General features: G+C 56.7%; 3 protein-coding genes across 4 annotated transcripts in view; 2 read left to right on the top strand and 1 right to left on the bottom strand.

The window, feature by feature from the left end:
• Positions 1–14943, top strand: part of WIPI1 (WD repeat domain, phosphoinositide interacting 1) — a 20709-nt gene extending 5766 nt beyond the window's left edge. The window contains exons 4-13 of one of the 2 annotated variants that reach the window (XM_086762595.1): positions 785–881; positions 4569–4666; positions 5669–5761; positions 6070–6140; positions 7152–7259; positions 7657–7821; positions 8007–8114; positions 9350–9471; positions 10212–10312; positions 14781–14943. In XM_086762595.1, the coding sequence (XP_086618721.1) occupies positions 785–881; positions 4569–4666; positions 5669–5761; positions 6070–6140; positions 7152–7259; positions 7657–7821; positions 8007–8114; positions 9350–9471; positions 10212–10312; positions 14781–14828 (1011 nt within the window). In that variant the 3' untranslated portion in view covers positions 14829–14943. Of the gene's footprint in view, positions 1–784; positions 882–4568; positions 4667–5668; positions 5762–6069; positions 6141–7151; positions 7260–7656; positions 7822–8006; positions 8115–9349; positions 9472–10211; positions 10313–12130; positions 12362–14780 lie in introns of those variants that run through there. The other variant, XM_086762596.1, reaches the window with a different exon arrangement.
• A 1348-nt stretch (positions 14944–16291) lies between these two features.
• ARSG (arylsulfatase G) lies at positions 16292–40884 on the bottom strand. The gene is made up of 13 exons (XM_086762594.1): positions 40822–40884; positions 38936–39124; positions 33557–34296; positions 33052–33239; positions 32130–32177; positions 31939–32050; positions 31512–31649; positions 29242–29435; positions 28596–28676; positions 25327–25435; positions 20944–21064; positions 17230–17320; positions 16292–16926 (listed from the first exon to the last, which is right to left on the bottom strand). Exons 3-13 carry the CDS (start codon positions 33808–33810, stop codon positions 16592–16594), a joined length of 1671 nt encoding a protein of 556 aa, XP_086618720.1. The 5' UTR covers positions 33811–34296; positions 38936–39124; positions 40822–40884; the 3' UTR covers positions 16292–16591.
• Positions 40885–41151: 267 nt separating this feature from the next.
• On the top strand, positions 41152–50264 carry SLC16A6 (solute carrier family 16 member 6). The gene is made up of 6 exons (XM_086762515.1): positions 41152–41248; positions 43195–43436; positions 44023–44166; positions 44937–45065; positions 46050–46871; positions 47461–50264. Exons 2-6 carry the CDS (start codon positions 43202–43204, stop codon positions 47700–47702), a joined length of 1572 nt encoding a protein of 523 aa, XP_086618641.1. The 5' UTR covers positions 41152–41248; positions 43195–43201; the 3' UTR covers positions 47703–50264.
• Positions 50265–60948: the final 10684 nt, after the last annotated feature.

Here is a 60948-nt window from a genome sequence, read left to right on the forward strand (position 1 = left end):
AGAAGAGGTGCAAGCACACTAACTTGGAAATACCCTGCCCGACGGCCAGGATGATGTAAATACTCCGCATGAAGCACTAACCACTGTGACTGTCCCTGAATAAACATTTCCCAGCCCCGTTTTTATGGCATTCTGCTGCACCACTCAGGGCACATAAAGCAGAGTCTTGTGTGCTGGTGCTGACTGGGAAAAGAAACGTTAATTTGCTGAACAGATCCATCGGGTTTAGCAGCAATGGGAGGCCCATCACCTAAAAGTTCGCTCCCAAATCAGGAGAGAGTCAGGGCAAGGGAGATAAAATCCCATCTGCAGACGTACTGACAAGCAGGATTGGCAGCCTCTCTGCCGATCTTTGGTCTTCATCATCAAAAAGTAATTTGCTGTGAAAAGAACTGCAAAGAGAAGTTGGGGTAGGAATGGATGGCAATCAAGGCCCCATGGCTGGGGTATAACCCTGATATGTCTTTCTGTTCCTCGGGTCTGGGGATGTGGGACATCAGCTCTTAGAGCAGCAGAGAAGAAGTCATGATGTTTATCTGCGTTCTAAAGCAAGACCAGATGCAGGCAGCTCTCAAAAGCAGAGTCATACAAAATCAAAGGTTGTCCAGTGAGAGGGAATGGAGAAGCAGAAGAGATCACGTTTCTGTTACATTTCAGTACATGAGAAATTCCTGATTAATTTTTCTAACAGTGAAGGTTTGGGTGTGTGAACTGTGGGAGCAGCAGGCAGAGGCACCGTGCCCGTGGTGGTGAGGTTATATGCTTGTCCCTTGTGTCCTTGCAGAGGCTGGTTGTTTGCCTGGAGGAGTCAATTTACATCCATAACATTAAGGACATGAAGCTTTTGAAGACTATTCTGGATACGCCTCCGAATACAACAGGTAAGCGTGGGAGAACTGTGTGAAAGGGAGAGATCAGCTCTGCAGGAGCTTTGTACAGCCACGATACTCATGTTAGAAATTAAACCAGCCTGTGGTTTGTGTATCCTGATTCAGCTTTGGGGAGCCAGAAATGCGTGGAGGCAGGCAATTGGGCTTGGGAGAGCAGAAACCCCGCTCTGTCCTGAGCAAATGCATCAAAGGAGAGCAGAGATGGTCAGCGTGGTTTGACTTCACCTCCCAGATTCGGTCCCTTCCTGTCCTCACAGGGATGACCATGCAGCTCGCAGCTTCCCACAGCGTGCCTTTATTCTCTTTCCCGAGCAGAAAGCTGTGAGGCAGGCAGGGACCGCAAGCTTCCCTCCACGCACAGGACGACTTGAAACTCTCCCTCCGGGGCTCCCTGCCCTTCCTTCACCGTGCCCTGCGTCAGAGAGTCCCGTGGTGTTTGTGCTCTCTGGACAAAGGAGCCCTGCTTCCCCACGCTGCCGGCATGAGTCAGCTCTGCAGCGTCACGCTGCGCCGCAGAGCTCGGCACTCCCTGCAGACCTGCGGTTAACTCAGGTTCTCTTTTGGCCGTGGACGTGCCCTGCTCCGCTAAGGTAGAAAGCTCCTGTGATTACTAACGGGCTTGGGGTCAGCTCCCAAAGTTGATTAGCGCTGTGAAGGTCACCCGGGGCAGAAAAGGCAGCCAGGCACAGCACTAGTTCCCTGCCAGGGAGTTCCCAGGAGCCCAGGCTGCCACCTGATATTATTCCATATATGCTGTAAACCCAAGGGGCAGGGCAGGTGGCTGCAGAACAGATCCTCTCTGTGCGGTGCAGGGTGAATCCGGCTTTCCTGCTCGTAGGAGAGGAGCTATTTTTAGCGGCGGATAGGGAAACTTGGCCGAGCGCCCGCGGCAGCGCTGCCGTGCGTCGCTGCGATATCCCGGTCGGTCGCGGGCTGCAGTGCCGTTTCACGGGTGGCTGATCGGGAAGTTGCTGATGTGCTCACGCCTGGCTGCTGGGCTTTCAAGGGACGCTCTTCTGGCGGCTCCCCTGACCTACTTCAGGTCCCAACAGATGGCCTCTCCGTGTGGATTAAACATACTAAATACTGCAAATATAATTAAAGTTTAAAACCTTCCCGAGAAAGCCCAGAAGCGGCAGAAAGGGCAGGGATAGCCAGGCCTGGAACCGTTCTGCAGTGGGGCTGAATGACCAGGTCGTGGTTTAAGAGCAGCAATCAGTGCTGGCCGGGACAGGACCAGGCTGCTGCGGATGACAGGACTTCATACAGGCTTATTTTTTTAAAACCCTTTTACCACAGCAGCTGTCATTGAAATGAGCTGAGTGACGAGCGCTGTGCCACACGCGCTCCCTTTGTCCCTGGACCATCTGCTTTGGTCCCAAGCCTGACCCCGAGGACGGCGTGTCCAGGAGGCTGGGGCGGTCCAGCCTCACCTGTCTTTGGACAGCCCTTTTTGGAGCGGGGATCTGCGGTGAGAGGCTGTAGGAGCACACAAGTGTGCCACCCCCACAAAGTCTGCGCCCTGGGCACGGTAACACTGGCGCAGTGAGGACTGGGATTTGCTTCACACCCACTGCCCGTCGCAGTGAGATCCCTGGCTGTTCCTGGCCAGGACCTGGCTCCTAGTCCAACCTCTTCCATGCAGGAGAGAAAAATGCCCATGGTGGGCGAGCCTGTTGTTTTCCATATGTGTTCAAGCATGTTGTTTTTCATGTCTCATGTCGGGGGGGGATTTGCACCATCACAGTACTCGCGCTGTCACGCGTGCCGTGGGGACACACCTCGGGGATGACTGCAGCTTTGGAAACCGCCTCACGTGGCTTCCCCCAAGCCCCAGATCCACCTGAACCTGCTGGCATGGGGGCAAGGCCAAGCTTCTCAGGTGCTGTAGCTTTTTTCCACGCTGCTCGAGGAAGCCACCTGCGATGTGGCATTCCCAGAGGTGCCATCCCGAGCAGCACCAGCCCACCTCCTCCCTCCTGAGCCCGCCACGGCGTGCACCGACCCTCCTCAGGGCTGTGGGGCTGCCGAGAGCAGAGGAGCACCTTCAAAGGCTGCCCGTGTCCCTTGTGATCCCTGTTCTTTGTGCGTCCCTGAGGTCAGCCCAGTACACTCGCGCCTGTGTTCTCCCTTGGCCTGGTTTCCCAGCCGCCGCTCCCAGCCAGGCGCGGAGCAGAGGGAGCGGGTGACTCACACCAGCCGCTCAGAGCTCGCTTTGTTCAGCTCGCGCGTTCTCTAGATCCTCCGCTTAGCGAAAGGGCTGCGCTGATCCCCCCGTGCTGCCTGGGCCGGGGGAAGACCATCCTGAACAGACAACCTTGCTCATCAGGAGCAAAGTCTCTGGGCTCCTCTGCCTCCCTCCTATCCCTCCCTCTTTGGGCGCCTTTTTTATTGCCTGCACTTTGCTGCTGCGCCCCTTCTCCCCGGTGAGGGCCGGCCCTGGCGTGATGTAAAGGCCTCTGATTGATAGGGAGTGGATCCCTGGGGCCTCTGACCCATCCTGCAGCTCCTGGCTCCATTGCGGTCTCTTTGTTTAGTTATAAACAATGACCTAAAACGAGAGCTTCAGCCGATCCTTCCCCGCTGCTGGGCCTGGACCAGGGCCGTGTCCTGATGCGACGGGTTGCACGGCATGTGTCCGCGTGTCTGTGCATATACGTGCACGCGGGCGGGCGTCCTGTTTGGGGAGTATGGCAGCATCCCCAGCAGCCTTTAACCCTGCGGCTTCCTCCGCACGTAGGACTTGGTGGGACCCCTCGGTGGGGGCCGGGAGGCTCCGGTCATGCCGAAGCCTTGGGTTGAATTTGGGAGCGTGCGGACGTGGTGCAGGAAGCGAGACCCGGTGCTATGTGTGACAGGATTCACCGGGATGGGTCCTCAGCCAGCGGCAGAAATGAGAGGCAGGAAGAGATGCTCTTTCCCGAGGTCACCTGGGGGCCAGGCGGACGGACACATCCATCCATCCCCGTCTCATCCCGTAATTCCTGCTCACTTTGAAAGGAGCGCTTGGGAACCTTTATGCTCATGTTGGCATAACACCAGATGGCTACTACGGGGAAGAATTCCCTCTGTGGTTAAAATTTAGCTGGGTTCAAGTTCCTTGTCAGCCAGCAGCTCCCAGCACAGCCCTGGCATTTGCTTCGTCTTTTTCTGCTTCCCTTTTCCATTCTGAGAAAAAGGAAACAGCGCTGCCCAGCCCCACAGCCGCTGCCTTGCCGTGCCAGGCTGCATACCAGGGCTGCGTCCGTGCTGCGCTGCACAGCCGAGCTTCCGACCCAGCACCTACGCCCTGCGCACATCTGGAGGTGCCCAGATGTGCCTGGACAGGAGCCCTGTTAGCCCCGAGACCAAGATCTCCCTCGCTGTGTTTCATGCGCCTCTTCTTCCGTGCCAAAGGAGATGGTTAAGGGGGAGAAGCGTGCCCCAAAGCTGGACCTGGGCTGCTTCTGAGCAGGATTTTTGGAAGGTCTGTGGCTGGGAGAAGGGACCGTACTGTCCCATGCCAGCAGGTGTCCCCACGGCCGAGGCATTGCCAGCGTGCAGCTGGCCTGTGCCCGGTGCCGGACACTGCCCCAAAATGAGACAGAGCCTGAACCCCCTGCGGTGTCCGTGGCCGCGTTTCTGCTTTCCATCCCCCACCAACAAACAACCTCAGCTGCGTCCTTCTCGCTTTGCCAGGTCTGTGCGCTCTCTCGATCAACCACGCCAACTCCTACTTGGCTTATCCCGGCAGCGCGACCAGCGGAGAGATCGCGCTTTACGACGGAAATACTTTGGTAAGTGCAAAGCTCGCCCGTTTGGATACCGGCAGGGACTGAAAACAAACAGAACCACAGCAAAGCCAATGGGGCCTTTGGGAAAGATTAATAAATACACTTCACTGCGAGGGAACTGCCCGGGGCAGGCACGCTCCCCATCCCTCTTGCTTGGATGCCATGTGAAGCAGACAGCCTCTCTGAGATCAGGACATCCATCTCCCAGTACGGGATAGTAAGGAAAACATGACCCATTACTGCGCAGCCCGAGGGCTGCTGCCAGGCTGACGCAGGGGTTCCTGCAGGGGCTTCAGCAGCGTATCCCATGGGATCGATGTGACCAGGGTGGCTCAGGGAGCGTTGGAGCTGCTCCAGGTGCAGCGCAGGACTGGAGCAGCTGCTTTGCCACGCCACAGGCTGGAAGGGACACGGGACTCAAAGTCACGGAGAGGGGGAGGTGTCCAAAGCCCCCCTCAGGAAATCTGTCCCTGGCTGGAAGCAGGGTCATGATTATCTGCTGTTTGCGCCAGGGCTTTGGATTACATAAGGCTGTCGCTCTCTACGTGCGGCGGGAGCTAAGGATCTGCAGCAGGGGAGGAGCAGAGCACAAGGGGAAAACACGCTGCTGCTATGAGGTACCAGCGAGGGCCTGGGCTCCCTGCAGGCACCGGGGTGGTGGTGCTGCAGCAGGATTTGCTGTGCAGCCGAGTGAATTGCACAGAGACACAGGCTCAGAGAGAGCGCAGTCGCGATCCTGCGGCCTGGAGAGGTGGGGAGCTGAGGGTTTCTGCCCTTGGAATGAGCTGTCTGTAATCACGGTGGCCATAGTAGGTGGGGAGTGAGCTCAAGGCAGGGCAGAGATAAGAAATGCTGAGGATGTTGAAGGGGTAGCGTAAGTGCAATACGATCCTGCGAATCCATATCGGCAGACCTGGATAAGGTGCGAGGCAGGGAACGCCCTGCCCTCACGCAGTCCGAGCAGCACCGTGTCTCTTTGCACTCACATTACCTTCTGCCCTACAGAAAACAGCCTGCACCATTCCTGCCCATGACGGGCCTCTGGCTGCTCTCGCCTTCAACTCCACCGGCTCGAAGCTGGCAAGTGCTTCCGAAAAAGTGAGTGAGAGCCGCTGCGCTGCGAGCACCCTCCCTGCTGCCTGTGCTCTCTGCCAGCTGCTGGCACGGGGGTCCCAGCCAGCTCGGAGAGCGGGACCTCTGAGCAGCCCTGTTCTTGAACACAGCGGCAGAGGAGGGGCAATAAAAGGATTCTGACCTGTAAGAGGCCAGTGTGTCGGGTTCAGATTGACCCTGGCTGGCAAACAGGAGGGGCCTTTGCACGTCCTGAGTTTGCTGGGTGTGTCGGAGACAGGGTTTGTGCTCTTTGCCCTGCTCTTGTGTGATCTTTCCATTTGCATTTTTTGCAGGGCACAGTCATTCGTGTATTTTCCATTCCTGGTGGGCAAAAGCTCTGTGAATTCCGGCGAGGGATGAAAAGGTCAGTTAATTCTTCTGTCAATGACAAGTACACAGAGGGCTCCCGGAGCAGAAATGTAAACACAGGGAGAGGGCAGCGTCAGATCCTGGTGGCTTTGGCATCTTTTGCAGAAAGAAAACAAGAGCAAGCGTATCAGATAGAAATGTCATTGTGCCAGACAGCCACGCTGCACCCAGCCGCCTCCGGCAAGTTTAGTGATTCGATTCAGTGTGTCGCAGAACAGGGCGACTGCAGAGAACAGAGGTAGATTCTGTCCATTTGCTCTGTCCTTTCTTGTTTCTTACTTGAAATAATGAAGTTCCCAAAGTTATCAGCCCAACTCTTGCCCTCTCAAAGGTGTTTAGAAGCTACTAAGTCATTTGCGCAAAGACCAAGTCTCGATGGTGAGCGCGGGCTGTTGTTCATCTTCTGTAGGCTCCCACAAATGTCTTCAGCAGATCCTTTTCTGACTTTTTCCTCCTCCCTTCTGTCATAGTTCAGCTCTGATCGGGACCAAAGGGGAGTGACTTCTAGCAGTTTCCTACAGAAGCTACCACCTTAGGCCCCCCCCTCACTAAACAAAACCACAAAACCTTCTTCCCTGACCTGCCTGTGGTTTTACACCCACTTCTGCAAGTACAAAAACTGTGTGACCAAGACATCCGGGCCCCGCTGAGCCTGTGCAGGAGGAGATGCCACGTGCTGGCTACCCAGCGCTGTGGATGTCCTCCCAGGCCTTTGCAGTACCAGGAGCTTTATCTGCTGTAGCGAGGCCAGCACAGATGTTCGCTCCACAGACAGCTCTGTGAGCAAGGACAGTTCCACCTCTCTGGCTGTCAGTCACTAACTCAAGGCTACCCCCAGCTCTGCTGAGCAGAGAGATGAGGGAAATGCTAGTCAGTCAGCCCGCAGGCTTGGCAGCAGCCAGGCAGGGTGCTCCTTGCCATATGTGGGTCTCTGTGAGCAAAACTTAGCGCTTCTCCTCGAACGGTATGCCATGGAGTGACCAGTCCTGTCTTTGCTTGGCCCTAGGTATGTGAACATCGGCTCTCTCGTGTTCAGCATGGATTCCCAGTTCCTCTGTGCTTCTAGCAACACCGAGACCGTGCACATCTTTAAACTGGAGCATCTCACTGACAGGTGAGGGGGTTAGCCGGGGCTACCCTGCCTGCCCCAGGGGTGCCTCTGCTTCAGATGTTTGCTGTTACGCAGCTGGCTTCCGTTTCCTCACCGCATACTGTCCATAAGCAGTACCAGCTGCAAACTGTCTCTTTGGCTTTGTGTCCTGAGGGGCTCACTCCTTGGAAAAGCTACACACTGCATTCCTACCGTCAGGGTCTCCAGGCCTGCTCTGGGTTTATCAGCTACCACTGTCCCCTGCCTCCTTCCTAAGTATCCAGCCCGGCTGGCGCACCGTGCGTGCAGGTGCTCCAAAGAAAGCCTTCGCGTATCTGAGGTCAGGATCATTTCGGTTCCTGATCTGCTTTGTCACGCTGACTGCAGTAGCCCCACTGATGCTGCTCTGTGACCTCCTCAGCCGGCCAGAAGAGCCTCCAACCTGGAGCGGTTACATGGGAAAGATGTTCCAGGCTGCTACCAACTACCTCCCTGCTCAGGTATCGGGCATGATGAACCAGGATCGAGCCTTTGCCACTGTCCGCCTGAACATCTCTGGACAAAGGAACATCTGCGCCCTCTCCACGTACGTACTGACATCTGCATCCCCTCTGCCACGCCGGCCTGTGAGCAGACACAGCTATCTCTGCAGAGCACCACCGCTCTGGCCCCTTATCTCAAACCCGTGCCGGCAGAGCACGCAGCATGGGTGCGTGCTGTATCTGTGTGCGAGTGCAGAGGTGTTTGGACTCACGATGCTTTTCTCTTTAGGATTCAGAAGCTGCCTCGACTGTTGGTGACTACGTCAGATGGACATCTCTATATCTATAACTTGGACCCGCAAGATGGAGGGGAGTGTGTCTTAATTAAGAAACACAGGTAACTACACCTCCAGACATCTGATACAGAGGCTTATCTTCTAAAAAATTTGGGGAGATTTCACCTGAAAGCACAAAATAGAGCTGTAGGAGCAAGAACATTAGAACTGACTTTGTGATTTTAGCTGCCTGATCCGACAGACGTAGGTGGGAACGACACCAGCAGGCAGGGACGCAGGGCTTCTTGCAGAAGAAGGCAGAGACATCTCAGATCCTTAGGCAGCTGTGGGACATCTCAGCTTAGACAGCAGAGGTGGCCAGGCTGTGCCTTAGGAGATGCCTCCAGCAGCAGAGCGCTGACCACCATGGTGGCAGGAGAGCAACACACCTTCTCCAGGCGTGAGTGGGTGCTGGAGAGCTGTCTTTGGGGTGGGATCGTACGGAGCGATGCTGGGAGCTTCCGTAAACAAGAAGCACAGATGCACGCCTGCAGGCATCCAGTGCCAATGCAGAGTCTTCCCTGCTGCTGTTCAGTTTGTATGCAAATTCGATTAAGCACGTAACCTCCCCCGCCCCACATCTGGGCTGCTTGGCTCCAGATGTGAAGCCTCTGGGGCGGGGTGCAATGTAACATGTGCTCTAAGCCAGGAGGTGGCTGACGGCCAGGAAAATGCCAGCAGTTTTTTGAAAAGCCACAAAACAAAAGCACTTCAAAGCTGCGCTGTCCAGCGTGCTCCGGCCGCCCCGCCGCCTTCAGACACCGCTGACGCCCGCCCGCTCCGTCCCGAAGCGACCGTCCGGAGCTGGTGGGCCAGCTTCGTATGTGGGTTCCTCTTTTAGCATCAGAGGACTGAGAAGGGCCCTTGGGTCATGAGTTACGTTACATCATACTATATCTCTGCTCAAACTCCGTCCCAAACTAGCCAGGGCTGCTTTTCCCATCGAGTCTGCTCCTGTTGGAAGCCCTTTGGAGCCCCCTCTGTGATTAGAAACACTGTTTGTCTTTGTAACCTAAAGCTTTTGTGGTCAGTCTGTTCCCTTCTATTCTCGTGCCAGCATTGTCCTCTAGCCGAAGGAGTGCTTTCCCTATCTTCTGCTTCCCCCCTGCTTTACTCGTAGAGCACAATGCTCTCCTCTGCGGCGCTGCCAGGGCTGCAGGCACTGCCTAGACGCCGTGATGCGGATGGGTGATGTTCTTCAAGAAGACGTGGATGCACGTGCTTGTCTTAGCTGGTGCTGGGGGAGGAATGGGCAGGCCTGGAACTAATTCTTCTCCCCTGTCCTGCTCCTGTACAGTCTGCTTGGCTCAGGAAAGATGGAGGAGAACAAAGAAAATGACCTTCGGCCTCCATTACCTCAATCTTATGCAGCAACTGTAGCCAGACAAAGTACAGTGCCTTCAACTTCGACCATGCCAGGTAAGCATCGCACCTGCCCTTCCTCTGGCAGAAACAAGAAAGCCACCTGGGGCAACGTGGGAAGCCTCCCAGCTTCCAAGGGTTCAACCAGAAACACCAGTTGTGCGATGCAAACTGGGCCAGCAGGACTCTCTGGAGCTCACCCGGTTCATCCCCTGCCCCAGAAATAGGCCAGGCATTTGCTGCTCTGCTTCCCGGGACCCCGTGCCAGCGCTGCTCCTCCTCGTGCAGAGCTGCGCCGCAAACGGGCCCGCTGGCAGTGCAGCAACCACATCCGAGCTTCACAGTTTGTCAGGCAGCAGCTGCTGCCAGGCGGGTTTCCAGGAGTTGAAACCGTGCCTGTAGAAGTCAGATCTCACTGGTTTTGTGGCAAGATCACTACAGATTCTCTAGAACCTGTTACACCTTACCCTAACGAAGCTAGCACTAAACTGTTGCAGGAGAGAACTGGGTGACCCTTGCATTGTATTCCCCAGTCTAAAGGTCCATTTTCAGATGTGGATCTTATTCTGGAATTGGTGCTTACATTCCCGGTGGGAGGAGGAAGTTTCTGCCAGAGGAGCTAGCCATGCAGTCCGTTCCCTGATCTGTAGTGGCGATGGAGATACCTTTCTCGTCCGCCACTGCTCTGCCAAAAAGCCAGAGAAAGCAGCTCTCTGCTAAAAATACTGTCTCCACTGTTTGTTTCCAGACTCCTTCCACCCAATTGCCCATCATGTTTTGTATTTTTCCTTGGACAGGTTATTCGGAGGACGGTGGTGCCCTGCGAGGAGAGGTTATCCCAGAGCATGAGTTTGCAACTGGACCAGTGTGTCTTGATGACGAGAATGAGTTTCCTCCTGTGAGCATTCGGGACCCCTAAAACTGCAGTTCAGCCCTCATGCTAAGAAGAAAGTATTAACCTCTTACAGAAGAGATACTGTTGCCCCCACCTTGTCCCAGCTTACTGTGAAGCCTAAAATAACTAATTAAGTTCTAGGGACGGTACCAGGAAAAGTCCCCCCCCACTAAACGGCAGCTAGGAATGGGGCAAAGATTATCAAACCCAGTAATTAGAGATGGGTCTGAACAAACTAGCTGAACAAAGAGCAGATGCAGAGTGATGTTCAGATCCAGATCTGACCTTTGTGCCTTGCGCAGGTTTCTAGTATTACCAGGAACAGCTTTAATTTGAACAATACTGTCATTTAGAAATAAAAATACTCCCCGTTGCATCTACAGTCAGTTGTATGAGTGTATGGAATGCAACTGGGACGTACCTGAACCTCACCAGTCTCTTCCTTTCCAAGCTGACTGAAAAGGAGACTCCTTTTCCAAGTACGAAGCTGAAGGGCATAACAGAGTTTTAAGCCATTTTATGATTTTTATATGGCACTTTTTCGGTTACCTTTGGAAGAAGATACTGGCTTTTTAAAAATCTGACTTAAGCCTGGCAGTGTCTGTCCTGCTCCTCCTATTGCACACGCAGGTACCATGTTGAGTACCTAATCCCTGCAGGGACAGACGTTGGTGCCGTGCTGTGATCGGTTGTAATCAGCTGTCTTTATAACAGGCACGCGTTAACACAGCAGAATGCTGTAATGGGTTTCCAGTTGTAGACTGGGCAGACTTTTGAATCCCTTACCCCGTTTTTAGATATCCCACTGTTGGAGTTCCGCCTGAAAAGGAGGAAGTAAAAACTTTCTCGGGATCCCAGGATTTGTTCCGTATGCTGAGGCTGACCTCTGTGAGGCACTTTCCTTTAACTGATGCGCAGTGTTATTTAGATAAAAGCTGACTAGCTCGTGACTCCCTTTGAAACAACATTGCCATATCCAACTCCAGTTGTATGAACCTGAGACCAGTTTTGCTTTTGTGACCTGTAACCTGCTGCAGTCTGAGAGCAAGAGTTTTCTAGCTGTCCTACTCCGTTACCCAGGAAGGACAGTTAAAATCTCTCCCCTCTGGTCAAAGTCATGCGGCCACGGAGAAGCCGGTGGCCCAGGCCCCTGGAAGGAGCAGCAGAGAGAAATTCCTTGCTTCCTTCTGATGAACCTGCTCTGGAACGTGTGGTTTGGGGACAAGCAACCGCCAGCGAGCAGGAATCACGCTGCTCCTGAATAAGCCTTCCTGCTGGGAGTGCGCTCTATAAAAGCAGCCCCAAACCCCTGCTGCACGGCAGCGGGCGCTTTATTAAATGAACTTTGATCTGTCAAACCCCCGTGCTGTAATTAACCTGACAGAGCGACTCACATGTGTAACGTTAGGGAGGCGGTGGGGTGGAAGGGAAGGCGCTTTCCGAAAATACTCCCTGATACGGTGGCTTGGCAGTTGGAGCTCTCAGATAAAGCGCCTGCAGCTAGCACTTTGGTTTTGCCCCTCCGTTGTTGACAGTAATGTGTTTTGCATCTGGTCTAGCAGCTAGCGCGGCGCTGGCTCCCGCCGCGCGAGTGAGTAAGGAGAGCTGGTCAGGATGTTTTGATGCTCTGGATTTCACTGAACTTTGCTGTTTTCTCAGCGCCGAGATGTTCGGTCTCAGTGACGCGTTCAAGGGGGGTTTCAGGCATCGGTCACTTCTGTGCGGAGAAGGAGGGAGAGAAAACCTGACCTTATCCAAGAAAAATGTTTTGACAGCATTCTGCTTTGCGGAAACATGGGAAGGGTTTTGTTTGTTTTCCAGTGTGCAACAAAAAGACATTTAAAAACCTCAAAACTTGTGACAAAATGGAATATTCACCCACAGCCCACACCACGAATACGGCTTTGAACTTAAGACACACTTTGGGAGAAACAGCAGTGCTCAGACCCAGCAGCTCCTCTCCATTTTGAAACATCTCGCCTTCCCCTGACCTCAAGCAAGACTTCAGAGGCTCAGCTGTTAAGAGTGAGGAAAAGCAGCGTCAGTCTCACATAAAATCTGCTGCTGATTGTCAAAAACGGCCTCTTCGTTAGACGGAAGGAGGGACAGATCAGAGAAGAGATGAGAGGCCCAAGGAGGGCTCGTAAAAAGTGACCTCAACAAGAGCAGATGTGGATGTTGCTCCTGATTGTGCGAGGACCGCTGAAGGATCCTGCGGCAGGAGGTGAAACGAGCTCAGTTGCGTCTCTTGCTGGCGTTGATGGGGTGGATGAAGCCTTCAGGTCCAGCGCTGATCTTGCGCAGAAGGGACTTGGGCCTTATTGAGGTGGACAGCAGGTCAAAGCCTCGGGTGAGGAGAAGGGGCCGCGCCTGCCACGTGCTGGGAGGAGGCCACGTCGCCCTTGCTCTGCGTGGTCAGGGCTTTGCGGGATGTGAAGAGCAAACGCAGCTCTGGCTGCAGGCGGTTGCGGTGATTACGGCTGTTTTCTGGTTACCTGCCTGAGCAGCTGCCGCTTTCCTGTGGCGTTTCCCAGTGTCAGTGAGGGTTCCAGCGGTGTTGGGAGCCGGTGGGGTGTGCTTCGGGCCGGGCAGGGCATCTCTCGGCCAGCTCCGCTTTCCGGAGCCACCGCAGTGCCGCTCCCCACCAAGGTGTGGGCACAGAACAGTTTTGGGGTCGTGCTGTGAGCTTTGACCGAAGAAATCTCCGGGATTCAGCAAGCAAGATGGCCTGTGTGGACCTGAGGAATGCAACCAGGGGATCTTCTTGAAACTTCTGGGATTTGGTGGGAAGGGTGGTTCCTTTCCGCAGATTGCATTTCCAGGCGTACATGATCCATCCTGCATCTGGCTGCACGCTGGAGCTTGTCAGCCTCGGGCCCAGGGTTGCTCTGAAGGCTTTACTGGGAGAGCCATTTGGTGAAGTCAGGCTAGATTGCGCACAGCGGTCAGCTCTTCGAAGATAGCTTCCCCTCTCTGATAAAGTCTTAAACACCTCTCTCGCATCGATTTTTGGCTGCCTCCAAAACCATTTGGGCAGCCTGCCTGTGCTGCCGAAGGATGCTGCTCCCCGTGCGTGCCCGTGGCTCCTGCCTGCAGCGTTCATTACAGAGGGGAATAAAAACTCCCCTGAGCAGCGAGCAGCTGTCAGCGTCTCCCCAGCGCAGCTCCCGCTCCTCCCCGCTCCCTGGAAGGACGGCAGGAGCACCAGCTCCAGCAGCCCGTGCCCCACGGCCGCCCGCGACAGCACGATGTCCCCACCCTGGCAGTGCTGCTGTCTGCAGCGGGGAGAAATCGGTGCCTCGGCCTGGGGTCCGCACGCGTCCCCGCTGCTCCAGACCACGGATCTTAACACAAGCAGCCGGGTTGCAGATGCATCTCCGGCTCCGCGGGACCGGTGCTTGCCCAGGTTTCCCCTTGCTCTTTGCTGGATGGTGTTTCGCTCGTTCTGTTGTGCGGATGTGCAGCACTAATGATTTTAAGTGATTTTTTTTTTAACAGCTGGCTGTTAGCAGAGGACAGGCAATGGATTTTGCGGCAGAGCTCTACCAATAATGATGTTTCATGGGAGATGAGCAAGTCTGACAGAACCTGACTGGCCTCTTCTTCCTCACAGCAGCTCCTGCCCCAGTAGCTCAGACAGGCATTTTGGGTAGCCGGGGCTTGCAGGATTAAGTTATCTGAGGTCCCTTGGGAAAGGTGCGAACCAGTGCCAATGTCTTGTGCTTCAGAACAGCGCAAGTGAGGGTCCCAAAGCACGTGGAGAGACAGATCCCGGGAGGAGGAGCCGGCACAGACACGGCAGCGGGGGCCGTGGGGATCGCATCCACGCTGCTGGGAGACACAGGTCGGGTCTGGCAAGGCTGGGGCTGATAAAGTGAGACCTGCACGTTGGTGTCCACAGAGGCACCCGCCCCGCAGCTCTGCCCCAGCCCCATCCAAAGTAGGTGCACACCTTACCCCAGGGTCTCCAGTCCCACCCCGTGGCGTGAGCAGCCGATGGGAAGTGCTTCAGGGTCCTCACTGCTTCGTCTTTCTTCTCTGCGCCTGCTTTACTCTGTGACTCAGAGGTTCTGCTGATGCTTAGGCTAGGCTTCCCCTCACTTAATCCAGCTTAACATGCAGATGTTTAACTCTGGGCTCTGTCTGGAGACCCTGGAGAGGCGCGGTGATGCACCTTTCCCCTCCCGCCACGCCAGGAGCTGAACTTTTTGGGAGGACTGAGCCAGGCCGCGCTCAGCCCAGTGCCAGCTAGAGGCAAGGCACACTCGTCACCAAGCCAGGTATTTCCTGTTCCCGGGCCTGTAAATTTGGGGAGGGGGAGAGTAAATAAACTGCTCACAAATCTGCCTTTCAATGGAAAGTAAAACACTGCAGGACAGCCCTCCCTCTTCTCCTCCCATGTGCGTAAAACCAACTTGAAACACACCCTGTTGCTGGGAAAAGTAAGGCCCTTCTGTTTTGATTTTGGTAGATAATCTTGTGCCGTGGAGGTCAGCCGGGCAAAGCGAAGAGGTCATGATGAGAAGCAAACATCCGCGCTTAGGACAGCTGCTGGGAAGTGCTTTGGAAAAGCCAAAGGAATTTTGAAGAACAGATTTGTGAGTCCCCAAGACAAGGAAAAAAAAAAAACAAAACCAAACAAACAAGGTGGGCCACTGCTTTTTCCTCTGGTGTGTTTAAGGGAATGCCTGGCCCCAGTAGCCCCTTGTTTTAATTTGTGTCTGGGTGGGGTGTCAACGTACTGTATGCACATGGCTATATTTAACAAAATGTATGTTAGAACCACAGTGTAAATGCTAATTTAATGGGATTTGTACGTAACCAGAATTTTCTATACCCGTTGGTCCCTTTTCTAATTTATGCTGGTTTATGTGTATAAATGTACTTATAGGAAGATATATTAAACTTATGTCTTTGTACAGTCTATACATACTATTTGACCCAGGCAAAGTATTTTTGCAGTGACGTTAGAGGAGATGCCATTTGCTATGTTTAAAGACAGAATAAAGTCGTGCTCTGTCCCCGGCAGCTCGCTGCCCGTGCTCCTGCTGTTCTTTGCGGGGCCCTAAAGATGTCAGTCTTGATTAAGGATTATGAGCGGGAGAGGGGGCTTGGGGGCCTCCTGCGAGGACAGCTGCTCCCACACCACCCACCTGGCCAAGGTCACACAAATCCACTTACGGCTCGGCCAAAGAAAGACCTGGGTACGTAAATCGGAGTCTGAAATCGTTCCAGAAAACCCTCGCTCAGCTGCCGAGAAACCCCGGTGGTTTCTGGGTTTCAGTTGCAGCTTCGATGTTGCCTTTGCAGCTCCCCAGGCCTTTGCAGCTGCCCAGAAACGGCCCCGTCAGAGCTGCTTCCCCCCACGCGCCTCCCGGGCATCGCACTGGGATCGGCAGGAGCGGCTTCTCTGCCTGGAGCCCTGGTCTGCTGGGAGACCTGCGGGCAGGGACCTCTCCCTGACCTCCCCCAAAAAATCCAGTTACACCATTGGTCTTTCCATGCGGAGTTGATGGGGAGCAGGTACCCCAGTTCTGCACTGCACACCTCTCCCTCACACCTTCCCAAAAAAAGCCTTTTCCAAACACGGGGACGTGGGTGTACGTCTCAGGGCACCCCCAACCTCCGCTGTGGCAGCGCAGAGCGGCGAGGACAAGCGCAGCATCCTGCCCAGGAGGAAAGCAGCATCAGGGAGAGCTCAGGAACCTTTTCCTTCTACAGACAGTTGGGTCTTCAACAGAACCCCGTTGATACACCTCAGGGGCAGGTGCTCCGTTTCCCAGAGTGCTCACCTCATGCCGGCCGGGAATCTTCTCTCTGCAGCCACGGACTCCCAGGGTCTCAGCAGCAGAAGGGATGTTTGCTCAGGGGCTGCGGGCTCCGGCCTCCCCTGCCTTGTGCTCCCACCAGCCCGCTCCTGTAAGGTCCATTTTAGAGGAAAGCCGAGCGAATTTCCCAGAGGAATTCTCTCCCAAAGCCAGCTCTAGCAGAAGGTAGTTTTAATCCAAGACCTGGCTCTTTCTCAGTGAAAGAGCCCTACGAAACACCTATCTCCTTCCACCCGGTACTGCAGTCCCCTGCTCTGCCGGGGGACAGTCCTGCAAAGGGGAGCCTCTGTGTGCTCACGCAGACCCAGACTGACTCACCTCCCTGCTTCACAGCACGGAGCGAAGGGCTCCATCCCTCTCCTCCACGGCCAGCCTCCAGCCTGGAGCCAGCACGCACAGCAATCCCGTTCCCAGACCACGCTCGGGGAAAGGAGCAGCCTGAGCAATTCATTGCTTAAAGGCAAAACCGCGTTGCTCTCCTTTCCGCGTGACGGTCCGGCACGGCTGCGTGAGCCCCGGGCGCTTGGCATCGGCAGGCCACGTGCTGCGCGTTGCAGCAGGGAGTGGCGGCCGGGTCTTTGGAGTAATCTGCAACCGTGACGTTGTCTGTGGCGATGTCCTCCAGAGCTTGGGCGTAAGCCCTGCTGATTGCAGGTAGCACTGCCTGGTACTCTCGGGATGCCGCGTCCAAAGGCTCCTGCTCCTGGATATCGCGATCCAGATTGAAAAGGAGGGGTGGCTGGTGGTGCTCAGCCGACCCAATGCTCCCATCGCAAGCCACTGCTCCTCCTAGGGAGGAAGGAGAGAAAAACACTGGAGTCCCAGGCTGCCCAGAGATCACCTCTGTATTCCTCACCCGTCTGAGATGGCCCAGTCCCACCATGTCCCAGCTTTGGGACCCTGGATGCTTCTGAGGCCAACAACCCCGGGCTGCAAAGCCCGTCCCGCAGACACAGCGGGGCACGTGCCTGTCCTCGCTGGGTTTGCTCTTGCTTGAATTAACCCGAGTTGGTTTTTCCCTGTATCTACAGGGAACCAAGAGTTCCAGAAGGTTTTTCCCGGACTGGATGACCTCTAATAGGGGCACGGTACCTGTGGTGTAAAACGCCTTGTACTGAGCCAGCCGCAGCGTCTCTATCTCGCCGTCCTTCCCAGCTGCCCCACTGTTGGGGTGAAGCAGAACCTGAAGGAAGAACAGAAACGTGTCCATCAGCCTGTGGCAGAGAAACCCGCTCCATGAGACCCGCTCCCCACCCAGACGAGACCACATCCCGCCCGTGCACACATTTGGAGACACCATTCAGCCCCTGGACTCTGAGCAACCAACCGAGTTCTGCTTGCCGAAGGGTGGGCTGACAGCTGAAGGGCGGGCTGACAGCCGAAGGGCGCCGTGGAACACCAGCACCTCTCTTGCGCCTTCCTGGCCCTGAATTTACCCCCCCAGTCCAATTCTGCTGCAGGAAAGGGATCACGAAACCGTGGGAGCTTTCAGCAGAGCAAGGCAAAATATTTTGGAGCTGGGAGGGCCTCAGGTACACCGTCACCCCCATGCTGAGGGTGCTCCCACCTCCCTCGGTGCTCCCAGCTCAGCTCCGCGGCGGGGACATCCAGGGGAGCCGAATTGTTGCCTGAGGCCAGCAGCGAGCCGCACGCCGAGGGTGAGCTCACGCGGAGCAGCGGCTGCACGGGTAGGTGAGGTGCTGGAACATCGTTCCCAGTCCGTCCCCGCCGCTGACTCACCCCGCTGTGCGAGCGCTCCCTTCCCTAACAACAGCCGTCCCGGCACAGGGAATGGGGGCGAGAAGGAAGGGAAGGGTGGGTCGAATCTCTCCCTTTCGGTATTTAGGACACTTGAGCCGCACAGGACGACGGCTTTGGCACACGGGAGCGAGAGGACAAGTGAGCTGGACGGGTCGGCGGGCTCCTCTGTCAGATAATATCTGCCTGGAGCCAATGGCTTCGTTGAGGGGTGAGTCACTCAAGGTTTCCTCCCTGGGAATTGAGTTGAAAAGTGATTCAAGAAATTTCCACTGTGCTAAAAATTAGAAACATCTGCCGAAGTTGTAGGCAGCTGCGGGGCCAAGTTTAGTAACAGCGTTCGCAGCTGATCAGCGCGGTGATGCCTTAGCAGGTGCCCAGCGCAAGGCCCGCCCCGGCACGCAGCGCCGCCGGGCACCCGGCTCGGGCACCCGGAGCTCGCCTGGTCCCGATGCGGCCGCCATCCTGGGAACAGTTGGAAACTCATCCAAGAAATGCCAGGATTCGGGGTGGGGGATGATTTCCAAATGCTCTCCCTTGCTTGCCCTCCATTGCAAGGCAAATAAAAAAAAAGAAATTTACCTTCTGGAATTTGGTTTAAAAATCGTGCTTTAGGGGAAAAAAAATAAGGGCGTAAAGTGGAAGAGGCGGCGTGGCGTAAGCCTGCTACAAGGAGAAAACCCCTGCTAGAGTCCCCACCTCCTTGGTCAGAATAAAACAGCTCCAAAGTAGAACTCAGCAGATACTCAGGGCCCTTGAAGCCAAGGCGCCGGGGACTGAACCGATTTCCAGCCCCAAAGCTTTGCCCGCGCCCTGTCACCCGTCAGCGGCACCGTCAGCAGCACAGCTGGGGGGCACTAAAGGCACTCAAACCCCCCTTGCTACCAACCCGTACGTTCCTAAACCTGCCCCGTAAAACCCCAAGCTCAGAAAATCAATTCACATTCACTGCGCAATTGAGGAGATTCCTTCATTGAGCCCTTTCAAGAAACGCTCCCAGGTCTGCAACCCACCTACTGATCTTTGACTCTGTTATTTTCATTTAACACAAAAAAAAAAAAAAAGAAAAGAGGAAAAAAAAAGCTTTTCTCCCCAGAAAACCCATTGTCTGAACTCGGCGCTTCCGGCTGCTCGCGCGGGCGGCAGGCGCGCGCCCCGCTGCCGTGAGGCTAACGGGAAGGGCTCGTTTGTCTGACGCTCGCGCCCCCGCCACAGTTTGTAGGATGTGTTTATTTTTACTACAAACAGCCTTCGCTCAGAGCAGCACCTTGGCGTCGCCCCAGCCCTGTCACAGGTTGTTCCGGTGCCGAGCGCGCGGGCCGGGACGCCGAGCGAGGTCACGGCGGGCAGCGCGCGCCAGGGAGCCTCAGCCACCCCGGGGACCCCCGGCTGCCGGCGGCGTGCGGAAAGCGGGCGGTGGGGTGAGGAAAGGGACCGCTTTCGGGAGGATTTGTGTCAAGGAAAACCCCGTGACCCCAAAGAGGGGGGCTGCTATCAGCCGCTGGCAGGTGGGCGCTGAAAGGCGGGGAGCCAAGAGCGGAGGGAGCGGGGACAGGCACCGGTTCCCGATCACCGTGGGGCCGGAGCAGGCGGCTGCTGTGTGTCCCCCCCGAGGTCACCCCAGCCCGCGGCAGCACGGGCGGCTGGGTCGCATCCCCCGGGATAGGGAGGAACAACCGGGCTGTGCCCCCCGGCTCCCAGCCCCGCAGGGGTTCATTCACCCTGGCTGCAGCACAAACCACCCCAAAAAAGCACTGGGACAGGGTGATGCTGGGGGAGCCCAGGGACCTGGCAGCGCGTCGTGGCTCAGGACTTTATTCCTCAAAGGGCTGGCATGGGTCGTGCCCCTACACCTCACCGTGAGGCCCAGCATCCCATCATTCCCAGTCAATCATTGTTCCTAGCAAACCATCAGTCCCAGAAAATCATCGCTCCCAGCAAACCATCACTCCCAGCAAACCATTGCTCCTGGTGAACCATCACTCCCAGCGAACCATTGCTCCCAGTAAACCATGACTCCTGGCAAACCATCCTTCCCGGCAAACCATCACTCTCAGCAAGTCATCACTCTCAGCAAGTCATCACTCCCAGCAAACCATCGCTCCCGGCAAACCATCGCTCCCAGTGCCACACACGCAGGAGAAGAGGGTTAATCCCGAGGAGCACAGCGGAGCGCGCTGGCCGCATCCCATCTACTTCCCCACTTTATCTCACGGTTCAGCTGAGGGTTCCATAAATACGAAGCAAATACCAAAACTCTGATGGACACAGAAAGCAAATCCAAGATCCCTGCTGGGAGCTGGCTCATGGTGCTCGCAGGAGGGTGGACTTTGAAAGCAAAATCAGCCTTTATCTGTGGGACTGCTATTAAAGTCACTTTTTTTTTTTCTTTTGGGTCTGCAAAAATCTTGTGCAACTCTGAGAAAAATGCCTCGCCATACCGCTTGTTCTGCTAACTGCACTTTTTAGGCTTGAAGGAGCTGTCAGCAGCTCCTTTTGTACGGGCAGAGCCGTGGGGCACGGACGGGCTGCCCCGCTGGAACACCAGTACCAGGCACGTCCCCCAGCCGAGGAGCTGGGAGAAGGAGGGCTTCGCGATGCCTGGCTCTGGTGAGATAAATAAAGCAGATCCAACCGGGTCCGAGCCCCCGGGGTCTCTCGTTTCCCGCGCTGGCGTACCGTTTGTGCTGGCACCGCGCGGCTGCCGTGCATCCCCTGGGCCGGTGTCGCCGGGACAGTGGGCACGGCCCTGCCAGCCCACGGGAAGGGACGCCAGCCTGCGTGCGGGGGCATTTTCACCTCCCATCCCCGATTCACCAACAAAGTGTAAACCAACCCTGCGTTAATCCCAAAGGCATTTTACCCCGGTTCCCCGACCCGGTCACCTCCGGCTGGCATCCTCCTCCAGACCCGGGGACAATGCTCCGGTGGGTGCGCACCTCGCCAGCGCTGAGCCCTTCCGCCACCCCCTGACCCCTTTGAGCTCAGGGGCGGTGGGATCTGCTGTCAGGAGGGGGACGTCACGGGCGGGTAGTGGCTCTGCCTTACCTTGTGCCCCGCATCCGACTGCCCAAAGAGAACCAGGGACACGTCCAAGCCGTCGAAGCGCCTGTTCGGGGGAAGCGCTGCCCCAGCCAGGGCCACCAGCGTGGGGAAGATGTCCAGGGTGCTGGGGAAAGAGGTGGCTTTCATCAGAGCAAGGAGCGAAGGTCCCCACAGGGTCCCCTCAACCCCACCCGCACCCCGCAGCCCCGCGCCCGGGGGGCACTCGGTGCGCTGATGGCAGAAGAGTGCCTTGGGGTGGGGGGGGCTGCTCCCCAGCACCCATCCCAACAGCTGAGCTCTGCAGAAAAGGTTAAAACCGGTTTCAAGCAGCGACTCGGCCCTGGCAAGCCCTCGCCTCGCACACCTCCCACCCCCAGCCCCGGCTCCTCGCCAGGCTCTGCGGGTTCAGCCAGGATCTGCTGCTCCCCGCGCCCGACAAATCCCGCACCCGGCAAGTCCCGCACCCGCAGGACGGGGAGCGGGGCGGCCCCCTGCCGTCCCCCCCGCCGGGGACACGCGGGAAGGCAGCCGGTCACCCTCCGGAGAAAGTGCTAGCACAGGGACTTTTTACGCCAATGACAGCAGATCCCGTCGCCCCAGGAAAATGTGGTCTCGCTTTTGCATGGCGCAGCACGAGCCGTCGCAGCCAGAATGGAAAATGAGAGCGGTGCTATTTTGTGCGCTCCCCACCAAAACGCCTGTCAGCATTTCCACCGTAAACCTCCCGGGTTTTTCAGGGGCCTCAGCCGCAGAAGAGCACTCGGGACTCATCCTTAGTTGCTTCTCGGTGCGGAGAGACGCAGGGAAGAAGGAGATGACCCCGTGTCCCTCCAGCTCCGCAGGGATGCAGAGGGGGAGCATCTCTGCTCGCCTGCCTGCTGCCTGCGGCCCCAGGGCCAGAGCCTGGCCCTGGCAATTCCCCACCTGTCCGCATGGCACGGAGGGGCTGGGGGTCCAGCAAAGTCATCGCTGGGGTGGGACAGGGACCGCCTGGCTCTGCCATCAGCCCCTTGCGCGGCCTGGGCACGCGCTTCCCACTCCACTGGCCAGGTTGCCCAGTGGGCTCTGGGCTCAACTCCAGTGTGACAGGGAACGGCTGACCCCTACCCTCCGGGGCCCGCTCCTGCGAGGCACAAGCGTCCCGTCCCGCTCGCTGCGACCGAGCGCATCCCTCCCTCTCCTAGATGTGGTGGCGGGGTGACCCCACATCTCTAAAAGGAGCCACCCCGCACCAGGGGTGTCCCACGGCCCCAGGGGACAGCGGGACGTCGGCACGGCCAAGTGACACACCACGGCGTTGCCCTCCCCGGGGACGAGGCTGCGGCACGGAGCTGATGAGCTGGCAGTGCCACCGACGCCGGGCGCTGCCAGGGACTCAGCCCACATCCCTCCAGCTGCAAAACCCTCGTGCCAGCAGCTCAGGGAGTCGAAACCCCGGGGGCTCAGCTGGGGCAAGGAAAGTGCTGGGGGAGGCAAAAACGTTGGGGGTACCCAGGGTGCTGCACTGCCACGGTCCTGCCGCCCCGGTCCTGCCACCGCGCTGCTCCCGCCCGGTGCGTGGTGGTGGCTGCGTGAGCGGAGAGAGAAAAGAGCCCAGGGCTTAAGGGCCCCCCTGCTCTCCCATTCACCGAGTTTTAATTTAGCTGCTAAGAGACAGAGAGAACAAATAAGAACAAACACTGCTGAGAGGCAGCCCCGGTACGGCACGCTCGCGGAGACGGCCCCAGCGGCCAGGCGAGCCGGGAGGCGCCGAAAAAATCTTCTGGCTCCTCGCTGCGCCCGAGGCAGGGCACATCCCCGCAGGCACCTCGCTGGGGTCAGCCTGGGTGCATCTGAAATGGCAGCCTGAGGCAGGCCCCGGTCAGTACTCATGGTCCCGGGGGTGCTCAGCACCCTCAGGATCTGGCCCCCAGCACGGTGCGTGGCGATGCTCGCTTGGTCGAGGCGGGACCGCTGGAAAGCATCACCGAGGTGGGAGGACATGACTGAGCGCAGAGGTGGTCAAAGATCCCCCCCCGGCCATGGGCAGACGTAACCCGCGGAAAAAAGGCACAAAAAAATAGGATTTTGGTCAAAGCTGGCATCAAAGCAAAGGCCCTGCCAGCAGGCACATCTCGCAAGCCAAGCTGGGGAAGCCGTGCTGCGGGGAAACGGGAAGCCACGCTGCCAACCCCAGCCCCGGCCAAGGGAGATTTAATAAATAAAGTCACTCCGGCATCCTGCTGCTGCCCCAAATCCCGAGGGAAAAGGGCCTGGCAGCCCCCCGCCTGCTGCCCAGGGGACAGAGCTGGCGACGAGCGTCCCGGGCGCGAGCGCGGCAGGGATCCCGGCCGGGGCAACCACGCTGCACGGGCCGCCGAGCCGGCTCTGCCCACACCCCAACCGGATTGCCCAACGCGCCCAGCCCCACGCTGCCGGCACAGCACGGCCAGGATGGTGCAATTCGCTGCTTCACCACCCCACTGACCTATTTCTTCCCTGCCCTACTTCAGGTTAGGGCAAGGAAGGACAGAAGCACAGCAAGCGGCTCTGACAATTAAACAGAATTAAGAAAAGCCGACAAAGCAGTTTTCTGCAGAAACCGGCGTGCAGGTGCAGGTCTGCGGCAACGCATCAGCATTTCTCCGCTGGCTCCGGCTTCCCCGGCCCCCGGGCACGCTCACCCTCGCTCACCTCTCCGCTCCCTGCGCCGGGGAGGAGGCGAAGCCGAGTGATGCCGGGGAGCGGCAAGGCGCAGTCCTGGGCAGGCTGCTCGCCCCAGACAGACGCAAAGGCCGTCAGCGTTTCCATAACCTCGGGGGCAGAAGGAGGCTCACGCAGGCGGCTAACGCTTCTTGGTCTTCCCCATCAGCTGGGGGGACAAGTCCTCAACCACCCTGTCTCACATGCTTGTCCCTCAAGGGATGTCCCCAAGGTGCAGAGAAAAGCCACCGGCCCCGACACCAGCTCAGGCTGACCACGGCGGTGACACCTTTCTGAGCACAGGCCATCGCTCTGTGCCGGCCCTGTGCTGCCTCCCAAACAGGGGGCTGCCTCTTCCCAGCGCCAGGCCATCACCCTGCACCAGGCGGGCACGGCCCCGTGGCAACGGGCTGAGGATGATGCCGGCTGCGCTGTGACTACAGAGCTACGGAGCCGCTCGCCGAGCGCCCGACGTGCAGCACAGCTCGTGCTGCCGCTGGCTTTCTAGATTTCCAGCTGTCCGACTTGCTGGGCCGGAGTTGGGAAACGCAGGAGATAAGGGAGGCGATAAAGGGAACGGCTGGGCTTGGCGGCAGGGCTGCGGCGCAGGGCGAGGAGCCTGGTGGGACGCGAGGATGGGGATGGGCACCGATCTCGCCCTGCGCGAGCACGGGCTGGCAGCTCTGCCCCCTGTCCCAGCAGTGGGTCCATCACCCACCCACACAGGGGAAGGGCTTGGAGGGCACCCCAGGGGTGCCGCGTGCGCCCCATCCCCTCCGTCAGACCCAGCTTATGCCTCGAACCTTCCCCCGCTCACAAAAATCCAGCTCCCAGAGCTGCCCTCAGGCCACGCAAGGAGTAAGTGGGTCCAGGTGATCTCCTGGACCTTAGAAACACCCAGCACCTCCACGGGGCCCACCTGCCAGGACCCGCTTCCAGCAGCTGGGCCACTCTTTCCCAACACCCAACAACCCCCTTGGCCCCACCACCCCGACCTCCACCATCCTGTGCTTCAAGGGACGAAAGGGGATGAGGCATCCCAGCAGAAAGGGGATGAGGCATCCCACTGTGCTGCCCCCGTACCGGGCTGTGCCCCCCGCGCCGCGACTGCTGCAAAGGAGGGGCTGTCAAGAGGGGTGCGACTGCTGCACGCAGAGGTGCGATATCGCTGCACCCCTCCGCAGTGCCACGCTCCCCGGCGCGGCGAGGAGCCGGGGGCAGCAGCCCTTCCTCTCCGCTTTTGCCGGAAACGGCAAAATTCGCTCGCTACCTCCCAGGCCGGCCGCATCCTGCTCCGATCGCGAGCCCCATCGCTCCGGCCAGCCGTTCCCACAACCGCACCCTCCTCCACATAAAGCCATTCACAAACCACAAAGCCTAAGCCTGCTTCTTGGTGGAGAGAGAGAACATCGTCAACTTTTAATTATCGGGAGGCACTCAGCCGCCGCGGCCGGGAGGCACACGGGGCCCGGCGGCTGCTCACGCCAATCCACCGGCCTCACAAAAAGCCCTTTCAGCTCCTCTTTGCCGAAGCATTGAGTCTTACGGGCTTGGGAGAGGACAAAAGTACAGAGCCTGGCACACGGTGGGCAACAACCACGGCGGGCAGCTGCCGCTGCCAAAATCCAGATCATCACCTGGGCCCGTCCCAGGGGGGGCAAAGGGGCCGCCCCGCTCCCCGATGCCACCCCGCCGGGCTTGTACCTGAGCAGAGCGCGGCTCGTCCGCTTGGCAGGGATGCGGCCGGGCCAGTACGCCAGCGCCGGCACCCGGTGCCCTCCTTCCCAGGTTGTTTGCTTCGCCGAGCTCCCGCCTGCAAGAGAAAAGGGCAGCGGTCAGGAGCTCTGCGTTGCCGGGAAAAATGCCTGACTCCAGAGTTTCCCTGGGGAAGGAGCTACTCAGAGGCAGAGCTGGAGTGAATGACCCCAAAGGAGGGTGGCTTCACTGGAGATGGAGCTGGGTTGGAGGAGGGAGAAGAGTTACAGGAGTTTTTAAAAGAGATGGGGAAAGGGGGAAAAGGAGGCTCAGTCTGGCACTGCTTTGTGTTTCTCCTCAGCTGGAGCTGCCACGTCCCCCATCCACTTCTGATGTCGGGCAAGAATAGGGAGCAGGTGGGAGATGTAGGAATTTACACCAGGGGCTGGCAACGGCCCCGTGCAGGCGGCTGCTGCCCTCCGCGTGGTAAAGCGCCAACAGCCCCCAGCCACTGGAAACCCGCTTCATTAAAAACACCATCCTGCCGGCTAATTAACCTTGTTCGTTGTGTGCCGGGCGTCACCCAAAACGCCCCTGCTCTGCCTCTGGGTTTGAGACACATGGCACAGGGAAGCTGCCCGGTCCCTTCCTCCACCTGGGATGCTGAGTGTTGAAGTGAGGATGCTGGGCACTGAAACGGGGGTGCTGAGCAACAAAACGGGGATGCTGAGCAAGGAAACGGGGGTGCGGGGTACCAAAATGGGGGTGCTGAGCATCGAAATGGGCGGAAGGGCGTTAGAGAGCTGCTGCTTTGGCTGCAGCCCAAAGGGCCCCGGCAGCTGCAGGGGGAAGGAGCTGGGAATGGGGCAAACAGAAAATCCCAACCCGATTCACCGAGCAAACTTCCCAGGCGCAGCCTTTGTCCGCCCGCCTTTCAGCGTGCGCATGGCAACGGCGCTCGCCCGAAGCCATTTCCTCCGCGCAGAGCCAAGAGAGCGGCGACCTCCCTGCTGCCGCCCAGCCACCCCGCGCTGCTCTGTGTCCCCACGCCGGTCCCCGTCCCAGCCCGGCCTCTCCGGGAATCGCTGCTCCACGCTACGGGCCTGATCCTGCGCTCCCAAGCGATGCCACCGTACCCACATCGCCAGAGCGGAGGGGACACGCATGGCACAGATGCCACGAGGAACAGCCCAGGGAAAATGTTTCGGACCAGGTTTCGGCACAGGCCAGGCACATCCCCAATCCCTCCCACTCCCCGCCCAAACTTTTGGCGTTTTCCCCCGGTGAACGTCGCTTTGGGGCCTAACACGGTGGGACGCAGCCAGCTCTGGGGTTTCTGGTGGCTCCTGGAACTGTAACAGCGCTTCCAACACGCGTCCCACACAGCTTAAGCAAGGTGCCTCCCCTGCCTTCCAACACCCGAGGAAATTACAGCAATTATAGCAATTACAGCAATTAATACCAATCCCTATCTCTGCTGCGTACGAAATAACTCGTCCCCCAGTACCTCTGGCGGGGCAGGATGCCGGAGCTGCCCGTGGATGAGCTCACGTTAACACTCTGGGCAGCAAACGGGGCTGAAACTCCCCAAACCCAACCAGGGACTTTTCTCAAGAGCAGGGATGATGCAACCCTGCCGCTGCGGGGACGGCGGAGCCCGTGGCTTTCCTGGAAAGCTGAACGGAGCATTCCCGTGCTGGGATGAAACCCCTGCTCCTGCTCCCACCACATGGGGACAGCAGGTCCGGAGCCTCCCAAACCGGCCTCAAAACACGCCCGGCGTCACGTCCCCGAAACACGCGTCTCCATCCCAGCATCCCGCCTTGCTGGGTCCGAGGTGGGAGATGGGTTTTTGGGACGGGCTGGCGGCTGCAGGAAGCTCCCCAGCCAGAGAAGGGGAGCAGCACGCACGGATGTGCTGCTCTCTCCGAGCAAGGACCGACTCCAGTGACCACCCGAAATCGATGGAAAACGTCCCTGGAATTCAGGCTGGACCCTAAAGGAAATGCCAAGCCATGCAAAATGTATAGAGTCCCAGCAGCCCGTCCTCCCCTGCCCTCCCGCTCCTCCAAGGGCTTTTCCCCGCTGGGGGACCATACTGGGGGACCACACTGGGGGATGGTACCCCTGGAATGGGATGGCCCAGCATCCCACCCACCCAGCACCCACACTGGCGGCCGTCTGCAGCCAGCAGCGAACAGTAACACCGGGCTGGCTTCCAAAACATCCGTGCAACAACCAGCCGAGGGATTTCGGAAGTCATTCTTCCCGGTCCATATTTCCAGCCAGCTCCTAGAGCCCTGCCAGCCCGCCCTCCTCCCCAGCCTCACGCGATCGCGGGGGCTCGGGCTGTTTTCGATGCTGGAAAGGGGCTGTGTTTTCCCAGCTTTGTTCCCGAACGCTGGACTGCCTGTACCATCTGCTCCGGCTTGTGACCGTCGGTTGCTCAAGAGCAACCCAGGTCGTCAGCAGGGTTTGTTTACTGAAAAAAAAAAAAATAATAAAAAAAAAAATTAAGGTCACGATTTCATGCCGGGGCCGGGCCGAAGGAAGGGCTCTGGGAACGGGAAGGCGAGCCAGCCCCGCGGCCGCGTTAGCCCGGGGAAGCGGCCAGGGTTGCATCGCCTGGGTGTCAGGAAGCGGAGGAGGAAAGAGCCGCTGCCGCCCGCAGCCCCTCCGCCGCTGACCCCGAGCGAAGAGGGGAACCGAGCCCGGCGCGCGTTTACACTGCGTAACACAAGCAGAAGTGGGAACCGCCTGACTCATGCATGCTTCTGGCTGGAGGAAACCCACCGGGCAGATGGCTTGGCCGGAAAAGGAGGACAGGCAGGAAAAAAAAAAAAAAAAACAACAAAACGGTGGAGAGAAAGAAAAGCAAAGTCCCCCCCAGCAAGGGGCTGGGGGGCTGCTGGGTGCTGGCCTCTGTCTGGGATGGGGCTGGGGGCTGCGAGACCCTGCCGGAGCCGACGGCCCCGCTGCTTGGGTGGTGAGAGCATCCCGACCCCAAAACCAGCAGCCACTGACCTCAGGCTCTGGGGTAACCGGGACAGGGGGACCCAGCTCCCCCAGCAGCGGTTTTAGGGGAAAACTTGACTGACTGAAAGGCAAAAATTATTCTGGGGTTGTCCTCAAGGTGACTCAGGCCAGGGGAGCAGCCAGCAGAAAGGCTGAGGGTGAAATGCTCCCCGTGTCCCCCGCAATGGGCAACGAAGGGCTCTGTGGAGCAGCCCCCCCTGCACCCTCGGGGACAGAGACCCCCACCCACGGTGCCACGTTACCTCGCTGCCTCTGCCAGGCCCCCACGAACGGCCCCAGGCGTCCGGCCAGCTCGCACTTCTGCGCCCAGGGACCGTTGTCCCCTGCAAGAGAAAGAAACGTCCCCATGAGCGACACCAGGAGTGGGGCGTTTTGGGGGGGCATCTCCACAACACGGGGCGAGCAAGGAGAAGTGACCCCTCCATCCCTCCTTCCTGTCCCCGGGATGCTTTCTCTCATTCGCAAGAGCAGCAGGTTTATTTATTTTTATTTCTAAAAGTTTATTTTCCAGGGCCGGGGCTGCCCAAGTCCCCGGTGAGGGGCTGGAGCAGAGCTGGGGTGCGGGGGGGCGGCGAACGGCCGCCACCAGCTTCAGGCGTTAATGAGACACAGACGGTTCCTGTCCCCAGGAGCAAGACGTCCTCATTAGGGAGGCTGCTCAGCGAGAGCGGATTTGGGCTTCTTAATGAACGAGGATTTGCGGTTTAATTAAGCACGGCCCTGCCGGTTCAGCCCCGCAGCCAAAGTGGGGGTAACAGAGTGGGCGCAGCTGCCCGGGACCCTCGTCCCCACGACGTGACACCCGCAGAGCAGCCGGGGGCGTGGAGGGCAGGGGACAAAGAGGGGTCCTGTCCCCCGCCACCCACGCGGCCGGTTTTCCTGCTGTACCTGCGAACCACAGCAGCGTGTTGCCCTTCCCGTGGCTGTCGGCGACCCGCTTTATCCGTCCCACCAGCGCGTCCATCTCGCTCAGGGCGGCTCCGTAGACGCCCCTGGCCGAGGCGGGGGGCGGCGGGGGCACCTCCAGCGGGACATGCATGTGGGCCAGCGCCAGGTAGAGGAAGAAGGGGCGGCCGCCGTCGCTGCGGAGGGAAGAGGGGGAGCGCGTTCGGTCAGATGGGGGAAGGTGGCAGCAGAAGGTCACCGGCGTGGTGGCACCGCCGAGCACGGGGACAGAGAGCGATGCGGCCACCTCTGCCTCTGCTCCCGGGGGAAAAACCACCCTGCGTGCGTCAGCCGGCTGCGAACCCTCCAGGCAGCCGCTCCCCTCGCAGGGGGGATGCTTGGCCCAGCGTGGGTCACTTCTCCCCTGCTCCTGCTTCAGCCGCTCCCCGTTGTCCCCTTGTGACTGTCCTCCCATTTGGGACAGGCTTGTCCTTCCATCTCCCAAACACCCCGCATCGGTGCACCCCTGGCACCCACCCGCCTCCATCCCCTCTCTCACGGGGCCCATTTTGGTCCTTTCTCCCCCTCCCCAGCAAGCATCCGGCCTCTGCCGATGATTTTAGCGGAGGACGAGCAGCAAAAGGACGCCCACGCCGACCCCGAGCACGGCCTCGGCGCTGCCGGGCAGCCCCGGACAGGGAGCGCGGCACGTTTGCTCGCTGCACGCTGCCCCGCTGCCTGTTTGCTTTTAAATCATCGGCGGATACGTCCTGTTTTCTTGTTTACAGCTATATTTGTCTCCTCCAACGAGGCCCGCTCTTCCTCAGGGACCTCTGAGGGGAAGGGTGGGATGGCGAACGGCAAGGAGGGGCCGGATCCCGGGGACATGCCCCAGCCCGCGCACGCGCCCCACTCCGGCCGCCCCATCGCCGCCTCCAAAAAGTTTTCGGGGCCCCTCCGACGTGTGCGTCGGCACTTCCTTCCTTTACCCGTCATCTACCTGGGGATGGAAAATTAGTAAATCCCATCCCGCCCGGAGCTGCCGCATCCTTCCCCAGTGACGTCGGAGCCCCGCGAAGGGCTGCGTCTCCCCGGCGCCCTGCCCAGCCCCTGCAAAACACTGGGTGCTGATGCGTCCCTTGCCAATCGCCGCTGCAAAAGGCTACACGGCACCTTTCCCAAGGGATGCCAGAGACCCTGCAACGAGGAAAGCTGCTTCCCCCAGCTCGCAGCCCACCCCGGAGCATCGGTTGGACCCCAGCACCCAGACGGACCTATGACCGTGGCACGCAGCTGAACATCCCCGCTGGCTTTTCGCACTGGCATTCCAGAATTCTCCCGAAAATCAAGGAAACATTTAATCAATAACTTAAGACAGACGTCCCTGACTTTTGCTCCCATGTTCGCTGCGCTCTAAGTGTCCCGGGCAGAGCCAAGTCTCACCGTCACGAATTGCACAACCTTGACAGGACTGGTTAAAAAAACACCGAGACGATAAATCCGGTGTTCTTTTGTTGCCCCGTAATGAATGAGTCAGGCAGAGGAAAACAGGAATAAGCCATCAAAGAGAAGGAGAGAAAAGGCAGGCACCTGCTTAATCCTGTTCTCCATGAACGCAGATAACCCCAAAATACTGCTGGGAGTCGAAAGGTTTTTCCTATTAACCCGGAGGTCACACGCTTGGTTTCACAGCCTAACAGCATCCCCGCAGCCCGCAGGGCCGGGGTTCGCAGGGGATGGGCGCTGCCGGGGCCGCGGGGCAGCGCTTCCCCTCCTCGCGCTGCGGGGAGGCGTTTTGCAAAGTCACAGCTCGTAATCCGCCGATAATAGGGATGAAAATCATGCAACCCGTGCGCGGGGCTTTGGGGTCCTCGTCTCGGAGGAGCCGCTTTGCGCCTCGGGGAAGAGCACGCCCCGGCCCCTCGTGTCCCTGCGCGGCTGGGGAAGGCAGAGCCTGAAGCCCAGGGATCCCAGAGCACTCTATCCCCAAAATGGAGCAAACTCCACTTACGGGGCGGGTTTAAACACCTCCAGGTGCCTTTAGAGGAGACACACAAAAAGGCTTCCAGGGCGAGCCCAGCGGGACACCGGCGACAGCCGCGGTGGCTTCCTCCTCCTCTCCGGGGAAGCCGAACGACGGAGACCCCAGATCTGCTCCCCAACAACCGCGGGGCGACATCCGTCCCCCCCAGCACCGCACCAAGGCCGTGCAGAAGACGCTCGCCGTGACCCACGAGCTCTCTGGGCAGAGGGGACGGCGGGTGGCAGCTCACCTTGCCCGGCGGATGAACCGCGCCGCCTCCTCGGCATAGCGTGCCGCCAGGCTGCTGAGGTTGACGGGCTGCTGGACGATGGTGACGTTCTCGAAGAGAGGAAGGGCCACCTCCGTGTAACAGTCCTTTCTCGTCGCCCTGCCGGGAAGAAGCCACCCCATGCTTGTCACCGCAGCGGGGACCAGTGCGGTTGGCCTCCGGGCTTTGCAGAAAAGCGCAGCCGAGGCGGGGAGCGGCAAGGGGACAACGATTTGGGGACCAACCCAACCCAGACCCGTGCCCTGCTGCGGCACACAGAGGGGGAAACTGGGTGCACGGAGCACAAGGGGAGGCGGTCACAGCCAAGGGCAGCTCTCGGGGCTGGGGGTGCCGGTGCAAACACCCACCTCCCAGTGCCGCCACCGGAACCCCCCACGTGTCCCCATACCTGGCAGCCGCGCCGTGCCGCGGGCAGGGTGGGCAGGGTGGCCGGTTGTAGCCGGGGGTGTCCGTGCAGCCCATGTCGTGGCTGTAAGGGATCCCAAAGTAGTAGTCGAAGCCTGAGGGGCAAGCAAGGGTGTCGGAGGGGACGAGGCGACCACGGGACGCTCGGCTCGTCCCCGCCAGCGCAGACCTTACCACGGAAGCTGGGGTGATGGTGGCCGTGGTGTCCCAGGTGCCACTTGCCTGCGTGGAAGGCACAGAACGTCATTTCAGAGGGTAAGGCAGCTACAGCCGCCGCCAGCCATCGCCCGCGAGGCCCCCGCAGCGCTGGGGGCTTTAATCTCACAACAAGAAAGGCCACTTGTTTGTGCTGGCCGCGTTTCCAGAGTGCCTTTTTTTTTCAGAAACTTAGAAAAAAAAGCATAAGGTATCTCGTGCCTCTGCAAAACTGCTTCCAGCCTTAAAAGGCTCTTTCATGTATTTATATTCAGAGGAGATGAATTTCTAACCCCTCCCAACCAACCAGCTCCATCCTCTGACCTCCAGCACGCGCTTGCTCCCACCGAATGTGCCAGTCCAAGGGGGAGAACTGCAAAAACTGAGTGGGAAAGGAGAAATCGAGGGCTCTTCTGCCAGCACAACGCGCGCAAGCAAGAGGAGCTGTGGGTGCAAAGGGCTCGCTGCCAGCTGGGGCTGGCACAGGCCGGGGGCACCCACGGCGACAGGAGGGTGCCCAAAGCCACGGGGCCGGCGGCACCGACCGTGCCGGCACCAGCGGCATCACACCGGCGTGGGATGCAGGAGGGCAGAGCTGCTGCGCGCGGTCGTGTTTGCTCAGGAGAAGCCGGCGTGGTCCTTGTGAGGTGAAACAGTGAGAGGTTAAACGGAGAACTGGGGCGAGCCTGGAGTTCAGGCAGTATCGTACGTTTGAAAATGAAGATTTTAAGCCTGGGATTTCAAAATCCAAGGGGGATGTGCAAAATCTCTCCCAGGTGATCCTTTAGACTTTCCTCAACTGCCAGCGTTGCCCTGCCTGCGGTCCCTCCTCCGCAGGGCGCGGGCACGGGCATCTTCGTCCCCTCCACCGCCCCGCCCCGCCCCGGCTGCCCCTCTTTACCTATAGCCCCCGTGCTGTACCCAGCCTCCCGCAGCACCTCAGCCAGGGTGGTCTCGTTCAGGGGCAGCCCGCCGACCGACGTGACGGCGAAGTTGTGGGTCACCCCGTTGCGCGCCCCGAGGCGCCCCGTGAGCAGCGAGGCGCGGGACGGCGAGCAAGTGGAGGCAGCTGAGTGGAAATCCACAAACCTAGAAAACCAAAGGATCCTTCGCTCGCAAGCCCCTGCACAGCGTGACGCTGCCCCAGCCCTCCCTGCTGCCCTGCACGCATCCCCTTCTGCCCCAGGGATGAGGGTCAGGAGCGGGGGATGAAGCTCGCGGGTCCCAGCGGGGATGGACGGACCTGCACCCTGAGGTACCGGGCCGTGGCTGCCCTCCCCGTGCAACCAAAACCACAGCAACGAAATCCTTTGGTGTGCCAGGCCCGCGGGGGCAAATTTCCCTTTGCTGCGGGGCAGAGGAACCAGGGACGCTTGGAGAGGGCCGGGGAGGGGGGTAGACGTTACCTCGTCCCTTCGGCTGCCAGCTCATCCAAATGCGGGGTCTCCTTCGTCTCCGCCCAGTTGGCCCCGAGATCCCCCCAGCCCACATCGTCCGCCAGGATGACGATGAAGTTGGGCTGCTCACACCCCGCGCGGGGAGCCGAGAGCCCCGCCAGCGCCGCGGCGAGCACCAGCACCGCCCGCGGGGAGGGGGTCCCCATGGCGCCACACGGCAGGGCACCTGCGGCTTCGTCCGTCCCAAACTTCCTCCGCCGCATCCCCGCGGGCGCAGGTGAGCTCGCCGCGTCCCCTCCTCAGCCGCTCCCGCGGGGCTGGGCCGGGGCCGGGGGGGTCACGGTTTGCTCCCTTGGCTGCCAACCGAGCTGCAACGTCTCTTCCGTCTTTCACACCCAGGCTCAGCCGATATTCCTGAAATCGGCGCAAGCAAAGGTGTTATTCTTAGAAGTCAAAAACACCCTTTGAAGTCACTGACACCCTATTTTTAACTTGCCTTCCTTCCTGGTAAATATCTAATTAGACACCAAACCAAAGCGGTATTTTTCCCTGCAGAAGCGGGCTCGACCTGCGGCGGTAGCTGCTCTCCCCTCCCCGCGGCCAGGGAGATGTTTGTGTCCAAGAACCAAGCTCTCACGCTGCAGACCCGCTCCCCGGCTGGCGAAGCGCTGGCCTCCCTCGCCTCGGGTGGGTAAATAACCGCTGCGGCTCTGCCGGCGGCCGTCGCTCCGTCCTGGTTACACCAGCCCCTGCGCGAGAGAAAGACGACGCCGTCAGAACACGCAGCATCCCTCCTGCGCCCCGGTCCGGGGCAGAGCGCCTTATCCAGACACCCACACTTTGCCTTCCAAGTTGTACATTTTGCTGCCTGGCTCAACTGGAAAGGACTGGAAAGGACGAGTGCCCCTTTCCCGCACCCATTCCTCGGGCTGGGATGGCTTCCCGCGGTGCTGTCATCCCCGGGGAGCAGCGCTACTCCGTCCCGTCTCGCCCTCCCGCCCGAGCACTGCAGGGCGCACAGCGCCATGGCGGGGGGAACGCAGGGGGCTTTGCCTTTATATGTGAAAACGGAGACGTTTCTAAAGCTCATTTTTAAAGTTTAGATCTGCTCGTGCTGCCCCACTGCTGCCAGTGCCATGGGGCACCCAGAGGCAGCCGCTCCCGGAGGCAAGAATGCAGGAATTCAGGCAAATCCAGAAAGCAATAAACACCAGAAATACCTAGGCTGACAGGATTAATCACACAGGGCTGCTTAGGGCAGGATTTGGCCTCCAGTGGTGGAGAGGCTCAAGGACAACCACCCCAGAGCGCGGTGGTGGAGGCGGAGCTGCGAAATATCGTGTTTTCTGAGCACAAAGTTATGGCCAAAGGGAGATGGACCTGAAGAGATCCACCAAAACCCCACCAAGCCCTGCGTGAGGAGCTCAGCACCGGCCGTGGGGATGGAGCGGGACCTGCGCCCGGGTCGGGGTGGCCGGGGATCTGCGGGACCCAGCTGGGACCAGCGCTGTGGCAGATGCCCCCAGTTGGAACCAGCAACCTTGGGGGAGGACACAGCTCCCATGGGATGGTCCACACAGCCAAGCAGGGCAACATCCACGCAGACAAACCAGGAGGGCAAGGAGGGGAGGCAATACTGGAAACCAAGAGATGAGAGGGCGACAGGAGGAGGCAGGAGAGGGAACACCATGTGTAGGCCAAGAGGTTTGTAGCTGGCAAAGCAAATTGTTCCCAGGTTTTCGCTGCTCGCATTTTTAAAAGCTTTGGGCGGTCGCTCAGATCAGCGGCTTCAGGACTGTCGGCGCAGCACTGCACCGATCAGGGATGCGACTCCATTCGTAATTCATAGCCCAGAGTGTCAATTTATAAATTTCCATCCGAGGGCCTGGACGCTCTCCGTGCGTTAATTAACGGGGTGGGACGCGGCGGGTCGGCGGGCTGCGCGGCGGCAGAGGCTGCACAGCCCTGCCCGGGCAAAGCAGATGAGCCCAGCTCCCGTTCTGCACCCGAACTGCGAACCCACGGCTCGTCCCTCGTGCCCTGAACCGCCAAACAGCGAGCAGGATCGAGGTGAGGCATCTGGACGTGTTCGATGGCAGCTAAGTCACCTTTACGTTCCCATAAACGATTCCCTTCACAATTTCTTTGTCAAGCCCCTGGGGCTTCTTCGGGGATGGGTGCTTGAAAGGAGCAGCTTTCCCACACGCCTGCACGAGGGCTGAGCCCAGGTGGGCTGAGAGAAGCTCAGAATTGAGCCATCAGCTCCACAGGAACCCTGCTGGAATTGGTTTTGGGGGAAAAACAAATCCATAAGGAGCCCCACATCAGCATCCCAGCTGAGCTGTGCCTACGGCGGGTGGTGCTCACCCTTTCCGGGAAGGCACGCTGCGCAATCCTACCCTCCGGCACCTTCGCCGGCGTGCGGCAGCTCCGGGCCCCGTCGCCAGGCTGAGCGTGGTCTCCGTGCCGAGCCCCAGTCCCTCCGAGCATCCTCCACACAGCACCGCACCGAACCCCGTCCCGTACCCGGGGGTGGCCCAGCACCACGCGAACTGCACTGGGAACCCTTGGCAGAACCCGCAGCCACCCAGAGAAACCGAGCAGAACCCCAGGGAGACAAAGCCACAGCTCGCCCACAAACCTCTGTCCTCTCCGTTTGCTCTGGGGAGGGACGCCAGGACGACACGGCGAACAAAAACAATCAAACCTATTTTCAAAGGAGACCGTCCTCTCTCTAAATTACAGGGGAAAGTCACCCAGGGCTGAAATTTATGCATTAGGGTCAGACAAAACTTCTTGATCTCCCATGCCCAGAGGCCATTTGAAGGGGAGGCGAAACACGGCCCGTGGAAGGTGGGGCGCGTGGCGTGGCTCGTGCCAGGCTCCCACAGAACCGTCCTCGTCCGCCGCGGGTCCAGACCCCGGCCGAGCACAAGGCCGCCCCTTGGCATCAACTCCAGCGCGCTTTCCTCCAGGCTCCTTGGCAGAGGCACCTCTCCGACTCTTTTCATCTCAAATTCCTGGGCGAGTCTGGGCTGTGCCGGCTCTGCCCCTGCAGCGAGCTGCGCACGTCCTCCAGCAGTGCCAGGGCGGTCGCGGTGAGCATCCCCGGGACCAGCCCCGGTCCCCGCTCGCTGCCGCACCAGGGCCTGCGCTTCAGCAGCACCTCCGCTCTCCTATGGCTTGGCTACAACCAGACCTGTGCAGAGCTGAAGGACCATCTTGTAGCTATTTTTGCAAAAAAAAAAAAAAAAAAAAAGTGACTCAGAAGAGATTTCCCCAGGCTGACTACGGTGGGAACACGGTTGTTGCGGCACCTCGCTTCGTGCCAAGCAGGAAATACTGCAAAGGTGCTTACAGCTCCGTGAGCCACCTGGGCAGAACCACAGCCAAGATCCGAGGCCTCCGGCTAACCGGCACCGCGCTGGGCTGCGAGCATCGGTGCCGCTCGAGCTGGACGCTGTGCGCTTCACGCCGCACACCCGGTACGGGGGAAGAATTACACAAATAAAATGAAACGCGTTTTTGCAAGCCAGACAAGGCGGCTCACACAAAGAGAGGGATAAGCCAAAACCAGATAAACCAGTCTAGAAGAGCCCCAAAGCCTCTCCAACCGGGCGCTCTCAGGACACCCTGGGGCTGGCCCCGGGGCAGGGGGGGGAGATGCCCCCTTGGCTCGGGGGATGCCACCGGCCGTGCCACTCCCGAGCGGCTGCGGCCACCCGCCCAGCGCTGGGACTGTCTGTCATGTATTTATTACACATTAACCAGAAGTTTACAAATCTTGGGGCCAGCACGATCATTTTCACATTTTTCACATTCTTTCGCATTTTCACGCCTGCCTGGAGAGCAAAGCAGCAGCCGGAGCCCGGAAAAACCTGCCGCCCTTTGAAGCACGTCCGGCTGTGCCGAGCCGTCCCCTGCCAGCACCCGGGGCTCGCACCCCACCCAGGGCGTCACGGCTCTGATCTCCGGCCCAAACCCACGCCGGCGGCCCCGCTCTCCTGCCGAAAGCAGCGGCAGGCATCCCCGTCCCGGCTGCGAGGAGCGGGGAGATAAGGATGCAGCAGGGGATGAGAAATTCAAAGCAGAGTGGGCTCCCGCTGTTATCCCAGGGCCACCCCAGGGACTCCCAGCATCGCCCCTCACTTTGGCCAGACTGGGTTGGGGAAACTGAGGCAGGCAAGCAGAAGCGGTCACCCAAGCTGCGTGCTGACCCCACGGCTGCCAGGTGACGCAGGATGGGGACGTGTCCCCACGGCGCTGACCCCGACCCCACCGCGGCAGCCCGGAAGGGATGGATGGTGGCACATCCCAGCAGGGACAGCCAGGCTTTCCGGGGGGAGAAAAAGAAATCCATGCTTTGTTTCCAAATCAACCCCGCACAGATTTTATTTCTGATTCCAGAGAAGGGCAGCAGGTGCCTCGTGAGGGGTTTGTCTGGGGGGCAGAGGGTCCACGAGCTCTGTGTCTGCCGCGTTAGGCGTCCTCGGTCCCGGCGTGTTTACCAGCAAAGCTCCGTTCCCAGTACAGCTCTCCTGACAATGCTCTGAACAGAGTCAAGACTTTATTCCAGGAAAAGGTTTTCTACTGGAATAGTTTATACTCGTTCCCCTAACAGAATAAGCAGCACCGACAAAAACATACTTCTGCAGATTTGCTAGGACTTCTGCCAGCTCCTGAGACAGGAGAATGTTTTTCACCCATCTAACTGCTCGGTCTTTCAGAGAAAACATTACACACGCCGAGCAGGGCTGGGCGAACCCCGGCAGGACAAATGAACTGGAAGTCCCTGACCCATCCGGCGGCAGAAGGCAGGGGCCCGCGCTCCCTTTCTGCTTGCAGCCCGCCCTGTTTTCCAGCTCCGGGCTGATTTATGCCCACTGACGGGACGCTTGCTCTCCTTGGCTGTGGTTTAGAGCCCTCAAACACCGGCCAGGCACCCGGGTTGGGAGCGGGGCAGAAGCCCCCGGGGCGATGGAGAAGCACGTCCCGCTGCAAGCCGGCACGGAACGGACCCACAATGAACGTGCCGGGGCAAAGCGTCCCGGCAAGACACGGCCAAGCCCTTTCCGAGGCCAGGCTGGAGTACGGCAAATCCCCCCAGAAGTGGGTAACGTGGGGGGAAAAAAACATTTCACAGCAAAGCTGCAAAGCCCCGGGCCGGAGAGGCTGCAGCCACCGGGGATCAGCCCCGTCCCTCCCACGGGACCCCTCCAGCCCCCATCGCTCCCCCAAAGCCTCATTGCACTTGGAAAGCCCAGAGGAATGAGAAGGTGAAGCAGAGACAGATGCAAAGTACTGACAAGAAATACCAAGAAGTAAATCGCCTTTGTTTTTTCATGCCAAAGATATTTGCATTCTTATTTCTCCCCTGGAGGCACAAACCTCTTTTGTTGTCCCATAACCACTTGCACTGTCGCTGCCAGGAAGAATTACAGCTCGGGGAGGGTGACCCATTCTCAAGGAAAACCTTGTGTAACGGGATATCGGGATACCGGCTCTTCCAGGCCAGGCAAGGTGGTCGCCCTTTATCCCTACCCGGGAACGGCACAATTCCTCGGAGCAAGGGGTTTCCTGTGGGATGGGACAATAAGGGGGTCTCCAAGGGCACAGGGGGCACAGTCCCCATCGCTACCCATCACCCAGATTTGAGCCGGTTTAGGATGGGATTGCAAGAGGGGGGAAGCTGCCGAAATCTCTCTGCAAGAGAGATTTCTCAGCGGCCGTTGGACCAGCATGGCCAGGAGAAATCAGCGGCAGCTTTCTCAAAGTTACCAGGTGAAAGCAACAGCTAATTTGCCTGATTTGTCAGAAGTTGCAGAGTTTTTCCCCCATTCCTCGTTCCTCCTTACCCACGCTGCCCCTCCTAGCAACTCCCGTTGGGACAAAAAAAAAAAAGAAAACCAAGAGAAGGGACCTCCATGAAGTCTAACGCGGCAGCCCTTGCCGACAGGTGAGGCACTGAAGGAACATTTTAACCCGCGTCGTTTTTCCAGGGGTACAAACCAGAATCACCAGGTTCCGGTTTAACCCAGTAAACTGTGGCGGGGTCCTGGGGCAGCGCGGGAGGGCAGGTGAGGAGGGGTCCGCTCACTGCCCCACTCAGCCCTCTGCTATTATTACCTGCAAGCAAAAGTCACTTGCCCACGGTCCCGGAGGAATGGCGCGAGGCTCCGAAACCTCGCCAGCAGCGTCCGAGGCCAGCACCGGGACGCGGCAGTAGCGGTGGCTGTGGCACAGTGAACCGGCAAATGGAGCGCTCTCAGTTTTTTTCCTCTTTTTTACTGATTTAAGGGAAATTTAGGGGAAAGCCTAAAGTGCTCACCGCTTCAGCGCCATTCCCCTTTGCCAGGCACTGCTGGGGGTGGGGTTTTGGTGCTCTCAGCGCCAGATGTCTGACTCCCTCCCTGCTCCCTTCCTCCTCCATCATACAGGTGGTGAGTCGGTCTCGCCCGCCTCCCATTTGAGTCACACGTCGCTGCTTTTTAAGCTCCACACATCAGGGAGATGTAGGGATTTCTTAGGGATGCTGCTCCCTAAAAAAGCAACATGTGCTGCTGGCAATGCTGGAGCTCAGAGGGGCCGGGAGCCCCTTGGCACCCTCAGAAATGGCACACAGGGCGTGCCAGCCCTGTCCCAGCCGCTCCCATCCCGATCCCAGCGCCCCGCACGGCCAACAGGACGGCGGCTGCCAGTCCGAACCCGGGATGCTCCCGGCGCTGCGTCCCGCTGCTGCGGGGCTGAGGACGGTGGTGGGCAGCCAGATCCCGGCCACGCTGCCCAAAGGGCCTAACGTGTGCGGTGATGTCATAGAGTCACGGAATGACAGAATCTCAGAAGGGTTTGGGTGGGAAGGGACCTTCAAAGCCCATTCAGTGCAAGCCCCCTTCAAGGATTAGGGATATCTCCAAGCAGATCCAGTTGCTCAGAGCCCCATCCAACCTTGCTTTGAATATTTCCAGGGATGGGGCATCCAGCATCTCTCTGGAAAACCTGGGACAGTGCTTCACTGGCCTCACGGTAAAAAACTTCTCCCTAACATCCTCTGCGGGGATGCCGCCCCCCAACTCCCACCATCCCATCCCATCCCATCCCTTTCCCGTAAGCAGATCCAGGGTTTGGCAAACAAAGGGCTTCAAAACTCGGTCACCAAAACCGAGAGCCCCCGCCGTGTGCCCCAAACCCCCTCCTCCCGACATCCCCCCCCCCCCCAATCTGCCCTTTGCACCGGCAGAGTTTTTGCCACCCGCCGGGTCCCAACCGGCGGGGACCTGCTCCTCCCGCCGCCGCTCCATCCCCGCGGCGGTTTTTTGGGAGCGGGGTGCCGAGCCCAGACCGCTCCGGCAGGTGCCGGCCCGAAGCAGGGAGTGGTGGTGGTGGTGAAGGGGGGGGGGGGGTGCCGCGCCCCCCGCCGCCGCCAGCACCGCCCCCTCCGCCGCACACGCGGTGCCGGCGCCGCCGCTGGGCCGAGCCGGGGCCCGGCGCGCACATGGCGCTGCGGAGCCGCCGGCGGAGACCGGCTCCAGCCGGTATATAAAGGGCTGGGAGCGAGCGCAGCGCAACCGCCGCCGCGGGCAGCGGGAGCAGCAGCGGCCGGCGGGCGGGCAGCGGGGCCGCCTCCTCTCGCCTGCCCCGCCGAGGGTCCCCCTGCCCGGCCATGGGCAGCCCCTAGCCCCGCCGCAGCACCCAGCGCCGCCGGTGAGTGGGCTCCCGCCCGGGGGACGAGGGGAGGGGAGGGAGGAAGAAGGCTTTGTTTGCCTTTTAAATTTTTTTTTTTTAATTATTTTTAATTTTTCCTACCTTTTTGCTTCTCCTCCCCCTCCCCTTTTTTTTTCCGCATCCCTTTATTTTTAGCCGGCGGCCCCGGCGCTCGCCGAGGAGCCGGTGCGGCGGTGGCGATGCAGAAATCAGGTCTGAAATGTTCGGAAAGTGATGCAGGGAAGGGGGGGGCACGCCGGGCCCCTGAGCTCTGGCATCTCAATTTTTAATTTTTTTTTCCCCATCATAATTTATTTTAATTTTTAAATGTACATAATGTACGCCAAGGCTTGCGGTTGGTTGTTTGGTTTGGTGTTTTTTTTTTTTTTCCTGCTTCTAAATAGCGTGCTTCCTTCTAATCTCATCTCCCCCCGTGCCTCGTGCAGTGACACAGGAATTCATGGCAGCCCCCTCGCCTCTCTCGTGGGGGGGTTTACCCAGGCACTTCCCACAAACTTTGGGCTCAGCTCCCGCCGGGGCTCACGGCGGTGGCCCTGCCTGCGCCCATCACGCGGCCCCGGGGCTGCAGCAGAGCCCGGGGGCGGGCAGCACCCGAGGGATGCAGGAGCCCACGCGTGACTCCATCCCTCGGCAGAAAAGCCCCCGAGGGGGCCGTGCACCAGCCTGAACCCACCACGCAGCACCGCAGAGGGGTGCTGACCCCCCCCCTTCCCCGCTCAGGGGGACCCCTCGGGTGGGTCCCTGCATCCCTCCCACCCCAGCCACGCTCCCGTGGGGCCGCTCCCGGGTCCGTCCCCGGTGGGCGCTGGTGGCCGCGTCACCGGGAACGCGCACGCACTCGCCTGCTCCTCCGTGAGAAGTTCCCCGGTGGGATGGGGAAGCGTCGCCGGAGCCGCTCTGGTTTCCTCCGCCCGAGAAAGCGGTGCGGGTGATCTGGAGTATAAAATGGAGGAGGGAAATGCCTGGTGGCTGCCGGGGACGACGGCGTGGGGAGGAAACGCGCCGCCCGCAAAGGCCGCAGGTCCGGGACGCGGTGGGCGTGGGGCCGGAGGCAGCCCACGGGCCGTGGGGCCAGCAGCACCCGGGGTGGTGGCCCACGGCCACCCCGCTGTCCCCTCCCGGGGTGGCCACTGGGAGCCAGTGCCGGGGCTTGACCTCAGGACTGTGTGTCCTGTCCCCCCCCCCCCGCCCCGTGCAGGTGTGACCGTGGGCGGGACAAAAACTGCCCCTCTGCATCCACGGGTGACACTGAGCGGGGCAGCAGGGACCCCACCCGTGCCTTATAGTCCCTGGCAGCTTTTAGGGCTTCAGCCTCCTGCTGCCCTGGGGGGTGACAGACCCCGAGGGGAGCTGGTGGCATCAAGGGGTGTCCCCACCCCCTCTTGCCAGGTTACAGCAGGGGCTTGGCAGCCCTGGAGCAGCCGTTTTGGGGAACGGGCACGCTCCCGAGGAGTTACTGTCACCCCGAGCGCCCGGGTTTAGGACGCTGCAGGGCGGGATGCTGGGGTGTAGGACTGATCCCACAGCAAATGGGTGACACCGAGGTGTCACCAGCCACCCCCGCTGCTCCTGGGGGGTTCCTGCGGCTCCACCAGCCCGCGCTGGGTCCTGCGCTGGGTCTTTCACGAACTGCGTCCCTCCACCCCCACGCACCAAAATACTGACGACAGCTGCCAGGTGCTGGTCTTTGCTGATAGGAACTGCTTGCCTGGGTGCTGAGTGGAGAGTTTCTGGTCCTGGGCTCAAAGGGCACCAGCAGAAACGAGCCCGTGGCGCAACAAAGGCGGAAACTTCAGCCCAACTCCTGCACTGGATCCCTCGGCAGCACGGGGACTGCCCCGGTGATGGTACAGCTGCTGGGCCATGCCTCTTCTAGCAAAATTCACCTTAAGCTGACGCCTGGCTCTTTCTCCCCTCTTTTCCAGATTAAAAATGACTGTCAAAGCTGTAAAAATGCCGTGCACCGCTCCAAATGTTTATACTAAAGTGCCTGACGGAGGATGGGGTTGGATAATTGCTCTTGCTTTCTTCTTTGTGGAAGCTCTGACGTACGGCATTATCAAGTCGTTTGGTGTTTTCTTTAATGACCTGATGGAAAGCTTTGACGAGACCAACAGCAGGATATCCTGGATCATATCCATATGTGTGTTTGTACAGACCTTCACAGGTAAGAGTAGCAGGCGTTCCGCGGGAGCTGCTGACTCAGCGTGCGGGGACTGGGTACCTGTGACTTTCGTGTCTCTGAGGACTCCATGATAAATAACAGCCATGAAGCTCAGAGCCTGCGTGCTCCCAAAACGCCAAGAAATGTCTGTCTCAGCCCAGCTGTCCCTTGAGCACCAGTTCGTGTCCTTCTGCCTAGTACAGGGATGTGGCCACTGTCACTGGGCTTGGCCCGGCTGCTCAGCTCTCATCAGCGAGGGGTAAAAACAAGAGTTTTGAAATCTAACTCTGTAGTAAAAAGGATTGAAATAACTTGAGCCTCACCGAAATCCACTGGTGTCTATGGATGTTGCTGCAGGTTTGCACCCGTCTTAGTCTCTTCTGATGATTTTTCTTAGCGCATCCTAAACTGAGAGCGGTACAGCGCTCCTAGGATGGCTCGGGGTGATGCTCTGCTGCGCGAGGCCATCTGGCAGGGATGTGGCACGTCAAGGGACTGGGGTACCAGAAGAGCCTCTGAAGGAGATGTAGCTGGTGAAGTTGCTGATTTGGGTGTTGACCGCAGCTCTCTTCCTCTCCTGCCCATCCAGCTCCTCTGTCGACGGTCCTCAGCAATCGCTTTGGTCACCGCTTCGTGGTGATGGTCGGAGGGGTGCTGATCAGCACCGGCATGGTCACCGCCTCCTTCGCTTGCACTGTTGTGGACATGTATGTCACCATTGGCGTCATCTCTGGTGAGTCGTCCTAGTCCCGTGCCTGCTGAACGCTTCGCTCGCTCCCACGGCTTCCTGCAAGCTGGCTCTGGCCAGGGCGGCACTGGGGGTGCTTGAGAAATGCTGCTGCCCTCACCCTCCTGGCAGAGGTGATGGCCTGGGCTCAGGGCTTGGCTTTCTGCCCCGTGCCGCCCTGGGGACCACCTTGGGGCTTGGTCCTGCACTAGCGCACTGTACTGACTGCTTCTGATTGAGTGGGATTGCTGGGAAGATGGAAGTTGTTCACGGGGTCAGATCCTCCAACCTTTCCCTCTATCTGTTTGTGTGGGGTTTTTTGGTGTGTTGTTGGTTTTTTTTTGGTTTATTTTTTTTTTTCTTCCTGATACCTTTCCCTGTCTTGGGTCTGGCCTTGGTGTCCTGCTCACACCCATGGCTGGGAGCTTGCCTTGCTTAGGGGAGCAACTGCTACAGGCTCAAGCTCTTTAAGCAGATGAGGTCCTCAAAGTGGACCCCGCTGGCTGTTTGGGAACAGAAGGCATATTATCTAGCAGGTCTGGGAGGCTGGGTCTCTTGTTTTGTTTTCTTTCTTTTTTTTTTTTTTCTTTCCCCCTCTCCAATTTAAAAAAATAACATTCTGGTTTCCCCAATGATTTTTTTCCAGGGTGACTTGCTGAGTTGGCCGAAATGATACTGTAATCTCGCCACTGGGAAAGCTGACTTAACGTGTTCTTGCATCGGTGTTTCCCCCTCCCTTACTTGTTGTTATGGCAATTTTTGGCATTTATTCACAGGCCTCGGATACTGCTTCTCTTTCCTCCCGACTGTCACCATTTTATCACAGTATTTTGACAAAAGACGTTCGCTGGTCACAGCAGTGGCATCTACAGGAGAATGTTTCGCTGTCTTCTCCTTTGCACCAGGTACAGTGCCGGAACGCCGCGAGTTCCTAAAGCACGACGCGGTTCCAAACCTCTTCCCAAGCAAATTGGAGCCAAAGACCATCCATACCAGGGTGCTCGTGGGCCTTCCCGTGAGCCGCTAAAGCCTGCGGGTGGTGGCTCATACGCTCACGTGCCTGCGGCACTCGTGCCCTGCAGACAGGGTTACAAGTAATCCTAGAGACGGGTCTAACGATGCCTGAGCCCTCCCCGGCATCGTCTGCCAGAGCGGGACGTGCCTCACTAATACGCAGCCCGCCGGGTTCCCTATATAGAGCTAGCAGGCTAAAAATAAGACCGAGAAACTTCAGCTATTTAAAACGTATGCAGTATACATAACCGCTCCTAAAGGTTAACGGGCTCGTGCTTAGCACGGGCTGCCGAGCTGCTGCAGCCTTTTGGGGACCTGTCCCCAGGCAGGACGTCCCCATCACTGCCCTGTCACCGCCCGTCCCCTGCAGGTCAGGTGCTCCGCTGCCACGCGCGCTTGCTTTCGGCCAATCCCCACTGCAAATTCAGGTTTGTAATTAAGCAGTGACGTGCACCTTTGAGCCGAGTTCAGACTTCCTCCAGTAGCTGGTTTCAGGGTGGGTTCAGCTGAGACAGGAAGCTCAAATGTTGAGCTTACTCTCATTCACTAAAAATAACACCTCCTTCGTCCTCGCGCATCCCGAACTTGCTGGGGCCTCAAAAGTGGCTACCAAGAGGACAGCTTCTGCTAGCCAGGTGTTAAATGGAGCTTCCAGCTCTTGCCTGCTGCAGCTGATGGGGAGGAGCGTGGGTGCCTGACCCCTGGGTGGCCCTGGGCAGGGTGGACCAGGAGGGACCCCTGCTCGGCCTCTGCGACAGCTGAGGTGCTCGGAACCCCCCAGTGATGAAGTTACTTCCCTGGCTGTAAATTCGGATAGCTCCTCAGTGTAACTACAGGCTCTCCTAATGACATTTTCTTCTGCCCTCTCCCCTCAGCAATTACTGCTCTGAAGGAGCGGATCGGCTGGAGGTACAGCCTCCTTTCTGTCGGGGTGCTGCAGCTAAGCATCGTCATCTGCGGGTCGCTGCTGCGACCCATTATCATCAAAGAGCAAGAAGAAGCGAAAGCGCAGCCTCCGGAAGAGCCCACGGAGACAAAGTACATGCTTGAAAATGAGCAAACACGCACCTCAATAGAGTCCATAGACTCAGGAGTAGAAATAACTACCTCACCCAGCAATGTGCCTGGAAACGCCAAAGCAGAGCCGAAAAGTGAAGAACCAAAGGAACACGCACAGATACTTATTGAAGATAACAGCACCCCTCCAGAACCAAAAAACAAACTACTGGACTTCTCTGTGATGAGAGACTGTAGCTTTATCTGTTATGCATTCTTTGGCCTGTTTGCTACCCTGGGCTTCTTCGCTCCCTCCCTCTACATCATTCCCCTCAGCCTCAGCCTGGGCATCAGCAAGGACCACTCTGCGTACATACTGTCGGCCATGGCCATCGCAGAGGTCTTTGGAAGAATTTCAGCTGGCTGGGTTCTCAACAAAAAACCCATCCGCAAGATCTACATCGAACTCATCTGTGTTATTCTGCTGTCTGTAGCGTTGTTTGCCTTCCCTTTTGCCTCTGAATTTTGGGGCTTGATGACATGTAGCGTATTTTTTGGGTTCATGCTCGGAACAGTAGCGGGCACACATATTCCCCTCCTGGCAGAAGACGACGTGGTTGGCATTGAAAAGATGTCTTCTGCGGCTGGAGTCTACGTCTTCATTCAAAGCTTAGCTGGGTTGGCTGGACCACCCCTTGCAGGTAACTCAAACTTTCATATTTTTGTATGTTTGACAGCTGTTGGTGCTGATCTGTCTAGAAAGCGTTCTGGCAGCGCTAATCACTGCACTATCCTAAAAGCCCTGCAACTAGTATTAGGAGGCTCTCGGAGCCAGAAGACTGCTGCAGTGCAGCTCTGCAGAGTCCCACAGATGAAGCAGCCTCCACCGAGGAACCTCAGAGTAAAGGAAAATACTGCAGTGCTACCCTGCTCCTGTTAGAAACCTAAACCTGGCGTCACTTCAGGCTCTAGCGAGCTGGAGACACAGACCTCTCTGCGTGTTTCTGCCATGTGCTGCAGAAAGGTGAAGTCTCCCATAAGGAGATGCCTGATGCATCTCGGGCTTGGCGTCCCTGCAGCGCCCAAAGGGTTTCTGATTTGCCTGGAGGTGACGCTGTACCCCTGAACACAGCGTTTTTACTGGTTTTAAGGTAGCATCTGTTTGTCATTGAGCATCTTTTCACTGGAAATAAAATGATGCAGTGGTACCCGGCTTAAAAATCCTATAGGAGGGGTGGGTGGGCGAGGGGGAGTCTGTTGTGGCTAACTGCTGTAAATGTGTTTCTGTAGGTGTCTTAGTGGATACGACACAGAATTACAGCTCAGCCTTTTACTCCTGTGCTGCTGGCATGGTCCTGGGTGCTGTGTTCCTGTCTCTGGTGAGACCGTGCAAGGCTGGGCTGTGCCACCGCCAGCAGCGGTCCCCAGAGGACAGGGCAGCAAACTTCGTACCGGAGTTGCCGGAGGACTTTATTGAAATGGATATTGGAAGAGCAGAAAATTCAGGAAAAGCTGGTGACAGCGTGCCATAAACCCTGATCCTTCTCCATCTGATGTACTTGGCGTAAGACTGGGGAAAGAAAAATGTCAGCTCTGCTCCACGTTTTAAAACTACATTCTAAAGGGAATGTGAAATTTTAAATGTGAACAGTTGCTACCAACAACTTTTTTTTTTATTATTAGAAAGAACTTTTTTTAACCAACAACGGAAAGCTCCATAGAAAATACGGATAGCCACACAAAAATAACATCTGTTGAGCATGAAGATGTGATGCACACTCCTGCTTTCCTGATAACAAGCATAGGTAAAGGTTCGACTGATGCCAGAAAAACTGACAACGGCAACAGCGGAAGCAGCCCAGCCTCTGACTGTCCTCACCCATCCTCTACCCCAAACTCCAAGCAGTCAAGAAACCGATGATACGACCTGGAGACAAGCGCTTCGTATGCCACCGGTCACCAACTGAGCCGCCTTCTGGAAGACCATGGACTCATGGTTTAGATTTGAGGAGGCTAGGCTAGATAGCTGACTTAATGAGAAGAGCGGGGAGAAACTAGCAGGGCCTGTTGTGATAGGGTGAGGGGTGATGATTTCAAAACAGAAGGAGGCAGATACAGGCTTGATATAAGGAATTTTTTTTACAACGAGGGTGATGAAAAACTGGAGCAGGTTGCCCAGAGGTGGTGGATGCCCCACCCCTGGAAACACTCAAAGCCAGGGCTCTGGGCAACCTGGTCTGGTTGAAGATGTCCCTGCTCCTTGCAGGGGGTCGGACTGGGTGGCCTGTAAAGGTCCCTTCCCACCCAAACCATTCCATGATTCTGTGGTTTAACTTGAACATCACAAACGCTGGGGAAAGCAGAGGCTCCGTATGGCTTTATGGCCAGTTATTACTGCACATATTTCTGAGATAATTTTTCTTCTCCTGACTGGTATCCTTAGAACTGTTTTGATAGATCTGATGTACTGTTTCTAATTTAACTAGTATTTATTAATTTATTCTAAGATTGTTAAAGGAGGTTAGCTCAAATAACTGGAGAGGAAAAATCATCTTCTGCATAACGGAAAGCTGTCTCTACATCAATCTCCTCAATACCTATCTTGTATTGCTAGCTTGTGAAATTGTTGGGAAACTTACTCTTACAGCATAGAGTGTAGCTGTTTTTAATAGGTAGGTTTAGGTAACCCATTTCTTATTTAGAAAGGAAAAAAAAAATAATAATAAACTACAGATCCAGCATCTCCTTCCATAAGGATTTGGGATTTGGCCCAGTATGTCTTAATGTGCCCAAACCCTTTTGCTTACCAGTGCACAAGGAAATCTTTGCCCCGTCACCGAAGGAGTGTGGAGACCCCCACGTTACGCAGCCCCTCGCAGTCTGCTCCCCACATCCGCAAACCCCGCGGGCACGGGGCGGCTGGTTGTGCCGTACCCCCTTCCCCGGCTCTCCCCGCTCCCCCAAAGTCAGCGAGAGGCTTTTTTTTTAATTATTTTCTTTTTTTTTTTTTTTTGCTGCTGACTTCAGTGAGAAATGAACAGGAGGCTGTGCACATCGAAGGTGTGAAGGGAATGATGAGACGCCGTGCTAGCTGTTCATTTAGTCTTAACGGGAGCGATTCCTGCTCCCGGTGACACAAGCTTGCTTACCCCACCTATATGCATCTTAACGCCTCTAGGCAACTCAGGGGGACAAACAAAACAAGTCTGGTTTGGTTTGGATAAAAACCAAACCAACATTTCTGTGTATTGAAGTGGAAGTGGCATCATGCATTAACTGCTACGCTGTCTGTATTCTACCAGCCATAGAAATGTGGGACAATCTGTCAAAACAAAACAAAAAAAACTTTTTGGGAAGGTGCTTGATTTGTTTTTTCTGTCTTAGATGTCCAAAAAAAAAAAAAAAACAGGCACTCTTGCAAACAAGTGGCTAGAGCAGTTCATCCTCACTGCCCGAGACCCGTGGTCTCGCGTCCTTCCTCTGCCTCAGCACTTTATCACGGCCAGCAGAACCTCGCTGCATTGCACCCCGGAGTGGATGACCCCTTACGGAGAACTAGGGTTTTGTGAATCAGTGAGTAAATGAACAAATAACCATGTTGCATTAAGATGTGCTTTTTATTTATTGTTAATTTATGATACTTCAAGCATTTTGGTAAATGTTCTGTAGCTGACAGTTGTGAGATGATTGAAGTCTTTGCGATACGAGGCCTCACTACAGCACTTTGCTATTACAACTGCTTGGAAGTGGAACGAGGCCTCCAGGTTTTGTGTGCGTGTGTAAGCTCCCTGTTCTGCGGATTTGCGAGGTTCTACTGTAACTTGGTTTTTTTTTTGTTTGTTTTGTTTTTTTTTTTTTTTACAACAATTTCCAATACAGATCAAATAATGTTTGTCACTGACCTCACCGTACGTTTCTGTTCGTGTGTCGCGGCACGAGCAGGGGAGCGAGTGCGTATGTGTGCGCGCGGGCGCAGCCGACCCAGGAGCAGGCTTTAACGCGTTCAAAGCAGGACTGACTGGTTTGTTTGTAACGTACCGAGCGGACTCTGGAAATACTCTAAAACACTGAGTTTTGCAATAAACTTTTTTTTTTTTTTTAATAAAGAAGATGGCGAACCTTTCCTCCTCTCCATCCCTGGGACGAGGCTGGGTCACCCTTCGCGCCGCGGGGCTGCTGCAGGGTCGGGCCCCCGCTTCCCCTCTGCGAAGGGCTCCCGGCAGCCACACGCCCTTTCCTCAGCCTGAAGTAGCGTGTTTACCCTGCAAATTGGGTAATCCTGCGCTCTTCTAAAGGAGTTCAGTGGAAGCTGGTAGATTAGTGCCGACCTCAAGGGTGCTCTTGTAAACCCTTACCCGGGGAGGGCTGATTAGAAGGAGCTTTTCTTCTTCTGAGCGGTGACTGAATTGGTGGCACTTGGGAAACATTATCCTCATGTCTTCAAGAAGCATGCAATCATGTAATTATTTTATCATCTCCGAATTGCAAAATACTCTCTCCGTGCCAGGCTAGGCAGCTCATATATCAAAAATCAAGCTACTAAATAGCAGGATAGTCGCACCAAAGAGCAATTTTCTCCCCCTCAAACCTTATTTTTTTTTTTTTTACAAAGATACGCCCTTCCCCGCTGAGCCTGTAACTCCTAGCATCACCGAACCCTACAAGGGATCACACTGCTGTGCTGCCCAATTCAAAAAAAAAAAATCAATGCATGCGTTAGATTTGCAAATGAACTACTTGTTGGAGGACTCATCACGCCACTGATACGCATTAAGTGCAATTTGTTGTCATTCTGCTTGCAGAAGTCCTGGAACAGAGGTGATCGGAGCAAGCGGAGCAGCCTTAACACAAGTACCAAAGTCGCGGGAAGCTAATCTGCCTCTGAATTTCACTCTGGCTCAATGACAGCAGAGAACAAACATTATTTGCAACAGCTTCCTCAAAACAACTCCCCCCCCCCAAAAAAAAAGAAGAAGAAGCATTACAAAGGCTGCACGCTGCTCACATAAATAAAAGCACATAAAATCATAACACTATCAGATGTCTCCCTGCAGAGAAACAATTTGGAGTAATTTTTCCCACCTGGTTTAAATTAATTGCTCATGACCGCTCTTATCCTGGTATGAAGGCATTAAGGCCAGAACAAATAGGATAAGAATACTTATTTTCGTTCGGTAGCGTTGTAGATCTACTTTGTACCAGTCAGTAAGAGGACAACGCGGGGCACAGCTCGCTGCCGCGAGCGCCGGTATTCCTCTCAAAGGGGCCGTGTAAACTCTCGTAGTCGGCGAGGCCAATGCCAGCCCCGTGTAAATAAAGGAAATTGCACAAGGTCAGCTTGCAGAAGGACAAAAAGCCCTCAGACCGTAGGTATCTGTCCTTTCTGAAGCAGAAAGGAAGCTGTACAGTGGGTTTGTTTGTTGTTTTGGAGTCTTAAAAAAAAACCAAAAAACAAAGCCCCAAACCGACAAAACCATTTTTCCATTTGAAATTCAAAGGAAGGGCAACCTCTTGTTCTCTTACACTTATTTTAGAGAAGCCAACATCAGGTACTTAACAGGACAAATGAATCTTTAAAAATAGCTAAACTGGTTTTGGAAAGAAGTAAAGTAGGTGCTTACAAAACAGCTTGAATGTTTTAATGCTTCCGCTCAGATGTTACTTGTTAGCATCTGAGATCATCATTTTCCAGCTGCCCATAGTAAACATGACCTGGATTTTCAGTGATGCAAGCCCGAGCAGCAGCCTTCCTCCCGCCCGCTTTAAAGACCATCTCAAAGACGCTTCACCGGTCAGGTTTAGGAAAACATCCCGACAACTGGCTTGGTTTGAAGGCTGAGAGAGAAAGCGCTGCTGCGCCGAGGAATTATTTTATGCTTGATGTCCACACCGAAAGACAGGATCCCCGGTTCCCACCGGGATCCCGCACTGGTGACGCGTGGGAAAGGCTCCCAGGCATCCCACCACGCCATCCGTTCCAGGAGCTGGTTTGCAGCCGCGATGCGTGCCTGCCTCCCGCCAGTCCGGGCGGCCTCTGGGCATCCTGGCAGCAAACACCGCGTCTTCCCCTCCCCGGTTTCCCTCGCACGGACTTTTACTTGCAGGAGTTGCAAATCGGTGGCTGCGCTAGCGTAAAGCTCGCTCTTGCAAATTGCAGTAAGTCATCCAATAAATCACACGCAATCCCCCACCCTCCTTCCTACTGCAGTTGTCAAGCTCCAGTTACAACAATTTGTGGTAAAATATTACTCACCAGCACTTTGGCCCGCATGAGCAGCTCTGCCTCTGTAAAGACAGCCCCCTAAATCACGGCTTTGTCACAGAAGCCACAAGCGTAACCAAAAGACTTATTACACGCAGACATTATGAGAGTAAGGCTGAGGAGACAATAGTTTCTCTCGCTTCCTTTTTGTCAAAGCTTTCATTAATATTGTGAACGTCTTTTTTTCTATTTTACCCGCTGCCGGCTGCTTGCCGCAGTCAGCCTGGCAGAGGAACGGCCCAAACCAGCCCCGGGCTGAGCCTGAGCGGCAGCGAGACCGACTCGGGCGACGGCAAACCGGGGCGCTGAGCGTCACCCTGTGCTCCTGCTTCGGCAACCTGCTCTCCGCAGCGACGCTGGGCCCACCGTCCCGCCCCTCCGCTTCGCCAGTTCGCTTCGATCTCCACCAGCCTGCACTTGTACTACAGGAATTCACCAAAATTAGGCATTTTAAGCACTTTGAGCACATCAAGGCTTTTGCATTTTGTTGTTGATGTGGCTGGTATTATTATTTTTTTTTTAAGACGTTGCAAAATGAGACAAAGACCCAGAATCACCAGTGAAGAGCGAAGGCCGTTTGTGAAGCTACGCCTGGGGTTCAAGGATGGCAGGAGATGGGCACGGAGGGCACAGGGCAGCCATGCGCCGCTGGCCACGCACGCTCAGGGGGATGCTTCTGCCCAAGCCGAGCATCCTCCCAACCCCCGGCCTGGGGACCGCGCGAGCAGGGCCAGCCCCCCTCGCCGTGCCCTAACCCCGCACACGTGGCCCCCGCTCCACCTGCACGCCCCGTGCGACGGCAGGGAAGGTTTCCTACAGCGGGTACAAACTGAGCGTGGATTAACGACTGAACAACGCGTTGACGGGCGCACAGATCGCCTGAAGGGTAGGAGGGCACGCTGAACCCCCAGGAACGCCGGCTCCTTCCCGCACATCGCTCCTTCCCGCACACCGCCTGCCGTGAAATCACTCCCATCCCTTCCTCCTGCTGCAGCCCCAGGCCTTCGGCACACGCTCTGAGTTCGCCCTCATCGTACCAAATAACAGCCACCGAACACCTCGTGCGCTTGTATCTTCCTCCTTCACACACCCAGCCCAAGCAACAACATCTTATCACCAACAGCCACACACCGCCTCGTCCTGCACCCCGCCGCGGGGCAGCCCTCCGAGCTATCGGGTGCCGCAGGCCTCCCGTGCCACTGGGACGGGCTCCTGACGGCTGGTCCCACCAGGCAAAGGACACAAAGGCACTACCAGAGAAAGCCAGCGCAAAGCCGGGGTCCCCCCTAGACATGGTCAGAACAGCCCAAAGCGAAAGCCTGTGGCCTCACGGCGCAGAGCTGCCCGCCATGTTTTAGTCCTCCTCGCCGCGGCGTGACGGCCGGAGCCCCCCTCCTCCCCGTGCCAGTCCACGCCGAGCAGTGGGATCCCCCACGGGTGAGAATGGGGTCACATCCCACCCCCATCTGCCCAGTACCACCGGAGGGATCTGCTCCCCGACCTCCAGCACGCCCTTGCACAAGGGACGTGCAGTCATTCCCTTGCTCCTCGCAAACCACGGCCCCTTTCTGCTCAAACACCAGCTGCACATAACCCAGCGAGGGGGTTCGTCTCTGCTTGAAAACCTCGAACCGCGCCTTCAGCCACCACACTCGCGTCCACCCTCACCTGCGCAGAAACCCCGCGAGACTTCCCCTCCTTTGGTAACTCCTGCAACTCCCCGTGTTCTACCAGAAGTAAAATACATGAAATAAACTGTACCTGGAAAGGTGTCTGCAGGCATAAAGGCAATTCTTCCGTTCCTCTCCCTTTTGCTGGCTGTCCTCTTCCTGCCTCCCCCACCGAGGGCTCAGAGCCCTCCACAGCTTCTTCCAATATTGCAATCAAGAGCGCTCAGGAAAGAGAAGGTGGGAACCTGCTCCCTGACAGCAGCCAGAGCAAATCCCGACGCAAACAGCTCTCCCAAATATTTAAACACAAAATCCAGCTTTAGTTCGGAAAATGTTTTCATTGAGACAACCCCTGGCCTTCCCAAATCTACCCTGGCATCCTCACATCCCAGAGCGTTTTATTTTATTCAGTCTCTTTTGCGCAAATGAGACAGGAATTTCCACCGCAGCGTTTGTCTTCAAGGGTTCCACACCGAGCTCGCAGCCTGACCTACGTGTAGGATTCCTCCTTGGTTCAAAGCGCCTTCAGCACAGCAAAGGGGACCAAACTGGTCAGCTAACGGGGTGTAAAGTGATGCTTCACAGACAAAACTTTACACACAAACTGCGTGTAAAGTGATAGCTGGACATAAACTATGTATTTATGTCACATTCAATTTAATAAGCAAGGAAACAACAGCAATAAATATCAGAAAGTATGTGATTCTATTCCAAAAGAGTAATTTTAAATATACATACAGGTGCACGCGCGTGTGTACTTTCAATAGCAGCTAATTCACACGCTTTACAGACTTTAATTGCTCCCAGTGTGGAAGACGAGGAAGGGAGCACAAAAGTACATTTGTGAAGCAGAGAGCAAAAATTAATCCTGAAAATTGTGCACGGTGGGAACTCTCCCCCGTCAGCCTGATTTGGGGCCGTGCTGCGAGGGAGTCAATTTGCCAGCACAGAGGAGGAAGTGTCCTACCTGGGCGATGCAAAGAAAAACGGAAGCCTAACCAAATCCTGGTCACAGTAATTAAAAATAACATCCTGACACAGGAAATTAAACCTTGCGCACAAAGCGCCAATTAAATCTGTGAATTTGAGTAAAAAAAAAACAAAACCAGAAACTGCGTAAATAACCTGGACTAAAGTTCAAGGCATCTTCTCTTGATCTTCATGCAAACTCTGAGGTGCAACCAGACTTTGCTACTCTCCTTGCAACCTGCGGATCCGGGGACTCGGAGACTCTTTCGGGACAGCATGCCCTGCGTGCTCACGGACTGTTGCCCCTTTCAGCTGCAAACACCCTTTTACTTCTAGACAGGGACTCTCATTCCTGCAATTTTATTATTAAAAGCACCAAGAATTAAGGAGCACAAGTCACCCGCAGCTGTGTGGGACGCAGCACACCCCAGACCCTATTTAGAGGGGAAGCGCTCGGGAGTGATGGAGCCAAACGCTCCTGGACACACGTGGCATCAGCAGAGACCAAATACTGTAGCATCACGTTAGCAACCAGTGCCGGCCAAGAGATGATACAAACATTAGCTTTTCAGTGAAGAATTTTTAGCGCACTGGTAGTTTCTTGTCAGACAGTAAATTTTAAAATAGTTCAGAATAAATGCCAGAAAGTAACCCTTTAAATACACGAGCTTTTCTGCATTTACTCTGCTTATACCCTTCAGTCCTGCAGCACCCGAAGGCGTTTTCATAACCGCTCGCGGCTCTCCTCGAACGCTCGCCGGGGTTTTGGTGAACGTGTTTGGGTTCCTGCCACTGATCCGCTATCGTCTTCATGCATTCCTTGATAGTAAGGTCTTCAGGATGTAGCACATCACATGAAAATGAAATAAGTTGAAAGATTTTAATCTTAATGTTGAAAGACTACAGCAAAATCATTCTCTCCACTGCACTCTGCTTCTTGTCTTTAAAAGCAATACGGTTAAGGCTGGCTAGAAGGTTTTCAGCCCTTCTGCCTCTCTCCCCAAATACCCTGACTCCTCTGTAACACCTGCTTCTACTTAGCAAAACAAATAAACAGTTACTAACCACAAGTATAACTCTCTACCACTGACATTTCTTTGCATGTCTCAGACCACAGCTTCCTTTGGAAACCCTGAACTTATGTGCTCCTTCAGTTTTTTACGTCGGTGAGGCTGTAGAAAGACGAGAAAAACAAGAAAACACGCACAGACAGAAGCTACAGTATCTACAGCAACAGCTGAAACACAAACTAAGGTTGGGGTTGTGAAATTCATCCTGCAAGGCAGTTAAAAGCTGAGGTCTGACGGATGCACACCCCTGATGTTGTAACGCAGTGCCCAGCAAGGGGACGGTGCCCAAGCAGGGCCCAGGTACCCGCTCCCACGGCCCTGCGGGTCTGTCCCGTCACGGGATGGGGACACATCCAGCCAGGGACAAATTTCCTAGGGAAAAGGGCGGTCAGAAGTCCGCCCGGATCATTGGGATGATAACACGCTGCTCCTGGACCCCCTTGTCTTCAGCAGGCCTGGGGAGCGGGTGATACCATAGCTCTGAAGATGTGCTGCTGACACTCCTGAGCACCGCTTTCTGCAGGGCAGTGGGTCACCTTACTGGGAAGCACTGGCGGTGCTGGCACACGTGTCGCAAGTCTGGGCTGTTCCAGCTTGCCTGTGCCACCAGGACCAATTCGCCCGGATTTGTTCTGCCGGGGGGGCGGGCAGCGGGAGGGCTCTGCGATGGGTGCCCAGCTGCCGAAGGGGAGGAAAGAAGAGGTTGGGTGCCGGCTCGGCGGTTGCCCGCTCCCCGCGCCCCGCATTTTCCTACAGCGGTGCCGGGGCCCCGTCCCGGGGCGGGGGGGCTCGGGCCCCCCGGTCCCGCCCGCGCCCCGCGGCACCGCCCGGCCTGCGCGGCACGACGGCGCCCCCTGGCGGCGCCCCCGCGAGGCTGCGCTGGTCCCGTCCCAGTCACTCGGGACCGGTATCACGAGGGGACGGGGCACCCGGCACTCGGGGCTGCAGAGCCGAATGAAGCCAGACTCCGTTCCGCCCACCCCTGAAGGTGATTACCAGCCGCCATGCTCCGTGGTGGTTACAACACGGGTGGGATGAGAGTTTCCTGAGCCTTCCCCACGCACTGTTCCACCCGTGACACACTGCGGGCGGCTGCTGGGAGATGCCCACTGCCTGCGAGACCCAAGAGAGCCAGCGTGGGCTAACGACCACAAAAGGACCTGACCCTGCCGAAACGCAGAGGACCCACGGGAGAGCAGAGACACGTTTTCCACAGGACGGAACCGCTGAGCTTCACCCCAGGCTGCAGCTGGGATGCTAAAGCTCACGCAGGCAGCATGAACTCCAGTGCACCCCGTCAGCCTGGCTTTTCCACTTTTAAAGCTTTATTTCTCACTAAAGTCGTGGCAGGGGTGCTGCTGTCCATGCTGTCCACCCCATTCACTGGATGAATCTGATTTTTTCAGCGTGATGGCTTCAGGAAAGTCTAATACATGACGGCTTCCGAGAGGGAAGCACCAAAGAGCACATTATGTCTAGTGAGGTTCAGGAATCGGAGAATCCTGCTGCGACCCAGAGACAAACTCACACTCCGAACGTGGCACGAGGTCGCTCCGGGCCTGGCTCTCTTTCCCTACTATTTTTTTCACACTCTTTGCCTTCAGTTTACAGCAAAATAATATCTTGCATCCAGTCATTCACATGTAATGATGATTTTCAGTATGTAAAAACAATCCAGTACACTTATTTTTCCCCCTACAGCAGGAAAGTTCACTTGCGAGCGACAGGGCAGCCGGCATTTGTTAGGAATTCCCCTCCTTCATTTTGTCGGCTTGGGAATCTTGGCAAAGGCAAGAGTGCCTAAGCAGCACAGTGAATCAATACTACCTACGTCCCTGCCTTTTTCAAATCATCCAGAAGTTAATGAGCTGGAAATTCATCAGTCTTCTAAAAATTGCATACAGCGAACCGCCAGGCACTGAGCATCCCTGCTCGCCTTCCACCACACTTCAACAGCAAGAGTGATTTGGCACTTTTCCTGTGATTGAGCTGATTGTTCATATTTTGAAAGTCATTTTAGTTTTCAACAACTTCAAAGTTGTGCTTCTTTTGTCAAAGAAGCTTGTCAATGATGAAATTCCAAAACTCATCAGGGTTATTCCCACAATACAAAAAGCATCTCTGGGCTTTTTCTTCTTTAGATATTTCAAGAAGTCTCCTGAAAAAAAAAAAAAGAAAATACTATTTTCAGAAAACAAGCAGCAATATACAGAAAAAGCTGTGAGCACACAGGATTGTTTTATGTACGTAAATGCACATTACGGAGCTGGACAGCCTGAGCATTCAAACACAATCGTATTCCAAAGAGAGACTTTCAAGACCAAGCTCTCTGCAGACTTGGGCCTCAGGACAAACTAGTCCAGATGGGGTTTTTTTTTCTGGTTCACAGCTCATTGAAATATTACAACAGCAGAAAGAAGAGTGAGAAACTTAGATGCTTGAATCTGTTATTGACTGCTCGTGGGAAAAATCTCCCTAACCCTCTGGACACCAAATGGGCTCAGCAAAATTCCTAGTAGACCACATCAGATAAAAATCACCATTAAGAGTGCCCAAACAGTAGATTTTATTACTATATTCAAAGAAAATTTGTCATAAACAGGCTTGAGAAGAGTTTGATCTTTACTGTTGAAGCCAGAACCTCAATTCTGCCTAACGGTGCCCAGCGAAAAGCAAAACCTCCAGCCGACCGTGGCCTCAGAGCGGGGAGCCCGTTCCCCAGCCTCGACGGCTGACAGGGCTCTGACCTCGCGGACGTAACAGTGGCTCAACCAGCTCCTGACGCAGGAGCCCGCGGCTCTCGGAGCATCCAGCCGGCTGCCCCGGAACGACTTGCGTGAATGAAAATTACAGAGTCCAGCAGCTGCGGGAGCTGGGACTGGGGCAAAAAAACCAAATCCCCCAAACAGCCGATCAAATACAGACAGACGCAGTGGGACTTGGCATGCTGCGTTGGTTGCTGATTTTTCCAGTGTGTATTTACAACAGGATTGCAATTATTAATTTAAAATGTGTGCGTGAGAGAGATGGAGCATATTTTATTAATACAGCTAATTTAAAAGTTGCTAATTTAAAAGTTTTAAAAGACCTGCACGAGAGCAGCAGCAAGTGAAGGAGACCGTTGTAGTCTTTGTAATTAGAGCATCGCTCCTTCTGGAGGAGAATTTGTGGAGAATTTGTGTAGAATTTGCAAAAATGGGGGAAAGAAGCATCGTGAATGACGAGGAACCGTGACCACACTCTCACCGTGGAGCTGCAGCCCTCTGGGGGATTGCCTGCCTCCATCCATCCAACCAGGAGACTTTTTTTCCTATGGAACGCGGCAGCAGGAGGTATTCCTGGGCTTACTGGTTTGTACAGGTGTGTCCTCTCTATTCCCCTGCCAGAACAGCATTTCCCCAACACACCTAATCGTTCTTTGGTGTTTTAATAAAACAAGCAAACAAACAAAAGCTCTAATATTTCACATTCATGTGATGCTTTTTTTCAGAAGCTTTTACAAACCTGAGTGAGGCTTGCTGGAAGACACTGTGTTCAGACAGGATGAGTTTAGCTCACGGTTCCACAATACATATATTACTGTGCTACTTTTCCCTAATTTCATTATTCTCTCACGTATTTCAAAGAGACATAAACCAGTGAAAAGACAGGGATCCTGGGATTCCTGGGAAGCGTTGTCGATGTGGTGACGGAGATTGAGTTTCACACCTCCCCTCAGGGCGGTATCATTTCTCCCGGAGCCCTGTCCCGGAGCGGGATGTTATCTGCTGGACCCGAAGCTGCTGAGCGAGCGCGGCTGCTATATTTAGTGCTCAGATGTTCCTGGAATCCAGTCCTGTGCTCAGATCACGGCCGTTCTCCCTCTGCCTCGCGGCTCCTCCGTGACGATTTGGTCTGAAGCAGACAGAGACAGCTCAGATGTTCCCAACACCCCCAGTCTCCGCCATCCTCCTCCTTTTCGCAGTGTGTGCGTGGCGTTGGCATCACACCGCGTGCTTGCTTCATAGTGTTACAGGGCTCAGACAGAACTGCATGCAGTGAATAATCTTGCCATTTAAGTAAAAAAAACTAGCTGCGCATTGCAGATCTGCTGTTTCTCTTACTAATAAGTTCAGCTCTGGAGTATTTTTCATAAGCATCACATGATGAGCTCTTCCCGGGAAGTCTGGGTGGGTAACGTGGTGGGTGAGACATGGAGACAGGGTGACATTCATGTCTGCAGAAACAGAAATCCTGTCTGACCAGAAGACGGATTAAAAAATCAGCCGATGCTAAAGGAATGTGTGATCCAAAGAGGTCCAGCTATGGAAATGGGAATTTAAATGAGGATTTAGTTATTCTTTTGCTTTTAAAGAACTGTAAAACATGTGGGGTTATTTCCTACACCACTGCCAAGATCCAGAGCTATTGATTTGCAACGGCTTGTGACTGTTACAAAAACGGACATGGAGATGGGACGGGTGAAATCCTGCCACCAAGGGGTACTGGAGGGACCCTGCACTGAAAACAATCTGAGGCAAGATGACAGTCTAGATCTTTCCTCCAAGGATCTCAAGAGTGCTCTACGCTAACGTGCTCACACAGCACTGCCTTTCCTTATCAGGGACACACAGCACAAAGGTGCTGGGGAGGAGGTGGTTTCATTTCACTGGAGGTGTCTGAGAGCGCAGAGACCAAGTCTGGGCTGGTCACCTTTGGCACTGCAGGGGAGTGACTCACCCGACCTGCCCGGGACACCACTGCAGGCTGAGAATTGCTCTCTGGAGGTGCCTTTTTCTGCCTCCTGATTACAGATCACCCTTGAAGC

Source organism: Chlamydotis macqueenii, chromosome 18, assembly GCF_036417535.1.
Source record: "Chlamydotis macqueenii isolate bChlMac1 chromosome 18, bChlMac1.mat, whole genome shotgun sequence".
NCBI classification, from domain to species: Eukaryota; Metazoa; Chordata; class Aves; order Otidiformes; family Otididae; genus Chlamydotis; species Chlamydotis macqueenii.

Coding starts and splice junctions, on each gene's coding strand:
- ARSG (XM_086762594.1), bottom strand. CDS start 33,810: ATGCGGCGGAGGAAGTTTGGGACGGACGAAGCCGCAGGTGCCCTGCCG. Junction 25,436..28,595: donor GGCCTGGCAGAGGCAGCGAG/GTAACGTGGCAC, acceptor TTTCTCTTGCAG/GCGGGAGCTCGGCGAAGCAA. Junction 17,321..20,943: donor AGTCGGATGCGGGGCACAAG/GTAAGGCAGAGC, acceptor TTCTTCCTTCAG/GTTCTGCTTCACCCCAACAG.
- SLC16A6 (XM_086762515.1), top strand. CDS start 43,202: ATGACTGTCAAAGCTGTAAAAATGCCGTGCACCGCTCCAAATGTTTAT. Junction 45,066..46,049: donor TGTCTTCTCCTTTGCACCAG/GTACAGTGCCGG, acceptor CTCTCCCCTCAG/CAATTACTGCTCTGAAGGAG. Junction 46,872..47,460: donor GGCTGGACCACCCCTTGCAG/GTAACTCAAACT, acceptor GTGTTTCTGTAG/GTGTCTTAGTGGATACGACA.